Source organism: Dryobates pubescens, chromosome 14 (assembly GCF_014839835.1).
Source record: "Dryobates pubescens isolate bDryPub1 chromosome 14, bDryPub1.pri, whole genome shotgun sequence".
NCBI classification, from domain to species: domain Eukaryota; kingdom Metazoa; phylum Chordata; class Aves; order Piciformes; family Picidae; genus Dryobates; species Dryobates pubescens.
This window is the reverse complement of record NC_071625.1, coordinates 5,060,754-5,132,576: the sequence shown is the minus strand read 5'-3', so window position 1 is coordinate 5,132,576 and position 71,823 is coordinate 5,060,754. Positions and strand designations below refer to the sequence as shown.

The 71,823-nt window shown below is 41.2% G+C and overlaps 2 protein-coding genes across 4 annotated transcripts; both read left to right on the top strand.

The window, feature by feature from the left end:
- The first annotated feature begins 35,227 nt into the window (after positions 1 to 35,227).
- RIPK2 (receptor interacting serine/threonine kinase 2) lies at positions 35,228 to 50,568 on the top strand. The gene is made up of 11 exons (XM_054167429.1): positions 35,228 to 35,430; positions 37,024 to 37,177; positions 38,344 to 38,499; positions 40,736 to 40,893; positions 43,937 to 43,986; positions 44,342 to 44,503; positions 47,511 to 47,596; positions 47,776 to 47,865; positions 48,459 to 48,552; positions 49,553 to 49,714; positions 49,884 to 50,568. Exons 1-11 carry the CDS (start codon positions 35,243 to 35,245, stop codon positions 50,207 to 50,209), a joined length of 1,626 nt encoding a protein of 541 aa, XP_054023404.1. The 5' UTR covers positions 35,228 to 35,242; the 3' UTR covers positions 50,210 to 50,568.
- A 2,168-nt stretch (positions 50,569 to 52,736) lies between these two features.
- On the top strand, positions 52,737 to 69,699 carry LOC104297226 (Y+L amino acid transporter 2). Of its 3 annotated transcripts, none has more exons than XM_054167137.1 (10): positions 52,737 to 53,471; positions 57,309 to 57,826; positions 59,212 to 59,337; positions 61,916 to 62,060; positions 62,941 to 63,064; positions 64,137 to 64,240; positions 64,551 to 64,647; positions 66,774 to 66,923; positions 68,567 to 68,750; positions 69,471 to 69,699. In XM_054167137.1, the coding sequence occupies exons 2-10, from the start codon at positions 57,325 to 57,327 to the stop codon at positions 69,560 to 69,562; spliced, it is 1,524 nt and encodes a 507-aa protein (XP_054023112.1). In that variant the 5' UTR covers positions 52,737 to 53,471; positions 57,309 to 57,324; the 3' UTR covers positions 69,563 to 69,699. The 3 variants fall into 3 exon arrangements, with proteins under 3 accessions (XP_054023112.1, XP_054023113.1, XP_054023114.1); XM_054167138.1 differs by having other exon boundaries at positions 52,738 to 53,411; XM_054167139.1 differs by lacking the exon at positions 52,737 to 53,471 and adding an exon at positions 54,203 to 54,557.
- The last annotated feature ends 2,124 nt before the right edge of the window (positions 69,700 to 71,823 follow it).

Here is a 71,823-nt window from a genome sequence, read left to right as displayed (position 1 = left end):
TAGAGTTCAAGCCCCTGCTTTGCAACAGAATCTGTTGCCTCAGCTAATCACTTGCTCTCTCTGAACCCTAGTTTTTCACCTGTAAAAAGAAGACAGCATCGCTTCCAGACTTTAATTAGTTTCTGTAAGAATATGTGGAATGAAGAATGGAAACCAGCTGCTTCCAGAGGTGGCCAAACAATTTCTTTAGATTAACAAGTTCCCTGGGAACAGGTAGCAATAAAACAATGAATGTCTTAAGACTAAAGCCCTCTCTACCTACCAAATTAGGAGTATTTATTTATTGATTTTATTTGATTTGATTTGCAGGGTGATTGTTGTTCATTTTGAGTGCATTTCTTCAGTTTCCTAAAATGACACAATTATGAGATTGTAGCAATGAAACCAAGACTTATTCCAGATAAGAAATTTTGAAGAATGGCTAATCCCTTCGCTTCCAACAGAGGATATAAATTATATCCATTAGTGCAGTAGTAACCACTTCCTTTAATCAAGCAGCCTAAGATGAAGCTGGAATGATTTCTACACATCATCAGAAATAAAAGACCTGTGCCTTAGCATATGTATCATCTTATTACAGTTTAATAATTTCCCAAGACAAACCAAATGTTAAGTTCTCATTTTATGGCTAGCATTATAATGATTGGATATTTAATATTTCAAGATGTTAAGCACGAGAGATGTAAAAAGTTATTAAACCCTAAAACTGTTTCTTGGACCCAATGACTTTAAAGGCCATTAATTTGCTGCTAATAGTTATTTTCAGTCAGATACACTTGGGTTTATATCTGCATAATTTGTATGCACTTTTCCAGTGAGGTGGATGAGAATTTAGGAATAATGTGGAGTAAAAAATAAATTAAGCTTCCATGCCTCTAAGAAAAACTCTTCCTGAAATGGTCAGAGCCTCATGGTGGAAGGTTTCAGACTGCCTCCTTGCTTGCAGTCACTCAGCCAGCCAAGCCCAAGTACAAGCCTTTGACCTCTTCCCACCACCTAGAGACTGTTATAACCTATTAATTCCTCAAGTTCGTTCACCTGAAAGTGCAAGTGTAAGAACTGCCTCTCTCCCCACCGGGGGGAGGAGGCTGTACCAGGAACTCAACTCAAGACTGTATTTGATCTTATCTGCAAGGTGATTAAAGAGCAGTACTCTGCAGCGGTGAGTGTTGTCTCTCTAAGTCTGCTGTGGTCCTGTGAGCTGAAACTGGCCCTCTTCCTTCTTTTCAGTAGTGTTAAATGTCAGTTATTTGAGGATTTGTAGCTGTAAAGCACTTTTTAGACTGTTCCTTTTTCTCACTTATGGTTAGAGGGAGTGGCACATATATTTTTAACTAGGAGCTATGAAGCCTATAAAAAGACACAAGCCTTAACATTAAACACAAGGCTTAACATTTCAGCTGAAATACAGTGACAAAAGAACCAGTCTGGAGACCTTAATCTATTTTTCTAACGCAAGTTTATTAACACAGCAAAACATGTCTGTTTGCGAAGATTTGGTCCCAAAGCAAAGCAAAATATTTGTAATAAGGGCATTTGTTTCACTGGAAGCTTCCCTCAAACCAGCAGCCTCTTTTTGCCAAACTTCACAGGGATAAAAAAAACCCCACAGCCCCAAAACCACAGAGCACTTCTATGTGACTGAAAACTGTATGACTGGTTCTGCTTTTGACGGACTTACCATTTGCTTCTTTCCCATCAAGTTTAACACATTTCAAGACGTCACTATGAGCCTGACATATAGAACAGATATAATCATTTTCCTGCACGGATGCTCAGCCTTGGAACATTATTCGGTGACTGCCGTCAGAGCTGGACCCATGGAGATCACTTTGCATGTGTCACAAACGCACATTCGTGCCGACATAGGTGCAGAAGCCAAGCCTGTCGAGAAGGCTGGATGACTCACTTCTAGTGCTTCTCATGGGGGTTGTTTTGCCAGCTAGGTTGGATACATGAACCTCTTTTTGTGCAAAGACTTCCAAGACTGTTGTCATAAACCTTCACCTCCTCTCTCTTTCTCACAATCTCTTTTTTTTTTTTTTCCCCTATATATAATTCACATTTGGTAGTTTGTAAGCCCTCCTGGTTTTGTTCCAGTCATGCGTGTTGCACATGCCACCATCAAGTTACAGAAAGACAATGTTCACACAGAAATTGTTCAAAATGCCTCTTGGTAAAGCGAGACGAACAAGGCTGGTTTAACGACTGTCTGAATGCTGCAATACCAGAAGATCTTGACTTTCTTCAGAGTTAGATTAATTTATCAAGGGAAAAAAACAAACAAACAAACAGGGATCTATCACTAAAATGTATAACAAACAAACAGGGATCTATCACTAAAATGTATTGTGTTCTATCTTGAGAAAAATAAGGAAGAGCGTTATTCTTATTTTAGAGTCTAACAGGCTCAGGCTAAGAGAAATCCTAACTCAAAAGTTTTGGGACCAAAGTTTTGGAGTACAAGCCCTATAAGGAGGGGCTGAGGGAGCTGGGGTTGATTAGCCTGGAGTAGAGGAAGCTCGGGGGAGACCTTATTGCTGTCTACAACTACCTGAAGGGAGGTTGTAGACAGGTGGGGGTTGGTCTCTTCTCCCATGTGGCCAGCACCAGAGCAGGAGGGCACAGTCTCAAGCTGTGTCAGGGGAGGTTTAGGCTGGATATTAGGAAGAAGTTCTTCATAGAAAGAGTTATTGGCCATTGGAATGTGCTGCCCAGGGAGGTGGTGGAGTCACCATCACTGGAGGTGTTTAGGAAGAGACAGGATGGGGTGCTTGGTGCCATGGTTTAGTTGATTAGATAGTGTTGGATGATAGGTTGGACTTGATGATCTCAAAGGTCTCTTCTAACCTGGTTAATTCTATTCTATTCTATTCTATTCTATTCTATTCTATTCTACTCTACTCTACTCTACTCTATTCTACTCTACTTTATCCTATTCTACTCTATCCTATTCTATTCTATCCTATTCTCTTCTAAAGGTAGAATAACATGTATAGTGATTCCAGAACCAGGAACACAACCTATATCCATCCTCTTGACTTTCAAAATTATTATTTCATCCAAACAGATCACATGTTTCTCTAGAGAGTAATTCCATATCCTCTGTAGAGAAATATGCTAATAAAACATGTTTACACAGCTGAACATCTAGAAGACTTAATCAGATAATCATTTCAATGAGCTTGCAAGTTTGTCTTTCTTCTTGCTTGTTCACTGGAGAAAAATCTTTTGGTTAGTGTCCTGTGATATATTTCAATTACTTTGCTACAGCCTGAAATATCTTTTGTGGTATCTGATTATTAATGGTGTAATATTACATCATTATCTAGGTGTTTAGACTATTTTCTTTCTCATGGTGTTTACATTGGCCTCTTTATTTTTCTGCAGGATGTCACCGAGCACAGTTTTGACAAGGTTACAAAAGTACTCTTTTGTGCTTTCATTTGCATTGTGGACAGAAGTATTGCCAAAGAAAATTAGGATACCAACAAAGATTAACAACTTTGCAAATAAAAATGTTCATCTGATTGTCTGGAGAAGAATCAGGCATAATGTGTATAAATATAGACAAGCTGAGTTGTGTGTCACAGTTGTGTGCTTAGTTCCACAGCTTTCACCAAGATGTTGTCTGTAGCACTATGATGCTTTCCAGGGCTTGATATCTGAGCTCATCAGGAAATTCAGGCAGATCAGGAAATTCAGGGAGGTCAGGGATTCAATGAAAATTTAGGATCCAGCAGAGCAGGTGCTAGGAGGTCAGGTAAAAGGAGACTGTGTCTACCTAGAAAACAATAACAATAAACCAGCGGGAGGAAAGCACTTACTGATGGAAAATATTTCTACATCCATGCTCAGGACATCATGCAGCAGAGCTTGGGAATGGAAAAATTCCTTGCAGAAACATCTGGAGCTGTACATCTCTGCAGTGGATCACTCAGGTGATAGGAGAGTAGATAGTCTAAAAGGAAGGTTGAAACTTGATGAACAGCAAGAGCAACTAGAGGCCAACCTTGTATGCAGCTTTGTAACCCACAACAGTTCTGGCTGTGGAATTGCTAATTCTGCTCCATTTCCTATGAACTCCAATACTGGTCCACATATATTTATAGAATAAACCATGTTGGAAGAGACCTTCAAGATCATCGTGTCCAACCTATCATCCAACACCACCTAATCAACTAAACCACATGTTGCCACTGCAGGCTGAAATATCACTAGGTGGCCATGGGCAACCTAGGGCCTTCTGGGATCCCTTGCATTTTGAAGACTAGTGAACTGCATTTCGCAGCAGAAATTTGAGACTGGACTTGTGGTGGGTTGACCCTGGCTGTATGCCAGGTACCCAGAAAAGTAGTTCTACTACTCCTGCTCCTCAGCTGGACAAGGAAGAGAAAATAAAGCAAGACAGATGGGTGAGATAAGGATGGGAGGGATTGCTCAGCAATTACCGTCACTGGCAAAAGACTCAAGAAAAATGAATTTAATTTATTGCCAATCAAATCAGAACAGGGTAATGAGAAAACAAACAAAAACAATCTTAAACCAACTTCCCCCTACCTCTATATTCCTCCAAGGCTCAATTTCACTCTTGAGTTCTCTACCTCCTGCCCCTGAGCAGTGCAGGGGATGGAGAATGAGGGCTGCAGTCAGCTTATCACATGTTGGTTTTAATCACACTCTCCCCCTTCTCCAGGGAGACAGCATTTCTTTATCTACTGCTCCCATGTTGGTCCATTCCACAAGGCTGCAAGTCCTGCCAGCAAACCTGCTCCAGCTTGGGCTCCTCTCTCCACAGGTGTACAAGTCCTGTCAAGAGATTGCTCCACTGCAGGCTTCCCATGGGGTCACAGCCTCCTTCGGGCATCCACTTGCTCCAGTGTGGGGTCCTCCTTGGGCTGCAGGTAGATATCTGCTCCACTGTGGACCTCCCTGGACTGCAGGGAGGCAGCCTCCCTCACCATGGGCTTCACCATGGGTTTCAGAGGAAACCCCTCTCCAGTGCATGGAGCACCTCCTCCTCCTTCTTGACTGTCCTGGGTGGCTGTGGAGTTGCTTCTCTCACATGTTGTCACTCCTCTCTTCAGTTGCAGTTGTACAGCTGTTTTTTTCCCCTTCCTTCTTTGTACCACAGAGGGGCTGTCACTGATGAGCTTGGCCAATAGCAGGTCCATCTTGGAGCCAGCTGGCATTGTCCCTATCAGAGACACTGCAAGCTTCTCATATCTTCTCATAGAAGCTGTACCCCTCTAACCCCTCTACTTTGCCTGCAAACCCAGTACAGCACTCCTGGTTACAAGTTGAATAAGTTATTCTTTGAAGTCTATGGGGCCAAAGTAAAAATCTAAGCACTTGAATTCAAATTTCTAGCTCAGAGCCTTGCCAAAAATGAAGTTTGAAAGTTTCTCCAAGCATTTTTCTCGAACCAAGCTTGGTGTCTCAGGTGAAAAATGACATTAAGCCAGATGGCATAGCTGCAGAAGCCATATGAGTGAGAGAGTCCTAGAAAAGGAAGTAAATTTAAATTCTACAGAATAAAAATAGGGAGAAAAAATAGGCAAACAACTACAAAAAGAACTAAACTACACTATAGAAAGGTTTGAGCAGTGCCCTAAGTAAAATTCAAGCTAGTGGCTGAAGGGTGCTAAGATGATTCAAGAATGTTCAGTGGGTGGACAGGAGGGGGTGAGGGATGTTACTGTATCATGCCTGGGATAGAATGTGGAAATCCCCACCACTGACCAAGTATCACCCTGGGAATGTACCTACAGACACTTCAAGAAGAAATTCGAACTATACAGAGTAGTACAGTCTGGCAGGTGGATCAGTGGATTGAAGCAATATTTATCTCTCCAGTGACAGCAAATAATGAAAGCAAGGTAAGTATGTGAGGTGGTGGTTGTACTTTTGTAGGGTATTTCTGATGGGCTGATGGGCACCGAGCAACATAAAATGGTCATTCCTCAGCATTGCCAGGCTGCAGGCTCCATGTAGAGCAGCAGCTGCTAACAGGTGCTTTATGCTGTAAATCACCATTTGTGCTCAACTTCTTCCCATTCATTGCTGAGGAATGGAAAAATTGACATTACCACTCCCTGCAAACTCTTTACAGTTGAAGACCCTGCTCTGCTACTCTCAGCATACTTTGGGCTAGAAAGTTCAACAGAGAAGCAAAGTGTTTGCTGAAGTATGACACAACTAGACAGAAAGTTATATGAGCTATGAGGTAGGTGTGCTTCATCTGCCACAACATGGACAGGTCAACATTCAAGAGAAAGAATGAAGGTTATAATTTCTCATGGCCAGGGGTGACTCACTGTCTGATTTTCTGTGAAAGAGAGCAGAAATGAACCTACCTTTGTCACCGGCTCTGCACTAAAAGCACAAGATGGAATGCAGGCATCATGATACACCACTGCAGGTTTCAGCACTCCCATCCCTCTACAAATAAAATAGCAGCAACACATTTTTACCAACTCCTGCCTTATTTTTGACTTAGGGATATTTGTCTGTGCACTAGACTTGACTACTAAATGAAAACTGAAGTATTACCACATCAAAGAGACAATGAAGACTGTAACAAGTACAAACCCATTTTACCATGGGGGTTCTTTGGGGGGGGGGGGAGGGGGGGTTGTGTTTCAGATCAGCCATTGAGCCTTGAATTTTTTTTCAAGGTGGAATCCATTCTTGTGAAAGTTCTCTCTGTTTAAGATAGGAATTCATTTTATTCCATTAAACACTTCCTCCACACATTTTTTTTTTCTGAAAGTAATGAAAATGTTTGCTTTAAAAATGTTACAGAAAAGGTTTAAGAAACAGCAGTAGATTCAAGAGGTCAGGAGTAGGGGGAAAAAAAAGGAGATTATTAACCTAAGTAGGAACAAACTGCATGAGGAAGCAGAATAATGTGCCCCTCATAAATGTAAAAAAAAAAAAAAGGAATAAAATAAAAGGCATTTGGTTCATATAATCTAGCCAACAATTTAGTTCTAGAAGTTAATTTGTGCACCACTGAAAGGAAATTTATATTCCAAACCACTGACACAGGACTAATCAAGTAAATAAATGCCTGGCTGTTCTTAAATCAACGAGTTTTTCAGTCAAGTTAACAACAGCTATTTTTATTCATAGCTATGAGCAATGTTAGATCACATTTTAGGACAACCAGCCTGCACCATAATGGCTATTACTGAACAACCATGACTTCATCAAAGCTTTTCATTTTGTCTTGACTGTCAGAAACTTTCAAGATTCAGAGAAACGAAGTGTCTGAGCACAACAAATAAATAAATGCATGTGAGCATAAACTGCCTTAAAAATGCCCCCAAAAGGACAATTTTTGAATGAACTTACATTCTGATACTGGGTTTTGGGGTTGTTTGGGTATTTTTCCTTCAAAAAGCATCAATCTCTCTTAGGACTCAACATTTCTGTTTGTTTCAATTTGTTGTTTGATTGGTTTTTCCTTAAAACATCAATATTTCTTAGGACTCAACATTTTATGTACAATGTAATTAAGGGGTTAGGACTTGACAAATAATTTCATTAATGAGTTGATATTAGATGCACCAACTTTACTACAAACTCTCAGGTATCTTAGCATGTAAATCCCTCTCTATCCCAAACCAGAATTTTTCATTCCTGGCAAGAAAAAGATGTTTCTTGTGGATAAAATATTGTAGTTGAATGTCTGAATGTGAGTTGAATTCTCAGGTGCATGAATCCATATTGAAGACTTACCAGATTTATTCAGTTTACTTGTTTAAAGTTTGCCCTCCTCAGATGAGACCTACCCAGGCTTTGAACTAATATTGAAGCTGCTGTGACCTCATTTATACCTCATTTATACCATCTTCATTTCCACTGCACTGAGGCAGCTGACAAAGTACCTTTGCACAACGTTAAGCTGAAGTACTCTTGAAATTGTTTCCCAAAGAATTAAAGAGCCTTTCTTTGTTCTTCCTATAATCCCTTGTTGGAAGCATTGGATACTAATGGGAGATTACAGGCATTAAAGAGGCATCTCAGTGCTTGTGTTAGTGCTTCATTTGTGATTAGCCTATACTATCAAAGAGTCAAATATTTTGAATTTAACAAAAAAAAAACCCAAAAAACTTTTATTGGAGGGGATGTGCTTGTGGGCATAGGATCTTGGACTTCTCAGAGGAACAAACCTACTAGAGCAGCCTCAGGCAGTTATTTAATCTCTGCTCTGTCATTACTGCGTACTGGACTCACTTAGGCTTTCCTATCTTCTTTTTATGTCTTCTTTTTATTTATACAGCTGAATAACCTTTTGTTATTTGTTTAATTTCTTTTACCAAGCCTGGCTCAAGTTGACTTTTGGCATCTCTCACATTTTCTCCATAGCTCTTGATCTCCTAAACATAATTGCATTGCTGAGCAGGACTTTTTCCTGTTTCTGCTATGGTACCTACTTACATCTGCAATTTGCTTTGTGGTTTTTAGTCACCCAATGAGATCTGGAGCTCTATCCTAAAATTTCCCTCGGAGTTCAGAGTATAAATTCCATATTTTTTTGCATTTTACACTAAAAGATTTCAAGCCTCCAGTTGCTACTCCTTGATCTTTTCAATGCAATTGACTTCACAAATCTTAACATGTTCATTCATAACAGCCAGCCACCATGAAACTTCCTCAGCAGCTGGAAAACAACTGGCCACAAGTAATTGAGAGACATAATACCTTCTAACCTTCAGACTTGATGTGGTCCTGGGCAGCCTATCTAGTTGGAGATGTCCCTGCTCACCACAGGGGGGTTGGACAAGATATCTTTGAGAGTGTCTTCCAATCTGATGCAATCTGTGAATCTGTGACAATGCATGCAGCAGCTCATCCACCAGACAATTCATCTTCCACAGTCAGCTTCTTGCCCTATTCTCGCCTGACTTGCCATTTGCCCTACCCTGGTCTCATTGCTAGTTTTGGACAGATGTCACTCTTCAAAGAAGGATCCACAGACCCAAATTGAAGTCTGTTTTATACTCTCATGAATCTTCTCTAAGAAATTCATATCTATCTCCTCTTGTGTTAAACCAATTTGCAACTCTCCTTTTCTATACATTTGATCTTTAAAGTATCAAATTCATGGCATTTATGATTTCAAAGACCTGTCAGAAACATTTAATTTTAATGATTAATTCATGTCATCACATCAAATATAGCTCTTTCTATCTGCAGCCAGAGGACAACTCATCATGCTCACAAATCACTGACCCATTTTCCTGACAATCCCTAGGAAATAAGTCATATTAACATAGGCCATGTTAGGGAAAGAGGTCATATTAACCACCCTTGGATACCCATCACACAGAGACCACTTTGAGTGCACCCCCTGCCATACATCAGGGTTGTGTTGGAGGTGACTCATTCTTTTTAAATCAGCAGCTGCTTCCTGACCCTTCTGACAAAAAACCTGGAGTCCAGTGAGTGCTGCTGCCTTTTGCTGATGTCGTTTTCTTTGAGCATTGTCATCTGTTCTAGGTTTGATGAATGTCTCTTTCACCTCTTCTCACTCTCTTTCGGGCCTGTACACAGAGGGTCCAGTACTTGCCAGCTGACCCCCTGGCTCCCTTCCATGTTTCCTGGCACCACTTCAACACCAGTTAACATTCTTGTGGCAGCTCATCCTGACATGCATATTGGTGAATCCCTCTCACTCCCAAGAAATAATGAGGTCAGAAATGATCCTGGGAACAGCCAAAACACTGTACAGAGCAGCCAGGAGTGAACTGACCCTTGGGTGTTTCAAATACCATGCAACATGCATGAGTTGATGATATGAAAATGTCTGACACTGGGCCATACTGCGAGGGATATTAAAGTGGCTGGAACCTCTCACTTAGGAGAGTTCAGCACCAGAGGCTTCAGGGTCTGAGGGGTCACAGCAAAGGTACAAGCTTGGATGAACTGGTGAATGTCCCAGTGATGCAGAAGAACAGAACTGCCACAATGAAGAATTAGGCTGGTAGAAGGAGTCGCAGCGATCAGGTATGCAAACTCCACCTCTACTCCCATTCTATACCTGCAAGGGTATCTTGACTTCTCCAAATAAGTGAGGCTAGGCTACAAGCCAATAGAGTCGCATCACTGCAAGAGAACAGTGGAAAGAACAACTGGAGATGTGCCCATGGCATCAAAAGAAAAATTTCACAAGGTATTTTTAAGAAGTCTTCTAGCTGTGCATAATGCTGCTTGGCAAAAGTACTGCACAAATCTCGCAGCCAATCTTAAAATGTCACCCTCTTTAATGCCAATAGGGTTTGCTTAGTACACAAGCTCACAAGCGGTGCAAAAGTGGATTACTGACTCAGAAAATAAGGACAGAAAGCACATTGAAAAAAAAAAAAAAGAAGGGGAAAAAAAGTACTGCAAAAATCTCATTAGAAACAGTACCTTCTCCAAATGGAACAAAATTTGGACAGTAAGTACTGCAAAACTTTCATTATCAATGCAATTCTTATTGTTTATGCTGGGAAATTATGTTTAAGTCTAGAAAAGTAAATGAAAAAACCTCCTCAGTGAACCCATTAAAGCAGCAACATTATCTGAAAAGCAAATTCTAATAAGGCATAAATTTAAATCTCATAATAATCTCATAATAAAAGAAGGCTTCCTATTACCTCTGCATACACAGTGCTGGCATGGGGGTGTAATTCAGCCTCAGTCACACAGCTCTGTCAGACCAACCAACGCCCTAAGTGCCTTGATAAACTGTTGAGGAGAGCAGATGCATAATAACATAATTCAGACAGCTTGCTACAGTTTCATCTGCCAGTGGGACCCACTTGGTAGGGCCAGAGCCCTTTGCCAAGTCTGCTTTCTCACACTGGATAGATGGCATTGCTCCAGTAGCAGCTCACCCACCCAGCTGCTACTGGTACACACAATCTCAGAAAGAGCTTTTATTATGCATTAATCACGAAGAACAATAAGACCTACAAACAGCTCCTTAGCAGGTCGTTCAACATTTTTAAAAGCCCATTTTTAAAAGCACCAGAAATGGGAAAATTCAGCTCTGCCCACCCAGTCAGAAATGGTTCAGGGCAAAGTGAACGTGGAGCACAAAAGACTGTGAGGGCTGGGCATCAGAAATTAGGCTTAGGATTTTTTTAACCTTGAAAATTTTAACAGAAAACTCTGAGAATGTAGAAAAAGTGATTGTGGGTAATTCTTGGAATCACTGGACTTCTCTGGCTGTGATACTGCAATTTGCTTCAGAAGGGTTTTTTTATATACATATATATGTGTATGCATGTGTACATTTCCATTGCAGAGGCTTAACTCCTCACTTGAACTGCTTTTCTACAGCTAGCCTAACCTTGAATGAGCCATTCTGTCGAGGAGGCAAAAGTGAGCTAGATCAGCTGTCCTTGCCCATGTATGTCTCTAGGAAGTTCACCCCCACAGTTCTGAGCACTGCAGAAAGTTGTTGGTTTTTTTTTTCCTTTCTATCATTTCTCTGCTGAAATACAGTGGGAGTTTTTTTATTGAAGTTACTGGAGGGCATTTCAGCCTCCAGGCTTAGTCTAGATAAAAGAAGGTTCTGGGGAGAACTTAATGCAGCTTTTCAATATTTAAAGGGGGCTTATAAGGAGGCTAGAAAGAGATGGTTTGCCAGGTCATGTGGTGCAATATAAAAGTTTCACTTTCAAACTGAAAAAGGGTAGATTTAGACTGGATATAACAAATAAATTATTTACAATGAGGGTAGTGAGACAATGGAATAAGTTGCCCAGAGGAGCTGGGTATGCTCAGTCCCCAGAAGCGTTCAACATCAAGTTGGTCAAAGTACCTTCTGGTTAGGCAGCATTAAATTGGCTGATTCCATATTTTGTTGGCTTCTGTGCAGCTGACATGATCTTGGAGGCTACTCAATCACCCATAAGTTTTTCTGGTTGGTTTTTTTTTTTCATCATTATTAGGTGGATTTTGGTGAAAGTGATTTTCATACCTAACCCTTCAAATCAAATCCTCTTCACTTAGACAAAACTGAGATCGTTTTCAAACTCGGCAGTTTCTCCAATCAGCTATCAACAAACTCCACAAACCCCAGTTTTAGAGCCTGAATAGCAATGAAGAAAAAGTTCAGAAGATATTTGAGGCAACAAGTGTTTTAGTATGGGATTTTTTCACCACAAACCCAGACATGTCAATGATATTTTTATGTCCTTTTTATAGTAAGTGGCAGAGTGAAGCCAACCAATCTGCAAAAACTGCACATATACCGTGAGGAAATATTCCTCCTATTGCTGGTGCTGTTTGATCTCACAGTCTAGAAGAGAAGCAGACCTGTAGTTAATGACTCCCACAGCCAGAATTTCAATTTATAAAACCATCCCTGAGCTCTGTTGTCTTTTGAAATATGAAACCCCCTTCTTCTTTTCCTGCTCGCAGAGCTTGAAATGGATGACGGCAGGATCCTGCCACTAAACTGCTGACAGGTAGCTGGCTGCCAGGATTCCAGCTGGGATCCAAATTCACAGGGGGCATGGGTGGAGGTGAATGCTACGCAACCACAGACAAGTTTTATAATAACCAAATATGGAAGAGAAGGTTTTCAAGATGCAACCTCCACAAGGATGTCAGAAGCAGAGCTTAGAGAATGAGGAAGATGGGCTTTAGGCACTTGTACTTCCATGGTAGGTGACAAAGTCTCTGAGATACTGTTAAATGACAGAAATACTGGAAACATCTTGGAATCAGAATCAACCAGGTTGGAAAAGACCTCAGAGATCATCAAGTCCAACCTATTACCTAATAGCTAACATGTCCTGACTAATTAAACCATGGCTTCAAGTGCCACACGCAATCCTGTTTTGAACAGCTCCAGGGATGGAGATTACACCACCTCCCTGGGCAGCACATTCCACTGGCCAATTACTCTTTCTATGAAGAACTTTCTCCTCACTTCAAGCCTAAAATTCCCCTGGCACAGCTTGAGACTGTGTCCTCTTGTTCTGGTGCTGGTTGCCTGGGAGAAAAGACCAACCCCCAGCTGTCTACAACCTCCTTTCAGGTAGTTGTAGAGAGCAATAAGGTTTTCCCTGAGCCTCCTCTTTTCCAGGTTAAGCAACCCCAGCTCCCTCAGCCTCTCCTCATAGGGCTTGTGCTCGAGACCTCTCACCAGCCTCACTGCCCTTCTCTGGGCAAGTATCTCAATGTCCTTCTTAAATTGAGGAGTACAGAACTGAATAGAATAGAATAGAATAGAATAGAATAGAATAGAATAGAATAGAATAGAACAGAACAGAACAGAACAGAATAGAATTAACCAGGTTGGAAAAGACCTTTGAGATCATCAAGTCCAACCTATCACCCAACACTATCTAATCAACTAAACTATGGCACCAAGCTCCCCATCCAGGCTCTTCTTAAACACCTCCAGTGATGGCGACTCCACCATCTCAACACAGTACGCAAGGTGTGGCCAACAAAAATAAATATTCCATGGGTTGCTCATGTACTGTATCACCTGTCATGAAAAGGTTAGCTAGTACTGGCTTTACTATTTCATTTCTTGGGGTAAACAGCCGATTCTTCACTCACACAGAAACATTCACACTTCCCATTTAAAACAGAAGCTGAGGTTCATCACTGTAATACAAGTAGCACGGGCATTACTTCTTTTAGAGTTTTGTCTTTACCTGTGCAGGGAAAAGGAGTCTTCATGTACATTCCTGTGATGTGGCAATGAGGGGTAAGCCAAAGCCCCTTCAGCTACTCTTACCCCAGCAAAGTCTCACACAAGTTAATGTGTGAAGGATAATGGAAGACCCTGCAGGGCTGGTCAAGAAAGGAAGATAACTGAGTCCAGAAGAGCACTGCCAGAAAAGAAAAGATAAAATTAATAAAGTTTGTGGGTGATGAATGTGTCAATAGGGAATCTGGATATCTGTAGAGACAAAATAGGAAAAAAAGAGTAAAATTTTTCATCAAATTTCTCTGCATAACAATGATACTCTTCAGCTGGGGTGGAGCACAGCGACTCTGATAATAAGGAGTTTGCCTACATTTCCTGTTTAGCATTCCTCCCTATTTTCCTCTGCTTCATGTTTGTGTGCTTTGAAAGATAGGCGACACCAATTTATAATAGCCTGAACTCATTCTTGCTATATCCCCTCTGCAAGTAGCTTATTTAACTTGAAATGCAAAACCATTTCACATTCCTGGACCTAAACACCTAAGCAGATAGTCTAAGAAGTGAGCCATTTGCAGTTCAGATTGTTGTGATTTCATAAGCGTTTAGTGATAGGAAAGAGTTTGTATATGTTCCTGTCCTAGTCAGTCACCTTAACTGAATTTTAAATTTCAGTTATAATACCATTTAAGTACAGCCATGTCTGTTTTAGAAAGATAAACTTTATTTCCTGAAAGTCCCTGGTGAAGCATTGTGGTTTTATATGTGAGGGGTCTTGATTACATTTTGCAAAGAGGGATTTCTGACTCTGTCACTTTGTAACATAAATCACACTTCATGTATGAATGCATCATCTAAAGTCACCTACGTTTATGGCATACTGTGACAGCTCTTTCTCTCTCGAGTCTCTCAGTAGCTTGATAATGGTCTTAGACTTTGACATCAGTACCTTCAGGTAATTGACCTACATGGGACATGTACCAGCAAATCATGTTTACTGTAAATAAGGGGGAAAATAAACATGATGAAGACAAATCGTCCTTTCTTACTAACAGGGGGAAAAAAGTGGTAAAAAGTGTCCTCAATTACTCATATAGAGAACTTGAAGAACTAAAAGGCTGTTTATAGTGAAGCAGCAAAGTGCTGATGGAAAAATCTCTTTGGCAGCATGCGAGGAAATGGGGAAGTGAACGAAAGACAAAAGAGTACAAAACTGGATCCCATTGACTTTCCTAGCTCTACAGAAATTGAAAATTAAATGTTTTATCCCTCACTTCTATCAGTTTCAACTGACCACAATTTATATAATGTTTCCAGAATTTAATGGTCATTTATGCTAATAGGATCACAGCATGACACTAATATGAGATAAGGGATTGTAGAAGTGCCATTGCAACAAGGAATTGTAAAAGGTCTTGTTTGGAACACCATACACTGAGCTAGTCATCTATGCTAAAGAAAGATTAAACTGAGCTGGAAGAGAAGCAGAAACAATCTATAGCACTGATTAAGTAAAGACAAAACCTTAGAATGAGACCTTGTAAAGCTTGGATTTTTTAGCCCAGTCAAAAAAATAAAAGAGACGGGAGAGGATATGAGGACTTTAGAAAGATGTCTTTGCTTCAGGAGACTGGATGCAAATGGAGCTGCCACAGGAATGCAATGCTGAGTCAGAGCATCCTTATGGGAAATGTCCTAATTTAGGATGGGTGTGGGTTTACCAGGGAAAAAGAGCCAGCAAGTAAGCCATGACAGTGATCCACCACCCTCCTCACCTGGATCCTGGCACAGAGAGCAATAGCTATTCTTTCCTTTATTTCAGCCATTAGTCACAGCTCCCACTCCACATGAACCAGGCCCAAGTCCACAGGCTAGCTACAACCACAGAACTTAGGTATATACTAAAGGAAACATGAATTACAGCTGCTGCCACTTCTCACATTTTAGTGCAGTGCCCTGTCCCTTGGAACAGAGGCTGCTGGAGCTGAAACAAGTGTCCATAGCTACAAATGTTCTCTGTTCTACTGTGTTTTAAGCCACCTTCAGGACTATTTGAAGCTCTTTGTCTTTGCCCTGAAATGAGCTAGAAGTGCTCACTCTTGGACCTCAGTTGCTTACTTTCTGGTGCCAGGCTCAGACTGAGACCCTGACTGGGCTTTGTGGTCACTGACATGCCAAACCTGGATACAAATTTAGCGTGTCAGCAAGTGTGCTGATGACTGAGTTCAGGACTAAAGTTCAGTCTAAACATTGCAACTTCCCCTGATACAGAGAGGCAGGCCAGAGGAAGTCTGAAGAAGACAGCTGTGTTTGGCTAACAACTGGAGAGTACTGAATTGTGTGTAGGAAGATTACAGCATATAGAGTATGGATTATTTTATTGCTGTTTTCTTATGTCATGCAGTGTTACTGTGAACAGCATCTTGAAAAGGCTGTTGAGTCACCGTCTGTTCCTGCTCACAGCTCCCAGGAGCAGAACAGCAGGTACAGAACATAACTCAGGCTTGCTGAAGCAATTCCAGCTTAGCATGCAGGCATCTGATATCCAAGCACTCTTTTAAACGTGTAAAAGGCACTGGATTCAATCCCAGGCAAGTGACCTCTTCTAAAATCACATTCAGATCACAGTGGTATGAGTGGAAGGACGATATTCTTCCCTTTATTTCAGAAGTGCTTTTAGCTTTGTCTTGACAAAAGACTAGTAACATTTCTGTTAACAAAGCTAACAACTGATTTTTTATGGATTCATTGCATATTTATAAGCTTTGGTGTCTCTTCAAGGAAACTCGTAACATCTCCTTCTGTTACTTTCTTCGTGATAGTTTTAACTTCAGTTTGAAGACTTGATTAAAGCGCTTGCCTTTAGCATTGTTTCCAGCTCTAGCTAGAACATTCCCTTTGTGTCTTCTCCAGAAATAAAAAGAATTACTTTCTGCTTCCTGAGAATGCAAAACATCCAGAAAACCATACCTAATCTCAGAAGATGGCCTTTTTGTGTACTCAGTCCACCAAAGCACTGCTTCCAGGTGCTGCTTTACACTGTGTTCTGGTGAAAACAGGTCCAATAGAAGAGTTCTTATCCCTTCAGGAATATAGAAGCAAAGAAGGGAGCTTAGTAAACATAGGCTGGAGATAGAAATAAATTTGAATTTCTGGAGGTACTCCTCCTTTCTCACACCTAGCAAAGTGGGAGTCAGAGCATACATAGGATCTTTGTCTCTGACCTGCTCTGTCAGTTCATTTTGGGTTTTCCACAACTTGAATTTTCTTTCTCCTCATTCATTCCCCAAGGAGATTCAGCCTGTGAACCCCAAAGTAGTGCTTACCTGGTTACTACTACCATGCTACAGCAGGACCATTCAGAAAGATAACTACTAAAAACACAGATAAAAGAAGGGCCACTCTATGTCTCATATTGCAGTTCCTTTACCAGCTAACGTTAGTAGGTTGATTTGCACTGACTCCTCTACATTTGGGTGAAGTTGGAGTTTTATCCAAACTGTAAGTCAAGAACTCACAACACAGTATAAAAGAAAAGGTGGCTCAAATGCAAAGCTGAAAATAACTTTGAAACATAAATAATTTGTACCCTTGAATTAACTGCTGGGAATTAAACCCCTTTATAGCCATATTAGGCATCATGTGGCAAATTCCTTGTGTCCATTACTAAAAAATTACAATCAATCATGATTAAAAAAATAATAATAACTGTAGTTTGTTACTGCAGTTGACAGAGCACTGAGCAGCAGGCTACATGTGAAGGTATCATCATCTCACAAGTTTTACTTTCTCAAGTGCCACAGTTGTCCTGTACTTTTTGACTTTCAAGGTACCACTTTCCTCAGACCCATGTCTTGACCTTGCTGCTTTGCTACCAAATGAATCAGCCTAGGGAATAAGAGACTGATTTCTGGAAGGCAGACCTATGGAAGACAACTGAGGATGAATCACTGAAGTTAGTAGGTGTTGGTGGTTAAAACTGTTCTTAATCAATGAATCTCACAATGACAAGAGCAGTACTCATCAGACAATGAAAGCAGTGGCAAGATGTACTCAGGTAATGCATGGAAATGATGGGACAGAAAATGCCATTATCCAGGTTGCAGATGCTGCTGCAACAATAAATAAGCACAGAAAAAGATAAGAGGTGATAAGGAATGTTTGCTTCTGCGTGCCACAAATAATGACCAGATACACAAACACAAAAAGGAAAGGTAAAGGGCTCTGAAAGCTGATTTCTCTCAGACCTTGACAAATGCACTGTCAGTGTTCAGGTCTCTTTTGCAAGCGTCTCTTGGACTGGAGTCACATTACTGAATTTAAGTCATTTAAGATATGTCTACCTCAGCAGAGAGTGTGTTTTCAGATGGAGAGAATCTGGGAGGTGGAAGAGTTGGTGACAAGGATGTACTGTCCACACCCAGTTTAAAGGTTTTGCTGGTTCTGCATTTTCAACCCTGGTGGAAAGTGCCATTGGAGTGCAGATATCTGCCTGCAGCACGTCTGTCGCTGTAGTTTCATAAACACAAATCTAGTCTGCGTGCTCCACCATCATTCTACACTGTGAGCTGAGGACAGCAGTGGAATTCACAAACTTGATCCTGGTCCAGATTAGAACAATAAGGTCCATAGAAGTGTCTGCTTTAGCTCTATAGTGTCTACCCAGCTGTATCTCTAGGACGTTCACATCTGTGAGACTACATTCCCAGCCTCCTTCAATTGCAAAGTAAGATACTATTATTGAGGTATTATAACTCACTAGCTGTGGTTTTATTGAAACCCATAAAACACTCATTCCTTCCTTTCTGCTCAGGGTCTGATTCAGCACCTGCTGAACTTTGTGAAATTCTCTCTGGTGACTTCAAGCAATTGTAGAATAGCCTCCAGGTGAGCTGCTCGCTCATTTGCTTCGAGTTGGATGTTGAAGGGAATTTAATTGTTATTCAACAGTGCTGTTTTGGTCTCAGAACCAATGTAGGATGTATTTTGGAGTCATAGGAGCAAGGATTCCTTTTGCTTAGAAGACAGGAGATGGTACAGAGTTTGTGTAGTTCCAGCACTTTTGCAACGCCTTCCAACACCTTGGTAGCTGCTGCAGCAAAGTCTGACCTTAAGCACAGTACCAGTTATGAACAGATTGCTCTCTGCCATTGCATGTTTTTTTCACCTTTGCCATGAGTAGATACAGTTTGTATTGCCCTTTTTCCTCTATTAACACAAGCCTGGCAACAGCCCAATTTCATGGCCAGTACAAATGCTACTTAGGTTTAAGAGAGTCAAATATTCACCTGTGTGAAACCAACAGTTACTCCACGCTTCACGTTGGCCTGTCTAATGCTTTCTTTCCCTCTGTGCCCATATTTTCACACCATTATATCGTGAGGTATGTAACACAATGAAGCAAACTCCACATCCTCTGTCCATGGAACATATCCCTTTTCACTCAGCAGTTTCTCTGCTGCAATGGGTATGGTTCATATCCTCTAACTGAAAAGCAAGTCCCTGGAGGAAAGTGCTTGCTGCTCATAAAAATACAGTCAGAGAAAAATGATGGATTCATCAGTTTTAATGTTTAACATGATTCAGTGATGACCCCCGGTCCACATAGCAGGAATCACAGAAAACATCCAGTTGGAAGAGACCTCAAAGATCATCCAGTCCAACCTTCAACCCAGTTTAGGGTCAATCCTAAACCATGTCCCTAAGAGCCAGGTCCACACACTGCTTAAACACCCCCAGGGACAGCAACTCTACCACTCCCCCAGGCAGACCATTCCAATGTTTGATAGCCCTTTCTGTGAATAAATATTTCCTAGCATCCAGCCTGAGTCCCCCCTGCCACAGCTTGAAACCATTTCCTGTAGTCCTGTCACTTGACACCAGGGAGAAGAGGCTGGCCCCCTCCCCTCCTCACTCCAACCTCCCTTCAGGTAGTTGTAGAGACTGATGAGGTCTCCTCTCGGCATCCTCTTCTCCAGACTGAACAACCCTAGCTCCCTCAGATGCTCCTTGTAGGCCATGTGCTCCTGGCTGATGGCATTTGAAATGCTTTCAGTTTGTGACTGATGTGAGGGAGGTATTTTTATTATCATTATTAAGAGCAGAAATGGTGTTATCTGGACTTTTAGGCAGATAAGAGATTGTGGGCAGACTGGCATGAGGAGTTGGTGTCAAGCTCCATCTTGGCAAGAACCAATCTGATCAAGACTTGCAAAGCAAAATGTAGCTGGTTCATGGTCTGCCTGGACTAAATGAAAATTCACCATAAATTTTCCTGTATCTCACTTGTTTTGCCACTGTGCTTAGTAATAAGACTACAGAACTTTTGTTCTTCTGTGGGACAATCCCCTGGGGTTTGCAACATTTAAACAACTTATTTTGAGCTACTTCTGATGAACTAAGGATCTGCAGGCTAATGAGTTGCAAGGTTACTGTTCTTGGAAGGTATAGCATGTGTTTGCTTGTTTCCTGCCCAGATCCAAGGGCTCCACCCAGCAGAGCAGGTCTCTGCAGTGCATGTCCCAGCCCCATCCAGGAGACAGAGGCAGGGACAGGCACACATACGACTTCACTCAGGCAGTGACTCAAGGCCCAGGCTGATCTAAGACACATCCCCTGGGCCCTTAGCAGGAGATGGTGGGTGTGGGAGTCCCAGGGGATGGTCTCAGCCACTGAGACCTATAAGCATGTCAGGATGCTGGCAATAGTAGACACCTTTGTTTATATGCTCTCCTCAAAACATTTATGGTTGTCCACTGTGGAGTGGGGACAGAGTATTGGGTCAGAGGGACCTTCTCTCTGATGGATTATTGTTGTTCTCAGATGGTGATAACCTTGGTGATATTGGGCAACAGAGAGAATTAGTTAAACAAATATTCTTTTTGTTCAGCAAGGCACTCCCTCTATGTTCTACCATTGAGCATTTTCATTGCAGAGGAGGTTTGCCTAAAGCAAAACTGGCAGAAAATTTTATGATTAAATAGTTGTTTATCAGAAACTATTGATGTGTCAAAATAAGATATTACTTAGAAGCACTCATGCTTCTTTTAAAGGACAAGGCTTATCTGGTCAAATTCAGATGGAAGACAGATGTTCACTGACCTTAACAGGGTTTCAAGCAGGCACGGGGGAGTAAGAACTCAACCATGATGTTCTTGCCTTGTTTATTTCAGCCCATAGATCTGAAACTCACACTCCCACTTACTCAGCAGGTTTTCTGATCTTTGGACTATTAAGTCATCTTCCCTTATGCTCTCTCCAACAGATAATTTAGTTATCCATGTGAAGTGGAGTATCTCCAGTAGGAATGACAGGGAGAAACGGAGATCTACTCAATAACATGCTTCAGGCATCTTATTCAAATCTATTGTTCCAGGGTTCAAATATCTGTTCCAGTAATAGCCTACAGAAAGGTAAATACATCAAGTGAAATGTAGACAGGGAAAAAAATCACAGAAGTTCAAATTCTCCAGCATGTTTGGACAGAAAAGTCTTTCACAGAGATCTAGATTTCTAGTGTGCTAGCTCTTGAGATACTACATAACTTGGGATATATAGGTCTGCCTCTTTTTGCTAGCAACTTCAAAATGTCCTAGTGTTATTTCAAGGTATTATACCTGCATACAGGTATCTGCAGGTATCTGCACAAGAAATAACAAGGAAAATCAAAAGCATTTTTTTTCCCTGATTTCCTGCTTAGTGCAACCTTCTAACAGGAAAGTGAGAGAATCAGGAATGTTTGCACTCATGTGATCCTTTGAGATCTCATATTCCTTAAAAAAAGTTAATAAATTCATATTCATGGATTCTTTGAGGTAGATATTATCCTTATTTGAAGATGAAGAAAATGTAGTATGGAGGTAAGAAGTTCTCCATATCAAATAATAAGTCTAAACAGCTCACCCTCAGCCTTAACTGAGACGTTATCCTTTTCCATAGTTCTTCCTTTCAAAGGTGTCACAGCCAGAGCTGAAGGGAAAGATGCTCTTTCACCCCACCCATACTGCTGAGATTTATCCTTTTCTCCTGTTCCATGAAAATGGTTCATACCTCTAAAACATGGGACAATTAACTAAATCATCCAGTCATTTGCATTGATAGTGTATTCCATAATCCAAGAAGTTTGAAGTCTTTTGATCTTGTATTTCCCTTCCTAATGTTGAACAGACTCTGCTGTAAAGTGGAGAAATTGGGGTGGTTGTTTTTTTAATAACAGCTTTTTCATTACAGCATCACACAAACTATTTCAATGGATCAGTTTCTTATCTTCCAGTGAAAACACATTTTGGCTAGAAATTTCTAACAACTTGACTTTCAGAACAAGTCAATTACCTGGGCCTACATCCTGAATTCCTTCCTGAGGCACATTTCATCCTCTCAATGATTTGATCTGCCAAATAAAAAAACCAAAACATAATAATAAAAAAATACATAATAATTTAAAAAATACATAATAATAAACCAACTAAACTAAACCAACTAAACCCCAACCCACAACTTTTAAAAAGGGAGTAATATTAGAAATAACAAGGGTTTATCATTTGTAGTTTGTTAGGAAAGTCATTGTATTTATGGTGAAAACCTCCCAGGAACCTTCTTTTGACTGCAGTGACATCTACTGGTACTCAGAAAACTCTGTGAATATGAAATAAGAATAAATGTGTCAAAATGACACTAGGTATGGGGCCTAGCATCTTGATGTTTTATTTCTAAGTAGGAAAGCAGGCAAAAAAAAAAAGCAGATGTTTCTGAGTTCAGACATGTATCCTCCAAAGGACTGCGGGCTTGTTCGTGTTTCCTGATGTAAGAATAAATGGTTCCAGTGGAGAAAGCACAAGTTCAACAGTGTTTTAAAAGGCAAGGAAATTAGCTCATCTGATACATGGGGAACAGATTGTTGTTTCCTTTCTATTCATGAGTGAATGAAAAGAAAGGAAAAGACAGCACCTGAGGGAAGAATTCAAGAATGCAGAGGGGTCTGCAGAAGCAGCAGTTCTGGCAGAGGTAGCAGTAGGCTGATGTCTGGAGTTGTCAAGTATCTCCCTCCCTGAGGCACTGACATGAAACACAAATACAATGAAACTAACACATTGGTAAGTTAAAAAACTCAAGTCCTGCACAGATTACCTTTGGGCATCCAAACCCCATCTCCTGTTTTCTTTGTGTGATGCACAGTTAATTATGGCCCACTCCCCTCCCAAAGTCTGGATTCTTGACAGTATTGAGGATGTCTACATCTTCCTACTCTTCATTAACATAATCCTTGTTCTGAGTCTACCTTGCAAAAAAAAAAAATAGGGTGCACTTATAAAAATCCCTAGCTCCTATCAAGTATTTTTTAAAGTTACTTAGCTGTTTTTCATTGTCCATGTTTTGTATATATTGAATTTAGTGCAAATTATAAGAAGCAGCATGTAACATATATTACACTTAGGAAGCATCACAAAACATGCCTTTGAGGCAACACAATGCATAGTAAAACACTCAAAAGCTCTTTATACATCAAGATCTTCCTCATTTTCCTTCTCAAGCAAACCAAAACTCTGACACACTCTAATTGCAACTTATTTGGCAATATGCACAATGCAGAAAGTATGTTAAGCTGGGTCCTTTCCTTAATAATGCAGAATAATGCCATATGAGCATTTCAGAATTCAGGACTGAATATCTCCAGATAGCAAATACTTACTAGGCTTTTCTGAAATGATTGGACATAGCATTTGGTGCCATGGTTTACTAGTCATGAGGTCTTGGGTGACAGGTTGGACTTGATGAACTTTGAGGTCTTTTCCAACCTTATTGATTCTATGATTCTGTGACTGAGACACATATTGAGAAATATTGTCAAATGACAATAATTTAATGCTAGTCAGAGAGCTGCATTGTCTAATACATTAAATTATTCTGTTCCACTCTGCCTTTCAGATAAAATCAAGTTGATGTATGCTAATAAGAACAGTGGGCCATCTCTCTGGACTTTGCAGCCTTCCACATTATCCATGAGTCTATCCTGTAGCCATTTAGAGAGGCACTGGGAGCAAATGAGTTATGAGTCACAGGAAGAAGAAAAGGCATGTCACAAATATTGAAATGAAATGCAAAAGGAAACAACAAGTCCTAGAAATATGAGCTGCCTAACAAGTAACAGACAGTAAAAGAAAGCAAATGCTGGAAATGGCAAGTAATATAAGAAGACAAATACTGGGAAGAAAACACAATAAAATAAGAGAATGAAAACAAATACAGAACTGATGGTATCATTGATCCTAAGGAATTTTGAAAGGGTAAGACAAAAACACTGAAACGAGCAAAGCTCCAGGGAAGATGCTAAATTAAGCCACAGCATGAAATAAGAGATCAAAAGATTCACTTAAAGACTTGATCAGAAGCATCAGAGTTGTCATTGACGAGCTCTTTGACTCTGTCCATTGGCTTTTGTGTAACTTCTGTACACACTATTCAGCTCTAATCTATTTCTTTCCTGGCATATAAATACATGTAGCCAATATTTTCAGGACTGTGGAAGGTTTTTAAGATCTTTGGCCACTGTTTTAAATGTGGTCATTCAGACTTCGATTTACACCTTGAGTAGTCTTAATGATTTGCAGAAATTACACTTACTAAGCAAGGCACAGATTTATCCTACTTCATTTATTGATTCTAAATGGGAAAAGGAAAAAAAAAAAAAAAAAAAAGAAAGAAGAGAGCACAAAAATAAAGATGAAAGGCCCCAATCTCACCTGAGATATATGAGAGTAGCTAGATGAGCTTCTGATTTATATTAGGAAACTCACCTCAAGGTTCTGTCCCTGTGAGAGAACTTCTGAGGGTGACATCTAACATGACACGGTCTAGGGAGGAAACAGATTTGTAATTAAGAACATTATTTACTCAGCCTAACCTAAGGCACCTTTGTCAGGCATCTGCTTTGAGTCACAATTGACTGGACACTCTCTGTACACTGAAATTACATTGGAAGAAAGGGAAGACACAGCAAAACTATGAAGTCTTAGAAGTAGGTATACCAATATGTTTATGAGATAGGTTACTAGTATGAAACTAATACACAAACATAAGAATATTGGAGAGCTTAAGGAACAGGTAGAAATGAACTCTCCCATCTCTCATGATCATGCCTGACTTCAGTACAACTGAAAATGGGATTGAGAGTGAAACCTCCATACTTTAATTAAAAGTTGGCAGCATTGTAGAGCCTAGTTGATTTTTAAAGGACATTCATAAAGCATTCTGAGAACAGGGACTTTCAATGCTGCAGTCATGTATCTGAGTAGCCATATATGTGTGTGTATATGCATAAAACTAAACAACTAAACAAGGGACAGATGCTTTCTATCAAGCCCTCTCCCTTCCCAGGTGCTGTGAGATACAATCTGTCAATACATAAAAATTAATCACAGGGGGGGTTGTCCCCAGAAATAAATACTAAACATGAGCTTAACTGAATAAAATCATTTCCAAGGATAAGCATTTTTAAGTTTGCACAGGGGATGAGTCATATAAAATTGCTGCTCAGCTACCTGATTCTTGAGCACACCAAACTACCTGTTATGTGCAGAGTTTACCCAGCCTGACTGATGACAGAACATGAAGTAAATTATGGAGTAAGTACATATTTTAAACTCAAAAAGAAGGTCACTGTGGCATTTCAGATCAACAATACCTTTTGTATTGCTACAAATATTCTCTCTCACCTAAAAAGTAATAGACCCAAAAAAATCACAAGACTCTTCTTACTTCTTTGTGGATAAATACATATACAGAATAAATGGTAACCAAACAAAGGAAAAAGCATTTATATTTTAGTCTTCTACTCTTTAGTGCTGGAAATCAGAAATTTCCAAGTTCAGAGTATTATGCCTTTTATCCAAAGATCTTGATGTGCTTCATAAACTTTAATTAAGCTTCACAGCATGCTCACCAGTCAGGCAGAAATTATATTATTTTCAGAGAAAGCCTAGTATGGCCTTCACTCCTTACATCTCTGCTCTGATTACACACTGCATTTTCTCTGCTCTGATGTATTGTGGGAAAATATACAATAGCAAAGCAGAAGGGTCTCAGCGTGTCCAACCTCTATTAGTTTAACCTTCTTTATTTTCTTACTGTCTTGCTAATACCTTATTTTAACAATTGCATTTTTTACTACTGAATTCATATATGTATACCTAAACAGAGGTTATGGCTAAGAGACATTAGAGAGGGGATTCTGGCACTTTGCTCTGGTGAGACCTCACCTGAGGTACTGCATCCAGCTCTGGAGCCCTCAGTACAGGAAGGTCATGGATATGATGGAGCAGGTCTAGAGGAGGGTGGAACACCTCTGGTGTGAAGATGGGAACTGGGTTTGTTCAGCCTGAAGAGAAGGCTCTAGGGAGACCTAATAGCAGCCTGCCAGCTGCGGAGTCCTATGAGAAGGATAGAGAGATACTGTTTACAGAGGCCTGCAGCACAGGGCAATGGCTTCAAACTAGAGAAAAGCAGATTTAGGTTGGATTGTTAGGAACAGGTTCTTTACCATGAGGGTAGTGGAACATTGGAACAGGTTGCCCACAGAGGTGGTTGAGGCCCCATCCCTGGAGTTATTTAAAGTGAGGCTCAGCAGGGCTCTGGAAACCTGATCTAGTTAAGGATGCCCCTGCTGACTGCAGAGGGGGTTGAACTACATGACCTTTGCAGGTCCTTTCCAACCCAGCTTGTTCTATGATTCTATGACATTTCTTTTTTTTCTTTTCTTTTTTACTTAGGAAGAGTATGGGGTTTAGGTCACATTTTCCCCTAAAATCAACTGTGGAAAATATATGGTGAGAAAAGCACACAGAGACTATACAGATTAGTAAATTATTTGCTACAGTTGTATATTTTAGAGCACAAATCCTCTTTTCCTATGTTTGCATGCTCATAGAACAATATGACCACATTTTCTTTTGGGACATCTGAGTAACTCAGTAAGTGCTCCTAACCATAACAGTAAGTGATCCTTTCCCTCCTTCAGGAGTGTGTCTAAGGGTTTATGCTTCATTCAAACACAATGCTATAAAGATTGAAGAAGTGAGAGGGGTGTATTCATTATCTGCAGTTGATCCTGTGACACATCTAAGCAACAAACACTTTCCAGGTGTACCTGCACTCCGATTCTGGATGGCACTCCACCAAAAGTGTCGTTTTGGGTGATGCAGCTTTGCTGACTGGCAGGAACTCACTGCAGCATGAGAGAGCTGCAGTGGACTATTGCCTAACTGGGATCACCACTGCAGTGTGGACAGCTGATGGGTTGAGTCTTGCCTGCTGCAAGGTAAGCAGCTCCCAGCCCTGCCACTTTCTGGAGCAACCACATCCTGCCAGGGTAGAAACATGTCCCATTCTTCCTCTCCGACAGGTATGTCACAGATATGTTGACTGCTTGCTCAGCTGCTTTGCTAACACAAACACATGAGCTCTTGGGCTTGACAGCATGGCTGTGCCAGAAAGGAGAGTGGGGTGTGCTGACTCCCACCTGCACTTAAACTGGGCTGGCTCTGTAACCACATCAGCACAGGGCTGTGTCCCAACACGTCAGCCTTTACTCCACTGCTGCAGGTAGCAGTGAGACTGAGACTGGAAATAAGAGAAGTGCCATCATCTCCCTTTCAGAAATATCTTCCTTCAGACTACTGCAAAACACCTGGGGAAAATATTTCCCAGTCTTTCAGTTCTTTAATTTTATGACATGTATATTTTCTGCCTACAGGTACTTTGTGTTACATGATATGGTTTGCCAAAATACTATTTTCTATATGTATATCCATTCTATTTTCAAACCCTTTTGCATGCAAGCAAAAAAAAAAAAAGTAAGCTGACTACTGGCAGATCACAGAGTCTGAACTGAAAAAAATCTATGTCTTCAGACTCTAGGTATATGCTATTTATCAGCTCAGCCTCTCCACAAATTCAATTGACCCTCCTGAGACAGTTTGGCTGCTGAAGAGATAATAAGAAATCATTAATATTTTTATAATCTGCAAAATTTAAAATTATTTAGGAACATGCTGTCATGGCAATAACTGCTTATTTCACAGCAGCTCCTAAAAATACTCCTGAATTCATTACATGATTAGCATTTACATGATTCCCAAAAGAACCATTTCATAGGCTAGTACTTTTGAGGGTCTGCTGCCAGTGCATTAATGTTTTTGGTGCTATAAAATCACAGGAAGAAAGTCTCTGTTATGAAGGGAGCCCTTTCCTCTTCAGTGAAAGGAAATGTAACAGATCTACATGATTAAACCCTTCTTATCCTCCTGGAAAATCTGTTACCTCGTAAAATGATGTCGTATGGGAAGTGCCCCCACATTGCCGCTTTTTATCAACAACACTGAAAGTTCATCTGTTTCTGTTAACAATGTCTTTAAAATCAGGTCAGTCTAGCACTCATAATATTCAGGGAATTCTGCTGCTTTATTGACATGCAGGATGAAGAACTAAAATCATTGCAAAAATGGCCTCCAAAGGAGCATTCTGATGTTCACCTGGGGCAGGAGGACACAATTTAAGTGTGACTTTTAAATGCAAAGATAGAGTTTCAAAGCAAGGAATAAAACTGCAGATTAAATCAGCAGGAGTTCTTCACTTGTCAAATGTTGCTTGCCTGAGCATTGTGTCAGTAGCTTAGTCATGCTCTCCTGCCTGCCAGATGTGGAACAGTGTGTAACACTAGGACACTGTTGTAGCATAAGCCTACTCAGCGCTTTTCTGGTGGCAAAGGGCACTAATGGTACAGTTGTCATAAAGTATCCTGAGGCAAATGCATATTAGTAAGAATTACCAGGGCTTGCTGCTTCATGGTGACTTTCATTTTCATTTCATAAAAGGGCAGTGATTAATGAAGCCTCTGTATGTGGATATAATTAGGGAAGAGAAGCCCAGCTTTTCAAATACAAGCAAGATCTATCTGTAGGAGACATCAGGTCCGAGCTGTGATTCACCAGCCAGAGGAAGGAGTGAGGGATTAAAAAGGAGTGAGTGGCTCGTCTGCTAGAGAAGATTTGCAGGAAATCACTGCTCCAGGGCTGGATCTGTCATTTACATGATGTATGAGCCTTCAGAGGCAGAGGCAGATGTCTCCTGAAGATATCTGCAAATGCTACTCCAACTTAGTTTTATAATAGAAAAGCTTTTCAGGGCTGCCTAATCACTGTCCATCTATTCAATACCCCTCAGATAAGATTTTCAGCATTTCAGGCACATGGGTTGGAGCAAAAAGTTCCCACCAACCACATACCTGCTTAGGTGGAGATTGCTATGGTAACTATGGTGGCTACACAAGGTCTAGCAAGAAGTAGCACAAGAAAAATAAAAGTAGAAGAATGGTACAGCTGCAGAACACAGCCACTAACACTTGTACTCTGCAGTAAGATTCAGCTCTTTCTGAACTTCAAAGGGTCCTCATTTGACTTCTGAACTTAAAGCATTCATCTTTTCCAAGCATCTGGAGAGAAGGCACAAATTTTTACCATGTGCCTCATCAAAAGACATATCCTTCAAGAGATGTGTTTCATCAAACCACCACAATACTTAGCACCTTTCCCTCAGTGGCTGTTCCTGTTTTGCAAGCCTGTTTGGCTTCCCAGCTGTTCCACCAGTGACCAAGCGAGACAGAAAACGTAGGGAGAAAAAAATAAGCCCACCCTTCAGGATACATCTCCTCTGGCAAAGGCAGTACAAGCTTTCTTACACAAGCTCTGGAACTAAGGGGAAGAGGACAAAGTCATCTGTCCTATAGCTGGATAAGGTTCCCAGGAGTTTGGGCTCTGCTGAGAAAGGACAAACTGTACTGACAAGCAACTGGTCTTCAAAACCATGCCTTTTCTGAAGAGCTGATAAAAGACTCAGAGGAATGTATCTATGTCTGAAGTGTCTTCCCCCTTTGTAGCCCACACTTCTGGAGCTTTAGACAGTCATACCTAAATGGCTTTGTCTTTCAGGCACTTGATTCCCAGGTTTGCATGGTTTCACCTACATAAGCACACTGAAGATTTGTATTTAATCTCCTTCTTGCCCCCTTCAGTCCTCTGTGCTGGCCTAAAGTTAAGACGTATAGGTTATGATAATACAAAAGCTGAATCCACCAGCATTTTACTTTGATTTTTCCTTTCACAAACAAATGCAAACCAGATAATACACCAGAAGGAAAAAAAAAATAGCATCTGAGTAATTCTTTTTGAATACTTTTCATATCTTCCACGCACAAATACAATTACTAACAGCAACTTTTGGCAAACAATTATCTAAGCTAATGATAACCATGCCCAGCTGCTCTACCAAAAACTAATGTTTTTTCTTCTGCCACTCTAAGATGTACATGAAAACAAACATCTCTGTGAGGAGTAAATTACTGAAAGATCTCTTGAAATGTGCTTGTGCATAAGGTGTAACCGCTTAAAATACAGTAGCATGCAAAAAAATTCTACCCATAGATTTGTGATACAGATGGCACTTTAAATTATCTACTCTATATTTTTAAGGGATTTTACAACAAAGAAAAAACATGCAGATCACAACATCTTGTTGTATTTATGTTCTGCAAGAACTTGAAGAACACACAGAAGAACAATCTAGCCCCAAGAGTGTTCTAATAAGGCTGATTATTTATATAGCTGTTTGGAAAGACGTGTCAAACTGGGTATTTGAAATGCCACATCCACATTCTCACTAGTACCAAAACACATCTAACAGGGCTTTTCCAAGTGGGAATGTGAATGACTATAGTGACATCGAGTGGTCATCCTTGCTACCTGCTGCTGTGTATGTCCAGGAAACCTGTGCTATAATCGTAATGCCAATGCATAGACTTCAAAGAGTATGCACAGATTCACAGATTGCATTGGGCTGGAAGGGACCCTCAAAAGTCATCTTGTCCAACCCCCATGCAATAAGCAGGGACACCTCCAACTAGATCAGAATGCCCAGGGCCACATCCAGTCTGATCTTGAAGGTCTCCAGGGACAGGGCCTCAACCACATTCCTGGGCAATCTGTTCCAATATTTCACCACTCTCATTGTAAAGAACTTCCTTCTAATGTCCAACCTAAATCTACCCTGCTCCAGTTTCAGACCTTGCTCCTTGCCCTGTTCACTACAAGCCCTTCTAAACAGTCCTTCTCCAGCCTTCCTGTAGTATGTCTCCTTCAGATAGTGAAAAGCAGTTATAAGGTCTCCCTGGAGCCTACTTTTGTCCAGGCTGAACAATCTCAATTCTTTCAGCCTGTCATCATAACAGAGGTGCTCCAGCCCCCCCAGTCATCTTCATGACTCTCCTTTGGACTCAGTCCAGAAGGTCTATGTCTGTCTGATAATGGGGCCCCCAGAGCTAGACACAGTACTCCAGGTGAGGTCAATGCTAAGCTAGCTAGCCCTGTTTGTACAGCAGCCACAAAGGTGAATTCTTTACAAAGAGCTTACATGTGGTTTAAATTCACAGTCAAGCATTTTAAACATAATCCTGTGTACAAAGCAACAGAGCCCATAATATACTGACAAAGGCACAAGCAGAATATCAAGGTAGAGCATCTGCCACAGGATGGACTGCACCCTTAAAAGGCTGGCATCAGAAGCCTGAAGAACATGGCCTGGACCATACAAGCATTCACATGTGCAAAACATCAAGCATGTGACCAAATTCTGTGGCTAATTTCTGGCTCCAGAAATGCTTTTCCACCACTTGGTCCTTATGCCCACTCTGGCCCTACTCAGCCTCCATGCTCATGGGCAATCCACTCATGCCTACATGCCCTTGTTCCTTGAATACTTTATACCTGTGCAAAACAATATTTTGTGTAGAAGGGATGGGCCAGAGTACACTTTCCAACAGATTTCCTTGCTTGGATAATCAGAGAACCAGCACACTGGTTGAGTGCTCTCATGCCCTGGAAGCCAACCTTGGTGCAGCAGATGAAGTCACCGAGAGTAGCTGCGTAATTACTCATGCATGTAAATACTCAGCTGGCTCTTTGCAAGGCTGGGAGGGCTCCACTGAACAGCAGGAGGGAAAAGATCACTCAGCAGCCAGGGATATGATGAATGTTCATGTGGTTTGGTGCTCATTGCACCCACATTATGTTCCTATGTTGTTTGTTCCTATGTTGTTTGTTTCTTCACCCCCTTCCCAATGTCCATCGTCACAGCATGACAGAATGTCTACTAAAATTCCCCATCTTTTTCAGTTCTCCATTGCTTCTTCTTAAGAGTTTGTTTCATTTCTACATATAAAAATACTATTTCCTCCTTATTGCTCTTGTGATTACACACCTTTCATGGCACGTTGACCCTGATTAGGTGCCAAATGCCCACCAAAGCCACTTTATCACTCTCCCTACTCATCCTGACAGAGAGGATGACAAAAGGTTCACGGGTCAAGATAAGGGTGAGGGAGATGACTCAGCAACTACCATCATGGGCAAAAGAGACTCAGTCTGGGGATGTTAATTTAGTTTATTACCAATGAAACATATTTCCAGTTTAGTAGATCAGATGAGCTTTCTCTTTCTCATTGAAGACCACAAGGTGGCATATGAAACATACAACAAAGCCTGCAGTACACAAATACTATGCAGTTCCACCAGACTGGCATTACCTGAAAACTCAGTTTTAAGAAGCAGTGCAAATTTTTTGTAGGGACTTGTCTTTTTCCAACCCATGCTCTTTATATTTGATAACAGAATGACATTCAACAAGCCCAAGAACCAGGTCCTGCACTTCAGTCACAACAACCCCAAGCAACTCTACAGACTTGGGGAAGAATGGCCAGAAAGCAGCCTGGTAGAAAAGGATCTGGGAGTGCTGGCAGACAGCTGGCTGTACAGGAGCCAGCAGTGTGCCCAGGTGGCCAAAAAGGCCTGTATCAAAACCAGTGTGTCCAGCAGGAGTAGGGAAGTGATCAGCCCCCTCTACTTGGGCCCTGGTAAAGCCACAGCTTAAATGCTGGATTTAGTTCTGGGTGTCACAGTATAGGAAAGATATTGAGGCCCTGGAAGGTGTCCAGAGAAGAGCAACAAGGATGGTGAGGGTTTTGGAGGATATAATTCAAGGAACAGCTGAGAGAACTGGGGTTATTTAGTCTGGAGAAGAGAATGCGAAGGGCAAGTCTTACTGCTCTCTACAACTACCTGAAAGGAGGCTGTAGTGAGGCTGGTGTTGGTCTCTTCTCCCAAGTAACTAGTGATAGGTTGAGAGGAAATGGGTTAAAGTTGTGCCAAGGGAGGTTTAGATTGGATGCTAGAAAAAACTCCTTTACTGAGAGAGTGGTGAGGCATTGGAACAGGTTGCCCAGTGAGGTGGTGGAGTCACCATCCCTGGAGGTGTTCAAGAAGTGTGTAGGTGTGGTCTAGTGGTCATGGTAGTTGGGTTACAGCTGGATTTGATGACCCTAAAGGTCTTTTCCAGCTTTCATTATTCTGTGATTCTGTGACAAAGGAATAATGTGCACAAGTATTTATTAACAGAGAGGGACTATTCTTTCTACTACATTCTAACACAGACACCTCTGGGTCTTGTTACCTGCAGACATAAAAAAATACAGAGCAAATAATGAACAACCAGTGTAAACTTTAGAAAATGTCTTCCATGACTTCCATTCAACAGCTGTAAGGACCAGACAGACCATCGTGTAGGCAGCTGCAGTGTGAAAAATCTTCATTTTAATGAAGAATTCACTAGGAGAGTCTTTCAAATATTAAACTATATTTCAAATGCAGAAGTATGACATCTGGTACCCCTGTGCTACATCATAGAAGATCTGAGGTGGTTTACAGTGATGCCTGTCTGAGTACAATGAAAAAACTGTCACTTATCCTGCACACTTCTGAATTCAGTGCAGAAGCCTTTGGAATGTCTAAAGGACTCTAAAGCTGTGAAGGTGTAAACTGTGAAGTGTTAGCTGTTGGAGTGTTTTTATACGCTTTATGCAAGATGATAACATCCCATGTGTTCCAGCCTAGAGACTTGGGAAAGGGTCATGCTAATATCTACAGGTATTTAGAATAGAATAGAATAGAATAGAATAGAATAGAATAGAATAGAATAGAATAGAATAGACCAGGTAGGAAGAGACCTTCGAGATCATCGCGTCCAACCTATCATCCAATACCACCTAATCAACTATACCATGGCACCAAGCACCCTATCAAGTCTCCTCCTAAACACCTCCAATGATGGTGACTCCACCACCTCCCCAGGCAGCCCATTCCAATGGGCAATCACTCTCTCTGTGTAGAATTTCTTCCTAACCTCCAGCCTAAACCTCCCCTGGTGCAGCTTGAGACTGTGTCCTCTTGTTCTGGTGCTGTTTGGACCAATATGAATGACATTCAGTGCCCAGTGCATGTGGGCTGGTAAAAGGAAGTCCTCAGTTAGTATCTCTTTTACATATATCTTGTTCGTGAAAAGTATTCCATCTTCATTTTGGGTTTTTTTTTGGTGGGTTTTTTTTTGGGGGGGAGTGGTGGGTTTTTGTTTGTTTGTGGTTTGGGGGTTTTTTTGCTTTGTTTTGGTTTGGTGGTGTTTGGGTTTTGGTTTTGGTTTTGGGTTGGGTTGGGTTGGGGTTTTTTGAGATGTTATTCTGGAATTTTCATTCTCCCAAACTGTTTTATCTGTGCTGAAATTATGCCTTATGTTATTCCCAAATGACACACACGCTAATTTTAGATACAAACAGGAAGAGAGAGCCATGTGTTCATGCCTGAAACCCAAGGAAATGATTAACAGGGTTGATTCATTTTGGGTTACTATCAGTTTCTCAAGACCTAAGTACCGTTGCTAAAAGCCATAGACCTTCAGCAGAGTACTCACCAGGAATTACCTGCTCCTAAATGAACAAAAATGAATTGCACTTACTAACGAAATTACTAAAGCTTGGATTATCAGTGAATTGTCAGTCCTATTTCCTATCACTGGGCACCAAAGAAATGAGCCGACCCCTATCGTCTTCACCCCCACACCCTTTAGGTACTGATACGCTTTGATCAAAGCGATAGGAAATAGGACGAGAGGCACAAACTAAAACACAGGCGGTTTCACTTGAACATAAGAAAAGCTTTACTGTGGGGGTGACGGAACACTAGAACGGGCTGCTCCGAGAAGTGGCGGAATCTCCTTTAGAAACTTTCAAAACCCGCACAGACATTGTGACCCACGGGCAACCTGCTCTAGGTGACTCTGCCCTCGGGAGGTCCCTTCACACCATGCTGTGACTGTGAAGACATCCCTCGCCGCCTCCCGGACAGCGCAGGGGATGCTTCCCCTCTCTCCCCCCATCCTTGGCCCAGGGGATGTCTCTCTGCTCCACGCCTCGCTTCCCGCGAAGGAACAGGCTGCTGCCCTGGCATAGCTCCCCCAAGGAACCAGCGGAACCGGCACGCCCTCCTGCACCTGAAACTTTCCCGATGCTAGAACCATTTTCCCACGGCAGGGAAGTACCTCCTCCTCGGGCTGAAGGCGGAGCAGGCTGCGGAAGAAGGAGGGAGGGAGGAGCGGCGGGGAAGGAGAGCGGCGGGAGTGTCCCTCTGAGCTTGGCAGCGGAGTGCGAGGATGAGCGTCGGGGATGGCGGAGGCAGGGCGGCCGCCATCAGCTACGCTCTTCCCTCTATCCCTTCCAACAAACTCCCGGATTTGCGTTTTATCAGCCGTGGAGCTTACGGTACCGTGTCCGCCGCCCGCCATGCCGACTGGAGGGTCCCGGTGGCCCTCAAATGCCTGCAGGGGCCGCTGCTAGACAGGTGACGAGGGTGGGGAGGGGAGGGGGACATCGGCATGGGGCATCGCGGAGGGAGCGGCCCCGGGCAGGCGGGGGTGATAGGGGAGATGCGGAATCGGCAGCCGCGCTTCCCCTATCGTCCCCCGCCTGCCCGGGGCCGCCCAGAGTCGGTGGGTAGTGCTGGTACAGTTTATTCCCGAAACAGAAACCAAGAACTTGGCGTCTGACCAGCCAACTAAGATGGTGTTGTGGGCTTGTACTAGTTTAGGCATCACTCGGTGCCCTTCTGATGTGGAGCAGACAGATGAAGTGATCCCCAGGCGCAGGAATAGACCTTGATTATGTTGCAAGTACTTTCCCGGCTACAGCTGAATCCCGTGGGAGAATCCCGTGGGAAAATCCCGGGGCTTTCTCAGACCTAGTCTTTGCTGGAGAGAGGGAGGGAAGGATGGATGGAGTTGTGCCTCTTGTCCCATGCTTTCTTTGAAGGCTGCCTCTTTTACTTCTGTCATTTCATATCACAGTATCACACCCCACAGTATCACAGTATATAATTTTGTATGAGAGAAGCCTCCTTCTGTTATGTAGATAAGGACCAACAATTACCCTTAATTTAACATCCATCTAAATTAAATTTAACTGTGGTAGAAGCTCCAGGCATTCACTTCTCACCATATACTCTTATGGCCATTTCTTTTTGAGAGAGAGATCTTTGTCAATGGATCCAGACCAATGTGAGTTGTTCTGCATGTGCTTGAACTTGGTGGGCACAAGCCAGCTCTCACTGCGAGCTGTAGAGCCACATTAACACGTGCTGTGATGAGCAAATCGTGGTGGGCACATCCCTGGCTTGTATGGAGCCATGCCCCATCACCAGACTGGCTCACATCCGAAGGATCAGTCTTCAATGTGCTGTGAGAGTCCTATATTTGGATGTCCTAGTCAGGTACTTGCACCTGTGTCAATCTCCACTGGTATAAAATCTGATTATTTTTTTCTTAGAGTTATCCTTCATGGTCCCAAGTGTCCTCAATGTCAACAAGCCCTTATTTTTTTCAAGAATGCTTGAGATACAAGGCATATCAAATACTTTGTCATTTTTATGAATAAGAGCATACTCAACCTTACATGAAACTTGAGCATCTCAAATCCTGGTGGTGAACGTTCTGAATTTGTAAAGATGCATCGAATTCATGTTTAGGAGGAGGTTTGATATAACAGAGACCATTCACACAGCTAAATTCAGGCATCCAAGCATCATGAGGCTGGTCTCTTCCTGCTGCCTGTGCGAACTAGGGAATATTTTTTGCCAGAGGGTGACTGAAAGCAGTGACCCAATTTGAAGGAACTAAATTTAAATGGATTGGAGAATTGAGAGTATTAAAATCTCCACTCCAGGAGATTAATATTGGGCCTCAGTGAAAAACTCATGGCTTGAAGATGGGCAGTAAAAGAGTGCCTTGCTATCAAAACAGCATTGTAGGAATCAGACGGTGACAGGGGCTGCTGCACATAGCTACATGATTTTTTCAAGAGAATACAGTGAACTCAGCGTTTACTTTGAGCTTCCTAGTATTGGTATGGTAATGTTGTTTGTTTGTTTGTTTTCTTTAAGTGACAGAAACCACCTTCTGAAAGAGGCAGAGATATTGCACAAAGCCAGGTTTAGTTACATTCTGCCAATCTTGGGAATTTGCAACGAGCCTGAATTTCTGGGGATAGTAACAGAATACATGACAAATGGGTCATTAAACCAGCTTTTGCATGGGGTAAGTGTACTTACAGTCTTTAAATACAACCCCTGGTTGTTTCAAATAGATTGTGATTCCCAATCACAAGTAGTACAGCAAAGTGTAGTGTTTATAATACTTCAAATTCAAGGCCAGTTATTACCACTAATAGCCTTTGGTGCTCAGAGAGACTTTCAGTATCTGAAAAAGACAACCAAACTCAGCAGGCTTTAGGTTGATTGCACTTGTTGCTTTAATGTCATGACCTGTAACAATGCTACATGTTGAATTATTATATAAAATCCTTTTAGATATCTCAGTCACTTATGCTTACTTCAGCATCAGTTTTAGAATTCTTGCCCCTGTAAATATCACACAAAAGTTAGTGGGTCTTTCTGAATTGCAATCTTTATCAAAAAAGAATGGGAAGATTTTTTTACTTTAGTTTATAGGAATCAATTAATGCTGATCTGACCAGATACAGATATTTCTACCACATTTTACTCTCCAAAATGAGTTCTTTTGTGGTGAATCCTCGCGTGCTTACCGTAGCTTAATCTGAGTGTCTGGTGTTCCTACTACTGCAGTTGTGTTTTAACAGCACTGCAGTCTCTTCTGCACCTTTAATCAATACATATCTCATTATTTAGAGGGCTAAGCTGTGGTTTTTTTTTCATAGAGGTACTCATGTCAATGCAGATTTTAAGATTTCAGTTGAGTTTTGCTGCCTTTTTCTAAAGGTGTATTATTATCTATAAAGTTAGTATTTTGTATTTAGTTGTTTAGTTTCACCACAGCTTCTTTTCCCTCTCCCATGTCAATTGAAGATGTGATTCTTGCCTTCCTTTTTGTAGTACTCATAATCTATAGGATGCAAGTTTCATGCAGGAATTCATTTGTAAATGGTATTTCTAAATGGGTGACTAGTGCAGTGAATGTCCTGCATCATGCGTAGCAGTTACAAACGACTAGGTGAATGCCAGGGAACATCAATATAACACAGCATGATTAACATTTATAGATTTGTTTTAACAGTTAGCCAGCCTTAATGTTCACTTACAGCCTCTTAAGGTGTTCGTATAATGTGTATTTTTAAAAAGTTACCACTTGCCCTGAGTCAATTTCTTATTGTAAAAGTCACTGCGTTGTGCTGTTAAATCAAAGCAGAGGATTATATTCTTGTTTTGTGGGTTTAATCTTGGCAGAAAGATGTATACCCTGACATTCCCTGGTGCCTGAGATTCCGCATCCTTTATGAAATTGCTTTGGGAGTAAACTATTTGCACAACATGAACCCTCCATTGCTGCACCATGACTTGAAAACCCAGAATATTTTGCTGGATGATGAATTTCACGTCAAGGTAGAGTTATTTAATTCCCATGTTCTGCAGTGTCCAGAATGAGCAAAAGTGTTTTAATTATTGTGAAGGAGTAAGAGTGAGAATGTGGCCACTCAGAGGAGATGTAATTGTATGCCAAATGTTTTGCCCTATCTTTGCAGACAGAACTTTTGAGTTTTTCTTTTGAAAACTCTGTTGTGGTCAAGTGTGGATTTAATCCTTCTGAAAAGACCAAAAGCCAGAATTTGGGCTGTTTCTGCTATTGCAGTAGCTGATGCTGAGTAGTAGTGACACTCTCATGTGTCAGCCTTCTGAGGGTTGCTATGTCTGACCCTTTCTGAGAAGAAAATTGTAAGTGTTCCTGTCTGAGATATTCAGAGGTATTAGATCTGGAGGATAGTAGATCAGATTGAGATGTTACCATGTAATGTGTACATACATGTTCTGTTAGTGTAGTGTAAGAACATGCAAAAGGTGACTGCGAAATCTGAACGTGTTGGAAGATGCCTTTTGTGAAGCTCCTTAGAGCAAGCAACCATTCATAGAGAAATGATATTAGTTAAAAACTGCAATTCTGCCTTTTAAAATCACATTGCTGTGATGTGAAAAAGAGACTAAAAGCACTTCTGACTAAATTGGTTGGTGCTTTCATAATTGCAAGATTTGTTGTGTTTTGTCTCTGCTTTTAAAATGAAATATACTCTTCAACTAAGTGAGAAATAAGAGGTATTTTGCACTTAATTTATACTCGAATGGCAAATGCTTCAATTGTTTGATCAGTTAATTAAACGTTCTGTGAGGTTTTTGAGCAAAGATCCATGATCCAGTGCTGATTTCTCCTTTCTCCATTGCAATGACATTTTTCTTGGCAGCAAGGTGCCTTGCAGAGCTTTGTCTCTGCTCACGCCCTCAGCAGATCATACCTCCTCCCACTCAGTTGTGCTGGTATTGCCATCTCTCCAGCTTCCTGACAAACCTGATTGGGGATCTGGTCCAAATAGTTTTATTATCCATTCTTTTTTTTAAATCCCTAGCAACATTGGTGTCTTCTGGTGTTCTGCTTGGCTGCATGTAAATAGTTGCTTTGCTGGAACAATTGAAAGGAAGAGGTTAACTCTTTGGTACCTGCTCTACTTCCTGTAAGGAGTCTGTGAAATCATGATTGTCCTTGAGGGTTTTAAGTGGGTTTTTTTGGGTGATGTAAGATTCTCTGAATTAGAACAGCTGGCAGGAAATGGAAGGAATGTTATTATGTATGCCAAATAGAAGTATTGCACATGTGTAGAAATAACACTGTTTATAGAGGGCTTCTTGCTGTCCCAGGTCTACAAAATGAGCAAGATAATGCAAGCAGTTACAGTGAGGAAGGCTTGGTGAGAGTGAGTTGCAGAGGAAGAAAGGTTATTTTTTTTGCTGTGCATTGTGACTGCACACTCTCCAGAAAGCTTCTTTCTGTTATCTTAGTTGTTACAGTGCTCACACAGGTGTCTTTGTTGAAAAAGGTTTTGTTCTTCTGCACTTGTCCAGCTTTTGCAGAGCTGGTGGATGGCTGCTTGCTTTTCTCCTTCATATGGCAGACACTGCAGCTCAGCCAGCAAGCACACCCTGCTGGTGGTGTGCCTCCTTACCTGTAACCTGGTCTGACATTTCGCTCCCTGGCTTGTGGATGTCTGGTAATGAAAACTGGAGTTAATTAATTTTCTGTGTAGCTGTACTGCACAGTAAACAAAATAGGCAGCAATATTTTGCATCACAGAATTTCAGAATATCAAATCTATTAATTCAGGATCAGTATTGCAGTGTACTGGGGGTGAGGTGGCATGCCCCACAATTTTTCTGTGAAAGTAACTACCTTGGGACATCTGCAACCTAAATTCTGTAGAGCTATTATGACTTGTACTAGATTTGAGCTTTCATTGCAGCTAGGGAGCTTTGCCTTTTTTAAGCCAAAGAAAGTGATTTTCTTCATAGGGGACAGACTTCCACAGCAGATTCCCCAGCCATAAAGTACGTGAGTCCTTCCTTAAAAGCAGGAAAGGATGGGCCAGTGATATAGGGACAGCATGAGTCATGACCTGGGAATGCTTCTTGAGCTGGAGCTGGTGTTTCCTGTTGCTAGGACAACCACATACTTTTTGTGCCTCAGGTTGAGGACTTCAAGTGACCCATTCTATTGGGAGTATTCCAGGAATTTCTAACAACAGTCAGCAGATAAATCCAGTTTTTCTTCTCAGGTCAACTTATTTGTCCTTTCCAGATTGCAGATTTTGGCATGTCAAAATGGCGTGTCATATCCATGTCGCAATCACGAAGCGAAACCTCTTTGCCAGAAGGAGGAACAATTATCTACATGCCACCTGAAGATTACAATCCCAGTCAGAAAACCCGTGCCAGTGTGAAATACGATATCTACAGGTAACTCTAGTTGTTCTCAGGTGGGCTTAGCAGTCTGAACTCAGATTTCATTTACTGACCTCAGACTTCAATCCATTTTCAGCAATTTTATTCATCTTCTGACGTGTGGTAAGCGTATAAGGAAAGTCAGCCAGGGCAAAAGAGAATTGAGTGTAATTGGATTTGATCAGCTGTTTCTTTGGGAGATGCTGTGCCAAGTGTAATGCTCCAGAAATCAAGCTAAAACTAGACAAACAGAGGAGTCTGGTTCTAGAAATGAATGTGACACATAGACACAAGCTAGGGAGGGGCGAAACTGTTCACACCATTACCTCAGTGCACATAGCCTTGTAATCTGTGCACATCGATTAACACAATTTGCAGAACGTACTTGGGGGAGAGAAGAAAATACATTTTTTGAAAGGCATTAGGGAAAAAAAAGAGGTGATGAAGTTAGAGGAAGTATCTAGAGAGATCTCCTTAGGGAATAGCTTACTTTATAAAAAGTTCAGATAGATTTGCATCATTCGGCTCTGCATATTAGAAGTAGTAGAACAGGAAGAATTGGAGTGGTGGCAACCCGTGTAACAAAGCAGCGATTGTTCTTGGGATTCTCACAGGTGAATGGAGATTGAGGAGGCACAAAGCAGGGAATATCACTGTGACAAAGTCCATCTTTGTCTTTTTCTCTCACCTTTACCTTCAATTATCTTTGACAGGATTGTATTTTGTTGGGAGGAAAATCAGTCTCAGAGAGTCATACTGACTTCCAGGGAGAACACTATTTCTCTTAATTATCCTTTACCCTTAAAGGGTACAAGAAGTTCCTTGACATTCCTGTCCAAAGAAAAAGATGGGAACATACCTGCTTTCCTCATTCTTTGATGAAAAAACCTGGACTAGGAAGACACTGAAAAGGAGTAATGGTATACTGTGGGGAAAACAAGCAGCAGTGTAATGTTATCTCCTCTGGCTTCTGCTTTAGAGGGGTTGAAAATGTGGGTGGTGGCTTAATGAGTGAGTGGGCATAAGGAAAACATGCTTGCTAGAGAAAAAAATTTGGTGTAGAGAAATAGCAATGAAATGGGAGAAAATAAGAGAGAAAAGATCAGTAGAAGAGTTTAGAAAACAGATTAGGAAGAAAAGAGATTGTTTGAGAAGAGAGAAACAAGAGAGTGTTGTAAGGAGGGATGTCAACTCAAGGCAGAAAGACATGAAGGTGGAGAGACAGTGAAGGAAATCACCATCAGAAAGGTCACACAGGAAGGTCTGTGCTCAGGATCAGAAAGAGATGCTCTGAAGCAGAAACAAGAAAGAAAACCTGAATAAAGGGCCACCATCAGGAAGCGGTTTGCTGCAGTGTTGTAGAATTCACAAAATAATCTTTAACTGCAGAGAGATTCCAAATTGAATGAAAGTCTGGATGTCTGATTAACTGATCACAGGAGATAGAGCTGAATGTTGCTGAGATATTGAAGACAATTTGTGAGGAAGGATCTTCTTTAAGGAAACAAATCTTTCACACAAGAGTCAAGCGGCATTTATTTCTACAAAAGGAAAAATCAGCTGTGCCAAAACAAATCATCCTTCTTGGATTTCTCAGGAAGGCAGCAAGAGGAGGTTTTCACAGTATCACAGTATAACTAAGGTTGGAAGAGACCCCAAGGATCATCAAGTCCAACCTGTCTCGACAGACCTCACGACTAGACCATGGCACCAAGTGCCACGTCCAATCTCCTCTTGAACACCTCCAGGGACGGTGACTCCACCACCTCCCTGGGCAGCACATTCCAATGACAAACGACTTGCTCAGTGAAGAACTTTCTCCTCACTTCGAGTCTAAACCTCTCCTGGCGCAGCTTGAGACTGTGTCCCCTTGTTCTGGTGCTGGTTGCCTGGGAGAAGAGACCAACCCCTTCCTGGCTACAACCACCTTTCAGGTAGTTGTAAAGGGCAATGAGGTCACTCCTGATCCTTCTCTTCTCCAGGCTAAACAATCCCAGCTCCCTCAGCCTCTGGTGTAGATACCACTTAGAAGAATCCAAAAATATTAAGTAAGAATGAAAGAACTGATACTTAAAATCAATCATTTAAGATGAGGTTTCCTAAATACTTACTCCATTCACATTTTAACATTCCTTTACATTAAAAATTAATCAAGTAACTCTTCAGTGAAAGCAGTCCTCCCTGTCTGTTCTTCCGACTGTTTACAAAGGCCTGGAGGGATAGGACAAGGGACAATGGTTTGAAATTAGAGAAGAGCAGATTTAGGTTGGATGTTGGGGAAAAGTTCTTTACTGTTAAGGTGGTGGAACACTGGAACAGGTTGCCCAGGTAGGTAGTTAAGTCTCCATCCCTGCAGATACTCATGGTCAGACTTGACAAGGCTCTGAGCAGCCTGATATAGTGGAGGATGTTCTTGCTGATAGCAGGGGGGTTGGACTAGATGACCTTTGGAGGTCCCTTCCAACCCAAACCATTCTATAATTGTATGATGGAAGTGTGAGGGAAAGCCATATTCCCTACTAGTAGCCTGTTTCCCATGGGTATGTCAGACAGTGCCTGTCCAGACTGGGGAGATGCCACAGTACTGCAGTTAGGACAGGGCTCTGGGGCTCAGTTTAATTTGTGTATTGGGATTTAAACTGCATGTACATAATTCACAGTGTATTAGTGGAGCTAATACAGATTTGGAACAGGAGTTTATATGTCATGTACATTTTCTGTAGTTCTGGGTGGAAGTCACTGGTTAAAATTCCTGCTAGTTTTCATATGTTCAGCTCATCATTATAGAATCATAGAATTGTTTCAGCTGGAGAAGACCTCTAAGATTGAGTCCAGTCATTGACCTAACACCACCATGGCCATTAAGCCATGTCCAAAAGTGCCATGTCTGGTTAGCTAGATGTGTGGTTAGATATAGTCCTCTGCAGTCACTGCTCTGATCCTGTGCATGCAGGATCATCTTAGCAAAGTGGCTTTAATGGAATGTAAAGCTGAGCACTTTGTGTTATTCAGTGCTGGTAGCTGAAAATAACATCTATACCTTTTATGCTTTAAACAGTTATGCAATTATTATGTGGGAAGTGATGTCAAGGAAACAGCCTTTCGAAGGTAAGGTCATGTCTTCCTTTAATTCATTTGTTTAGCTTTACATAAAGGCTAAATTGAGACCTGGGTACTTGGGAAAGTCATTTTAGAGGTTACCTTTTAATGGCTGAGCTTGTAAGCTTGTTGTAGAGGAACATTTGGAGGTTTCTTTTCAAACTTGACACCTTTTTTTTATTACAGTGTTGTTTGACGAATTAAAAATCCGTTCTTTTGTAAAAAAAATAAAACCCAACCACCATAATCTTGTTTTGATGAACTATAAATACTATATCTGCAAACTATTCCTCCTATCATATGCTATTTATATTGCATATGTATATATGTATTTATATTGACTGAATGATGTCTATTTTGACAGAAGTTATAAACCCCTTGCAGATAATGTACAGTGTGTCACAAGGACAGCGACTAGACTTAAGTGAAGAGAGTTTATCGATGGACATTCCTCATCGAGCGCTCATCATCAGATTGATAGGAAGTGGATGGGCACAAAACCCTGATGAAAGACCATCGTTCTTAAGTGAGTTTACCTTGCACAACGAGAAAAGGTTTTTAAATCACCAGATTTCTGTTGAATGTGCTACTTAGAGAGCAAGGTTGTAGTTCACAGATTCACAGATTGTGTTGTGGTGGACGTGACCCTCAAAGGGCATCTTGTCCAACCCCCCACCAGTCAGCAGGAACACCTCCAACTACATCACGCTGCCCAGGGCCACATCCGGTCTGATCTGGAATGTCTCCAGGGACAGGGCTTCAACCACATGCCTGGGCAGCCTGGTCCAGTATTTCACAGCTTTCATTATGAAGAACTTCTTCCTTATGTCCAACCTAAATCTATCCTGCTCCAGTTTCAAACCACTGCCCCTCATCCTATCACTGCAAGCCCTATTGCTGCCAAAGGAAAGTGGTGATGCTGTTAAGAGATCTAGGTGCTCAGTCTTCTTGTGTATATTTCACCAGCTCTGTAAAAGGAAACTTTTCACAAATGGAACAACATGTGCCATTAAACCAAGTTGTTAGTTGGAGTCTTGCATTTTCCATCTATGATGCACTTGTGAAAAAAGGCAGCACTTGCACTTGAGGGATTTTGGTTTTAATTGTTAGAGTGAACAATAGTGACATACAGAACAAGTACTGTGGAATGTATAGCAAACATACCAACAGGCCATTGCACATCAGATACGCTACAATGACTTTACTTTGTGTTTGCCTCTCCCATTTTTCCCTGAGACTTCATCTCTGATTATTCTGCCTCTCTGATTGAGCAGGAGGTGGTTGCAGTCAAGCACTGAACTGTCGCTTTCCATCTTTCCTTTGTGCGGCTTTTTGTCCATGAGAAGGAACAAGATAGGATAGGATAGGATAGGATAGGATAGGATAGGATAGGATAGGATAGGATAGGATAGGATAGGATAGGATAAGGATAGGGATAGGGATGGGATAGGATAGGGTAGGGTAGGGTAAGGTAGGGTAGGGTAGGGTAGGGTAGGGTAGGGTAGGGTAGGGTAGGGTAGGGTAGGGTAGGGTAGGGTAGGGTAGGGTAAGTTAGGGTAGGGTAGGGTAGGGTAGGGTAGAATTGAATTGTATTGAATTGAATTGTATTGAATTGAATTGAATTGAATTGAATTGACCAGGTTGGAGAAGACCTTCAAGATCATTGAGTCCAACTTATCACCCAACACTATCTTACCAACTAAACCATGGCACCAAGCACCCCATCCAGTCTCTTCTTAAACACCTCCAGTGGTGGTGACTCCACCACCTCCCTGGGCAGCCCATCAAAATGGCCAATCACTGTTTCTGTGCAGAACTTCTTCCTAACATCCAGCCTATAAATACTTCCAGCCTTTTTTACAGTGGATTGCAGAATTTATTACAATTTCTTCACCAAGATGGTTATATTGCACTGGAACAGGCTGCCCAAGGGAGTGGTGGAGTCCCCCTCCCTGGAGTTATTTAAAAGATGTGAGATGTGGTGCCTGGGGAGATGGTTGAGTGGTAGATTTGGCAGTATTAATTAACCATTGGACTTGATCTTTAAAAAAATTTTCCAACCTCAACAATTCTATGATTATTTTTTTCCCAAAGAAGGAAAAATTATTATTCTTTTAATCAAAAAGAATATCCACATAATAATTTTTCCTTATGTGCTCTTGTTTCCCTGTGTCACTTAGCCTAAACAAAATAGCCATCAAGTCTGTGCTTTCACTGAAGGGATAATTGCCAGCGATGTGTACTAAAGCTTGAGCTTATTTGGATTCTGTTATTAGCTCTGTGCCTGTAGTAAGATGGTCTTTGAGGAGAGCACACATTGCTTTCTCCCCTACTTTACCATCCTAAAAAGAAAGAGGAAGTTGCAAAACTGTTGCAAAATTAAGGGAAGTAAAGGTCACTGATTGGGAAATGTTATGTTTAGCATAGCATGGGTTGGGGAATTTAAAACACCCAGACCCCTTTTTTTGTTAAACTTTAACTAGAAAAGCTTGGTTAATTTGTCTTGTCTCCCTAGAAAGAAGGGGTAAAGACTGCTTAGCACCATGTTTCTACCCATTGGAGTATGTAACTACCATTTAATTACTATCAACAAAAATTAACTGCTGGTATTTCAGTGTGGAAACCAAGTGTCAGACCTACAAAACTCTGCTTTAAGTGATACAGGAAAATAAGAATCCCAGTACTGAATGTACTTCTTGCAGATGTTAATGGGAAAAAAGTTAATATGGAGGGAGTGTGGTAACATTAGAGGGGGAAATATGCTAACAAGCATGCAGCATGGTGAATTACAGTAAATGGGTGGAGTCCCCAGAAATGCAGTAGAATTAAGATATGCCATCATCCTTCCCTGGGGTTTTGTTGTACTTGACCACAGTTTCAGAGAGATGTTTTGATAACACAGTCATCTCTAAGTTTCAAATACTTGGCTTTGTAAACCTTTCAGCACTGGCAAGCAAGGAAGCATAGCACAAGTTGTCACTTGCTTTTTGAGGAAGATGAGCAGATGATTTTAGCTTCTCTGACTTGCTATCCTTGATGAGCATGAAGACACTGCCATTTGTATTCTCTAGATGTGGTAGGTCAGTGCCTTGACTATCACCATCTGTTGTGGCCCTGCCACACAGTGTCTGTTCCAGATTCTGCTGTGGTAGGAGTGCTATCTTGAATTACATGAGTGCAAGACTTGCAGTTGGATATAGTCCTGGATCAGTTTTGACACAATGTTGAGGTGGCCAGATCAGGGCAGGGTTTGTTCTGATGGTATGAAACATGCAGTTATAACAGTGAGGGCAAGAAATGTCTGTTTGGCAGAGGAACTAGTCTGATATATCAATACAGAAATTACTCTTTTCATGGCATCGTTAAAGTTGGAAAAGACCTTTAAAATCATCGAGTCCAACCATAACCCAACTACCATGACCACCAAACTGTGAGAAAGTAGCTTTAGCAAAACAGAAACTGAATTTCCAATTTCCACCTTAAATCCTTCAGCATAGTATTCTCTCTTTCTTTTTTTTTTCCCCCCCATTTAGAATGCTTAATAGACCTTGAGCCAGTCCTGCGAACATTTGATGAATTAGCCATGCTGGAAGCAGTAATTCTGTTAAAGAGATCAAAGGTAAGTGGCTGTTATTACAGTCATGAGATGGTCAAATAAGTTGGTAACTTCTGCTTGCTAAGAGAAATGTAAACTCCTTTGTCATTTATCTAATCTTGTATTCTGGCTGGAGCATGGTGTTTGTTCGGAGCTGTCGTCTTGCAGCAGAAGCATAATACAGGCAAACGTGTCTCTTCCAGTCACTGTATGAATCACGGTGTCTTAGCAAGAGTGGCAAGAAAGCAGATGTGGAGCAGATACCTCTAAATGTACCTCTGAATCCTCAAGAGGTAAATATTTTAGATACTGCTTTTGGTATGTTGGCATCATTAAAGAACACGAGAGCTTTAAAGGGGGATAAGCTTATGGGGGAATTGGCCTGCAATTTACTTTATTCTGCACTCACAAAAGGCATAAAATGCTGGAGTGCAAGAAGTATTTAGTAATGTTGGTAAAGATAGTGAAAGACAGGTGAGCAGACATAACAAGGGCATGTTTGGTATATCCTCTAAAGTGTGGGAAAGCCAGCCCCTCAAGGAGGAATATAGCACACAATGTCTGCATCTTGTGAGAGACTGTCAACTGCTCCCTTACACCTCTATGGAGCTTCCTTAGACAGTGCCACAGAGATTTGCTTTTATACTTTGATTTCTAATGCTGTTGCTTTTGATTCTTACTAATAATTAAACCTATACAAAATTACTGTCAGCTCTGGAAAAACACAAGTGTTAGTATAACATTGATTTCTTCTAGTTTAAGGTATTTTAATTGTGCTGTCTGTTGAGCTTTTTGCTAGGGAGAAGAGAGTGATGGGAAAGTATTCTGTAAATAGTTGCTGCTTCCTATACTGTGCATTTTCATGATGCATCTGGAATCATTTCAGGAAACGTATTCTGACTCCATACAGTGTGATGCACTTCCCCTTCGGAGCATCCCTCCAGATATATCAAAACTCAAGGGCAATATCCTCTCATCAGGTAGAGATACTAATAACTTCTTAATCAATGAAGTTGTCCTTGCAGCTTTTCACTCCCACCATAACACTGCATTTGCATGGTAGATACTTAGGTCTCTGTTTTTGTCAGAAAAGAGATCTGTTCTGTGAACTTACTGCTCAGTCCCCAAGGCTTAATAGGAATGTTGCAATGAATTTAGCAAATGGAATATTAGATTGGTGATGAGTGTGGTCTAATGTAACCAGTTAAGATAATGGTAAATGCTGCTGGATCCTGTTAAAAATGTCATATCTGCTTGTGAGGGTTATTGGCAAGATTGTGATGGTGCTGTTAATCTGACTTTCTTGCATGTATGTACAGATACTCTAAAGCCTCTGAAAATAGCATCTGTAAAACTACACTGCAGCAGAAGCGTTTGTTACTACTTTGCCAACATCTGCATCAGGTAGTTTTATGATGTGTGAAGCAGGATTGACATTCTTCTTACTTTGTCCAAAGGAGATGCAATTGTTTCAGATGATAATCTGTTCCCAGGTAGCTGTTGGCAAGAGAGGAGTTTGGCATGCCATCAAGGCAGAAGTTAATGAGTGTGGATTTTAGTTGAGTTGGTTTTTTTCCACCAATACAATTACAAGACTTTTTTTTAGAAGCCTTCTCCTTCAGAGTCAGGAACTGTCTTCTGACTTTCACTTCATTTAATTTTTCTTCCCTGCTCAGCTTATACAGAGTCTTGTTTGTTGTTTTAAGCTTAAATAGCTCTTTTCCCCATTTTATCTCTGATACAGAACAGAGCTTTTTAAAAAATTTACATCTACTGAGTTTATTCTGTCAATATTAGTTTAAAATAAAGCAAGATCCCTAAACCCATGGTCAAGCCCTGGTAAAAGATAAGGGATGTAGAGGTACTCTGAACCTGATTGTGAGGAATAGTGTATCTGAAGTGAATTTAGGTTGGGTTTGGCTTGTTTTATGGAATTACTCTGATTTATTTGTTTGTTTTTCTTGCCTTTTTTTTTTTGAGATGGAAGTTCTGGGGGTCTGCACTCTCTCAGCAGTCTTAGCACGGATGAGAACCTCTCTGTAACTCAGAGCGCCAAACTTCTCGTGCATCCATACGGCTGTTTACCCTCTTCTGACAAAAGTATTTCAGACACCTCAAACTCTGCATCACCAGTTCCTTCAGGTACAGCAAACACTGATTTAATTCCAGGTCTCACAATAAGTGGGTGTCCTGATAGCCAATACATATGTGTTTATGAAATGGAAACTGCACTTGTTGTTCTCCTGCCAAGTTACTGAGAGGCAGTTACAATACTAATTTCATGGGTTTTTTTCATCTTCTCCAACCTCAGATTTTGTTTTGGAAACCACACAACAGAATGTAGCTCATCAATGGATCCAAAGCAAAAGAGAAGAAATTATAGATCAGATGACCGAAGCATGTTTGAATCAGTCACTGGATGCCCTTCTAGCAAGATTTTTACTCATGAAAGAAGATTATGAACTTATAAGCACCAAACCTACAAGGACATCAAAAGTCCGCCAACTACTTGATACCTCAGATAGCCAAGGAGAGGAGTTTGCCAGAATTATAATACAAAAGTTGAAAGACAACAAACAGCTGGGACTTCAACCTTATCCAGACATTGCATCTAATTCTTTAAGAATGCATCTTTAGGTTTATTCTTCCTGTGTGAAACCATGTGAATATTTCTTACACCACCATTCTTACTTCTCTGTAGTGGTTTTATGTACATACTGCTTTGTCTTCACTGTGCCTTTGTAGAGCCTCAGAAATGACTCTGAGTTCACCTAGACTGCATTTGATGAGTTATCAATTAATCAGTTGGAGTGCAGTCATAAAGTCAAACACTTGACATTTGTTAACTCAGTTTATAAAACTATTTTGTTTATATATGGGAAAGAAGAGAAAAAAAACCATTAAATGTTCCCCATTTTACATATTTTCTGTCTATACACATCCTTAACTTCCACCTTACAGGACTGAGACAGCCCATTTCAACTCAAATTTTCTCCCTCCAGCTGATCTTTGAGATGGAGGAGGGGAAAAACATCTATGTGCTCTCTTTCAGGGCTTGTATGCTGTGTGAATAATAAATTTTACCTTTCACCCATGCTGGTTACTCCTCCCAGGGTGCTGGAGAAGAGCAGTAGGTGGGGGGAAGTTTGCATTGAATTTTTACAGGACTGTTTATTCTCTTTTGTTTTGCCCATTTTGTTGCCAGGACAAGCAGTTCAGACCACTGCGTATCAAGAATGTCAGGCCCAAGAGGAGCCCAAGGACACAGGACATTGTGCTGCTCATCTGTCTTCTGCTGAGAATGGATGATTTAGAAAGTCTTTCACATGATTTGGTTGCACTTACTTAAACTCCTCTTGAAATCAGAGTATGATGAGGTCCACATACAGCTTGTACAAGGGAATGCTCAGCTAATACCTCTTCTACCTTTCCTCACTTGGTGCTTCCTTTACCTTTGTTGCCTGCCATAAATATTTCCCATCTCGTGTCACTGGGTCAAACTTCTAATTTAATTTCATTTTATAGCATTTACATGAAGAGCAGTAGTTTGGGTCTGTACAAAGACCTGCAACTGTCCTGCCAGGCTGGAAGTGATGTCCGTAGGTCTCTCCTGCCATAACCTGCTTAACCTTCTCTGGACACCTCCTCCACTGTCCTTTTTCAGTCTGAAGGATTGTGCTAATATGTTGAGGCACAAATAAAGCCACCTGAGAAAAAATGTATGTAAAAAAAAGATAGTATAAAAATGTCTTTTCACATGGGCATGGGGGAAAAAATGGAAACATAGGACTGCACATATTTTACACCTGCTACCAAGAGATGTCATTTTAGCACCTAGTTGCTTAGTAGTGGTTGATCCTCAGTCACTTAATGATGAATGACCTTCATGGTCTGCTGGCCTACCTTGAGTTAATGGGGTTGGTGGAGGTTCCTTGGCGTGGTCTGTGCATTGTGCTCTGTCCTTCATCAACTTCAAGATCAGACTCATGTGCCCCTGGGCAACCTCCTCAAGTTGGAGGTGTTGTTGCTGTCTGCAGGGGGTTGGACAAGATGTCCTTCGAGCATCCCTTCCAACCCAATGCAATCTGAATCTGTGAAATTTTGTGGGAAAGTAAGTAAGGATCTTAATTTACCAAGATGATACAAGTGGTGGCCTTTGTCATCCAGACTCTCACAGCAGGGGTATTTGGCACTCCTTCTTCAATCAGGGTTAATTTAAGTGCGTCTGTTGTAGGTGAGGACTGCAGGAGCCTGTGCTAACTGATCAGTAAGATGCAGGGGCAGAAATAAGGAACCAGAGGAAGCAGTGGACTTGGCAAAGATGTAGCTGAACTGTTTGATGCATCTGGGCAATGGTAAGAATGAAGAGGACTCTTGAAAGAAGTACTCTTGTTTCCAGGGCACATCTTGAAAAACCTTCCTGAGCAGTTATGGAAGCATAGAGGAGGAACCAGAAAATGTCACACGCTTATTGAAGCAAGTGCACCCCACTTTTCTGTGCCAGAAGCAAATGGGGTTATGTGTGCCTGTAACAAGTCAGGAGAATTGCCATGAACAGTAAGCTGGCACAGGAGAATCCTCACTGCAGTCAAATTCTGCAAGACTGTGTAAGAAGAGTGCATCAGAAAGGCAGTCCCATTGACTTTTTACATTATCCACCCTGCTTAGTTAAAATGCAAATCAGTGTAATCTTCCTTTCCAAAGGAACTAGATTTTGTGTTCACAGAAGAAATGTTTGAGAAGGAAATGGTTTTCATGCACACTGCACGCTTTATGGTTGCTCAATGCTGATTTATGTGCTGTGACTGAATTTGTGGGAAATGTTGAGTAGCCTGTAACCATTGGGGTCAGGCCAGTAGTAATACAGGAAGCATGAATGAAGAATGCATGTTCTGTTTCCTCTGCCAACATGCAGCCTCTACAGAATTAAAACAAAGGGCTGGCACCAGCTTAGGAGCGGGTTATATGAACTATATAACAGTGCTTTCCAGCTCAAAGAGTGGGCAAAGGTATGGCAGAGTCCCTCAGTGCAGCACACAATCAAAAAGCTAGTTTGGTGCCCTAGATCAGCAGCAGGACAAATTCAAGTTCAAATTTCAGAGTGAAAGTAATTATGCATTCTTGAAAATATGCATTCTGGGGTTTAGGCTATAGTTTAACATCTCTCTGTCCGAAGAAAAAGATTTTAAGTTGACAGAAGGCCCGATTAAGGAATGTGGCTCTCAGCCTCTCTGTTCTCTCAGCAGAAAACAACAGCCCTGCAAAGTTACTCTTGCCAAAATGGTTCTTGATATATTACAGTGCACGTAACCACAGGCTTGCAGGCAGCTGGAATTGTGCAATCTGTTTGGGCAGACCTAGAGAGCTCTCAGGGATAAATACCCATACCTCAGAGATAAAAATAAAACCACTTGCAGGCTGTTTATTCAAAATGCTTCTCCATATACCTGCTTTGAAAAGCACAGCCGTTCCTGTGTAAACAATAACTAGACCTGTCTCAGTCCATCAGAGAAAGCAAGCTTTTACAAGATGTTACTTTAAAAGGAAGAAATAGGAGGAGCACTGACTAAGGAAAGAAAGATTTGGGTTGTTTTTATTACTCCTTTGGGTCACTGTGGGTTACGGTATGGAACTTACAACGTGAATCAACTTTCCTGCTTGTTTTCCAGTTGGATTACTGCGGCTGGCTGGAGGGGGATCTGTGTTTGAATTCAGTTATTTCACTTTGTGAATTACTAGCCCACTTTGATGAAGATCTGTTATCTGGCATCTCAACTCAGTCCAGTGACTTAAGACTCTTGACTTGCTGGATCAGCTCCTTCCAGATGCCCTTTGACACGTGAGTCCAAATTTTTGCCTTACGGTTGGCCTTGTCGTTCATGGAAAACAAAAATCCCAGGTTAGTGCTCTTGCATTCATTAACTTCTGCTCTGCCAAGAAAACTTCGTTTTCTGGATGTTTACTTGTTTCAGTAGACACTGTGTAGTATGCCATCCTGGCTTTCCAAAAGCACTCCACAGACAGGGTAAGGTTGTTTCAGAAGACAAAGCTGAATACATTAGGTAAGTCATTTACTTTTTTTGCTCCTTTTTGTGTTTCAGATTTCTTTTTTGTTTAGGGTTGTTGGTTGTTTTTTTTTGAAAGCTTATTTAATTAAAATAAGAACTTTAAGAACTTAATACTAGGTCAGGCTGCTTTGTGTGTCATGCATCATGTCCTAAATTACTAGAAAAGGCACAGATACGCAGTTCTTGGGTTAAGAAAAAGAACTGACTTGATAAATGTTTTAAGGATGAGTAAAAGAAAATGTATCAGAAAAGAAAATGTATCAGAAAGAGTGAACAGAAAAAACATGAGGCTGTTTGAAATGAAACAGTATCTATGGTCTTCAGTTTACTGCAACCCTTTGCTAGTCTCCCCACTCTGAAAGCCTTTCCCTTTTGTCAAATGATACCACGAGAATAAACAAGTTCTTTGTACAGTGTGAGTTAGAAGTCTCATCGTGGCTGTCCAAATTAACCAGAAGGAATTAGACTGCATTTGTTTCTTATTAACATCTAGGAAAGAGTTGGCTTTGGTTTCTGTGACACATGGATGAAGGATTTTTTTTTCCCCCCCCCCACCCATTCTGTTGTCTTATTTCTATCACAACTTCCTAAGGAATAGAGAGCAGATGATTCTTAAGCTGCCTGCTTCTGCCTGCTAATGACCTCGCTTGAGGTTGTTTGGAGAAACCACATTCCAGGAGAGTCTGGGATCTTCTTTCTTGAAAGCTCTCATTGATTTTAGTATTCATGCCACTGTAATAAAAATAGCAGCTAAAGGCATGGCTAAAGCAAGTCAGAGAAGAGGCTATTCATGTTAGTGTTAACTTACCCCTCCTGGTGAAACAGATGTGTGCTTATTTAGGGAGGCAGCTAGAGAGTCACTCTTCAATTATAGCAGCCTTGCTGACAAAGGAAGCAAGTGTATCTCCTACCCCCTGGTAAGCTGCTACCTTCTCTTTTTAATAGCTTTCTTAGATTTAGACTGCAGTAGCTTCTCTCTCAAATACTCTCTGTGATTTGCTTTGGGGTGGGAATGAAGTGCTGGGAGTGGAGCACATCCCTTGTATGGGAAAACCAGCCTCTGACCACAGGAGTGTAACTGGAGCGTGTGAAGCATGAATTTATTCAACATTTTTCCCAAACATTCAATTTAAAAACCAAAAGGAAATAGGTTAATTTCCTACTGAGTGGGAAGAGATCAAAATGGATTTTTTTTTTTTGTGTTTATTATTATTGTTGTTGTTATCATTGCTAAAATAGTTTTATTTTATGCTGCTCATAATACATAATATTGTTTTACTTGCTTGATTTCCTCTTTTCAGTGGAAAATGTTCAACAGTATAATCTGCCATGAATATCATAAATATGAATGTTCCCTTTAAGCCCTGTTGATGCTTGTGCACAGCAGCAGTGTTTTAAAGCTTGATCTAGATATTTTTGGTCATGTTGCAAAGTGCTGGTTCATCTGATTTCATGTTCCAGTGTTGGGGTTTTGTGGGGGGGTTTATTTGATTTTTGGTCAATCTGCTACACACAAGAGAAAGTGATCCAGAGCCCCCCTGGAGAAGAGATCGCTCATGACTTTTAAAATAGCTTTCTACACATTTATTGATTTCTAATACAAACATAAATAAAATATGCTGGGGTTTATTTTTAAATGGTGTCCTTAATGCCATTAATTTTCTAACAGAAACTAGAAAATACTGTGACTTCATCACTTTTATTGCCTAATGTGAGTTTGCTGTGTTCATTAATACAGAGATGCTCAAGAGCCGTGCTTCAGTAGCTGAGCTTCTCAGATGAAGCTTTTCGACACACCAGTGATGGTCCCAGAAAGGGAAGATGGTAGCATGAGGATGAAGTCACGGTGATGATGGGGGCAGGTTCAGTGGGAACAAAACAGCAGAAGCTGTAAGAAAGGGCAAGATCATGGCAGCACACCTTGGCCATATCCTCAGATTGTTTTCATCACTGCTTGGATTGTAAAAGCAGTAAACTCTTGACACGTTTGACACAAAATGCTTCTCCTTTTGCTGTTATACAGGAACATCTCTACAGGAGACTATTTCCTATATTCTACTGATTACCTTAACAGCATGAAGACTGCTGAGAACCCAGATTATTCAGGGCTGCTAAAACAGATACACTTTACAAAGCAAAGCAAACCTTTTGGGAGTATGGGGAAGGCAGGTTGGTTAGTTGAAACGTGGGTCAGCAACCAGCTCAAACATCATACATTTGGGAGCAAATGTTTTTGGCCAGTGTCACGTGGAGGAGCTTTGTTCTACTTGGAGAACTTGGCTTTAGTTTGTAGATTTTTGAGGAAGTTTTCCTTGGAAGAAAATCTATTGTTCTAAGTGAGCATCATTATGAGTCTGCAGGACCCAAGAATTATGACCATTGCTGCAGTCTTGGCTCTTGCATTTCCTTTCCCCATCCCTGAGGAGCTCAGCCCCAGAGTGGGGTGATGCTGTGTGCAGAAGGCTGACTCATTAGCCCAGCTATGCAGTGGTGTCTTCTCTCACAGCTCCCAGTGCACTTGGATCCTGCCCTGCGAGCGCTGGACTGGCAAATGCCTACACTTGTGTTTTGTTGGACTCCCTTACACAAAAGTGTTCCAGGGACAGGGTGTTCAAAACTCACTTCCTGTGCATGCTACTGGCAGCTACCCAGAAGTGAAGTGAGGTTAATAGCTAAACAAGCTTCATTATTCACTGCAGCAGCAGTCTCATCCCTAAGAACTGCTAAAGCTCTTTTCTTTATCCTCACACTAACATTAACCTCCTGAGGTTGGAGACTTTGAGTATCATTTACTATTTTATCTCTTGTGTTCCTCTGAGGATCATTTTCAGATGGAATATAGAATCATAAAATGTTAGGGTCTGAAAAGGGACCTCTAGAGATCATCTAGTTAAACCCCCCTGACAAAGCAGGATCATCTAGAGCAGGCTGCACAGGAACACATCCAGACTTGATGAAACAAATAATGAAATAAATAGTCATGAAATAAAGTTCTTCATGGAATGAGAGCAAAATTTAGGGAGAGGCATACCTGTGTGGGACACTCCAGCTGTATTAGAACATACTTACAGGGGTACAATGTCTCTTCCTTTACTAAGATAACTTGACTAATATAACACATCATTACAATTCAAGAGAATGTGTGTAGCACTAGGATGAGAGGCAATGGTTTTAAACTAGAGAAGGGCAGATTGGACATCAGGAAGAAGTTCTTTACTATGACAGTGGTGGAACACTGGAACAGTTTGCACAGGGAGGTAGTGGAGGCCTCATCCCTGGAGACATTCAAGGTCAGGCTTGATGGGGCTCTGAGCAGCCTAATCTAGTTTGGAGTGTCTCTGCTTGCTGCAGGCGGGGTTGGACTAGATGACCTTTGGAGGTCCCTTCCAAGCCAAACCATTCTATGATTCTATGAAAAATAATAAAAGTGAACTCAGAGTTCACGAAAGATTCAGAATCTGTAACCAAAAATGGTGGCCTCACATTTATGCATTAAAAAAGTATGGAACAGTGAAAGTTAAGAAAGTCCACTAGCATGTGTTTCTTTGACTGCAAGACAAAAGCAGGCAAGGAAATTGCTCTTTGTAAAATCTGTGCCTTGTGTCCTAATTATCCATGCCTGTGATGCCATGTGCCTGACAAAAGATGTTCTCTCCTTTTGTTTCCAGGTAATGATAGTTGAAGATGCCAGCCCTCTGGCAAATATGCTGTGCCAAAAAATCCAGAACTAAGCATGGAAAAGATGAAATGGACAATATGGCAGAAACAAGTGGGAAAATGCAGATGAAGAAAGAAATCACATTATTAAATGGAGTTTCTTTAATTGTAGGGAACATGATTGGCTCTGGGATATTTGTATCACCCAGAGGTGTTTTAATGTACAGTGCTTCCTATGGACTGTCTCTAGTCATCTGGGCACTTGGTGGGATGTTTTCACTGTTTGGAGCTTTGTGTTATGCTGAATTGGGCACATCCATCATTAAATCTGGAGCCAGTTACGCCTATATCCTGGAAGCATTTGGTGCCTTTGTGGCCTTCATCAGACTCTGGTCATCCTTGTTAATTATTGAACCAACAACCCAGGCAGTGATTGCAATCACATTTGCTAACTACATTGTTCAACCCATTTTTCCTCATTGTGAGCCACCATATGATGCAGTCCGGTTGATTGCAGCTGCTTGTATATGTAAGTAAAGTCAAGATTCCTAGAAGATAAGAACTATAATTGTAGGTGCCCAGAGATTTTTTTTCCCCCTAATTTCTATTCCTTCACCCTCTGAGAAAATAATTATTGCCTTTCTAAAACATGTTCTCAGGAGCGTGCAGGAAATAATCTTCTATTGAGATGGATTTGATTTGGGGCTAGGATTATTAGAGGGGAGAGGAGAATTGCAACAGTTTGGTCCAGTATTGCATCCCCTCTGATAGGGCTGTTACCTGGCTCAAGAAGTTATCCTCAATGCACTCCAAGAGCCTCCTGAACTGCCTGTAGCTCACTGGGCTACTTTTCCTGCAGATGGTGGTTGAAGCCCCCTGGCAGGGTGAGAGCCTATGTGAAGCCTTCTGCAGCTGGAGTAAGAAGGCTTTGTCAATAGGCTCCCCTTGATCAGGCAACCTGTAGTAGACACCAAACAAAAGGTTCCCTTTGTTGCCGCTAATTCTTATCCATAAGCTTTTGGCCTACTCCTGGCCATTCTTTGGGGACAGCTCTTCACACTCTATCCATTTCTTGATGTAGAGGGCAACCCCTATGCCCCTCCCTCTCTCCTTCATCAGAACCTAGAGAATTGTTCATCATTGGAATGTGCTGCCCAGGGAGGTGGTGGCGTCACCATCCCTAGAGGTGTTCAAGAGGGGATTGAACGTGGCACTTGGTGCCATGGTCTAGTCATGAGGTCTGGGGTGACAGGTTGGACTTGATGATCTTTGAGGTCTCTTCCAACTTTGGTGATACTGTGACACTGTGATACTGAAGTTGATCCCAACCACTCTCTGCAACCAGCTGCTTTCTAATTTCTATGAGATTCTGTCAAACCTGAGGCCTAAGGAAATTCTCTTAAGTAAGTACTTCTGTAGTTTTCAGACTCGAGGTCAAAGCATGCATGACAGCTTCTAAGCCATGGGCCCAGAGTAACAGCATGCTGGCCTGGTTAGTTCAGTATCTTCTCTACAGCATCCAAACAGTTTGGTGCAGAAGCTGTCCTTCCTCTGTTATGTAGATCAGAGCTCAAATCAGCATGGAGAACTAGGTGAAAAGCTTTGATTCAAATAAAGGATACAAAGAAATCTCAACTTCTGCGTGTCAGCAACACTGCTGACCTTAATAACATTTAATGATTATTTACTTGGAGCAAGGGTTTGTCATAAAATTCAAAAGCTGGTGTGCTTTGTCTCACTCTAAGGAAAACAGTATCCTTCAGAAAATAAACCTAGGAGAGCCTGAACAGGAGAAATTGAATTCTGTTTTGTTCTTTGAGAAAGGGCTGGTATCTGAAAGGGTGCATTTGAAATATACTTTGAGTGGTGTAAGACAGACAGTGCTCTTCTCATGCATGTTGTGTTTCTCTGCAGGCTCCTTAACATTTATTAATTGTGTTAATGTGAAGTGGGGAACCCGTGTACAAGATATTTTCACGTATGCAAAACTTCTGGCTCTGATCCTGGTGATATCTGTTGGCCTTTACAAAATTGGTAAAGGTAAGAAGAATTTTCCCTTAAATGCTTAAAAATAAACCATGCTTAATTGTCAAAGATCAGGCTCCTTAAGACTTACACATGAAGTGGTGCTCACTGTGCAAGAATTTTCTGGCTTGTTCAGCAAGCAGAAATTACCAGATGTGTCCTTGACATCACTTCTCGCACCCTGCTCCCCTTTGCTTGCCTGTAGCAGAGCTGCTGCAGTGCCCTCTGAGGGGAGGCTCTTGTCTTTTCCTTCCCTGGTGAGAGGTCATGCTTATTACTAGAAACAAAGGTGAAAACTAATTCTGTGGTCTTCTGAATCACTGTGGTGCCATATGGCATCACAGGAGAGATGAGGCACTCTATATCAGCAGGACTGAAGTAAATACATGGGAAGCTGAAGGCCAGTTTGTTCTGATGCTACTTCTGCAATAGATTTGAATTTTTTTTGATTTGGGTCTCTGACAGGGTGAAGTCTTTTCCAACTGAAGCTCTGTTGCTTAGTTACTGAAGTTTCTTCATTCTGCTTTCCCATGAAATTAGTGAATAGCTATTGTATATTCAGTTAAAATAAAGATGTTTTTCTCCTCTTCAGTTTAGGAATTGTCTGCTGCTGAAAGTAGCTTATAAGACTTACTGAACATGCTTGCTTTTCCATGTTTACTGGCCTTCTTTCCTTGGCTGCATTTCTAATGCATCAACTGTTACACTGCAAAGCTACACCCAGACTTCAAGAGAGCTTGCTGGTTAAGCCATTATCTGTGCATGTCAGTTGTCACTGGTTTGTTCAAGTCTAAAGAACCCTGAACAAATTAACCCAGTCCTAAAGGCAGGAAGACACACAGGAAAAGCATTGCATAAGGGCCAAAGTCACATGAAAAAGGTTCTCTCCATAAAGCTGCTGCAGTTTCACAAAGCTGTGAGTCCATGATGTTACCTCTATCACAGCTTTGCCTTGTGCCCTGACTCCTCCCAAACTCCTAGCCAGCTCACTGGTGTGTAGCTGCCACAATGCAGTTTGGCCCAGGGGCTCTTTGCTCCTGTATCCACATCACCCACACTGAATCCTTTGCTTAGCTCTGTGCAGCCAGCCAGGGAGGGTGAAGGCAGGGAGGAAACATTATTGTGAGGAGCACAAAGTGCTGAGGGCTTTTGGTGGCAGCAGAGATCTAGTCTGTGCTCTGTTTAAGCAGAATCAAGCACTTGGATACAGAAAGGACTGGGAGGAAGAATGAAGTGGACTTTTGGAGGAAGTTGTGATTGAGTTGATGCACTCTTCAAGACTCAGCAACTGTTTAATGAAAAGAGCAGTTGTGATGTATGGTTTAGCCCTGCCATGTTCTTTCTGATGTGCTCAGAGATGCCTCTTCCAAAAAACTCCATCTATCTCATTATGAATATGAGCTGTCTTTAGTTTAAAAAAAAATAAAAGACAGCTTTTCTGGAGCCTTTCACAGAATCACAGAATGGTAGGGGTTGGAAGGGACCTCTGGAGTCCAACCCTCTTGCCAAGGCAAGTTCACCTAAAGAAGGTCACACAAGAACAAGTCCAGGCAGGTTTTGAATGTCTCCAGGGAAGGAGACTCCACCACCTCTGGGCAGCCTGTTCCAGTGCTCTACCAGTCTCAACATAAAGAAGTTTCTCCTCATGTTTAGATGGAACTTCTTCTGTTCATTTTTGTGCCTATTACCCTTGTCCTTTTCTTCCAACCATTTTCTTCCCCAAAGTGCATGTAGCTCTTGTGGTTTCACCTTCCTCAGATCATCCTCCTGATAGTTACTACTCTTCAAAGACTGAATTGCTTTTGTGGTATCTATAAGCTCCTTAGTTTAACCACCTTGCATTGAAGTTGTTTCTTTTTACAAGAACAACCTTACTAACAGAGCTATTAGCATGTTTCTGAACCCCCTTCCACTTATATTGGTTGACTTTCCTTCTGAAAGGCCTTTCTTCCCCTTTCCAGAGGCTCCTGGAAGGCTCATGCCATTTCATGACATTTTGTCTGTTTTGCAGTGTTCTACAGTGTCATCTCAACTCATTGAGCTAAACTAGAGGAGAATTTTGAAAGGAAAAAAATTTCAAATCTCCTCTCCTAACTTCAGGGAACACCTTTGTGGGGCAGAGCATCCCATGAAGAGCCATGCCTCCAGGAGTTCCCCCTCCAGTGGCCACTGATTGGTGAAAGCGAAAGCACAGATAGGAGGAAGAAATTTGAGACAGATTCAGGAACTGAAAAGGGGTTTCCCAAGTGCCTCTGCCTGGCTGACAAATCACAGCATGACCCCAGTGTGCCTCCATCCCTCAGTGGTCTAGGCAGCAATATAGCATCCTATAGAGGATGCTGTAGATCCAAATAACAAACATTGGAAAATACCTTCTGGTGTCTTCCTGTACAAGTGCAGCTGTCTGACCACCTGACTGAAACTTTCCTAATTGTTACATCAAATCATAAAGCTGTGCACCTTTAGAAATAGTAACAAAAGCTGGATGCAGTGGGGTTATATTTTCTTATGGTTAACTGAGACTTTTACTGTAATGTCCTCCTACATCACATCCTTGAAATGTAACAGGAATTGGGAACTGCTGTTTGTACAGGAGAAACAGAAAACTTGAGTGCTCCCTTCAAGGGCTCAGCAACAAACCCAGGGATGATTGCACTGGCTCTTTACTCTGCCCTCTTCTCCTACTCTGGATGGGACACACTCAACTATGTGACGGAGGAAATGCAGAATCCTCAGAGGTAAACACGTGTGTTTCCTGTGAATCACTGAAGTGTGCTGGTAAGACAGGTGGTAGTATGACAAGCCACTCTATATTTGTTTCTGAGTGGAAAGTAGTCTGGCTATTTTCTCTGCAAAAACTTTCTTCTTTTCAAATGAAGGACTACCTGTGAGAGCTCCCTCTGATTATTGTAGTTGCTTAGCAGTTCTATCACCTTAACAAATCACTTGGTGCATATGAATATTTTGTACCTTAACCAGATCAGAATTTCTAAAGGAGGAGAACAAATCCCTGCTGAAAGCAGGGAAGAGTATGGATCCATTTAGCCCTCCAAAATTCCCTACTTCTTTTCAAACACAAAACAATTTTAGTTTCCAGGACTGGTTTTGCTCCCAGTAGGATAAGGCTGCTTCAGGTGATCTGCATTACTACAGGCAAAACCTTTAATTTTTCTGAAGGTGATAGGTTAAGTCCACAGCAGCACTGATAATATCATCTCCTGCCCTCAACACTGTGGCAGTTGTGTGTCCTAGCTACTCAGACTCATGTAGTTCACCATGTCTTGGCATACACATAGGTTATGAGCCAGGGAAAAAAATGCTACGAGCATGAAAACACCTCAGTGTGCATCTAAATCTCAGTGCTTAACTGCTGTCTTTATTTATGTATTGCTTCATATAAAAGATAGTGTCTACAATTTACAGATACAAAGATCCTTTTTCTTTTTCCTCTAAAACTTGTGGGAGCACATTGTTTTGTAACCCCACAACTAGAAAATGATGGATTACAAGGAGTGGTGGAGGTATCCATTCACAAATGTTTAAATTTAGGAACCATGTTCTAATTATATGTTTCATGTTTAAACAACCCAAAATAATGTTGACATTTTCCTTTTGCAGGAATCTGCCTCTTTCTATTGCAATCTCAATGCCTATTGTGACTATTATTTACTTGTTGACTAATATAGCATACTACGTAGTGCTGAACATGTCAGATCTCCTCACAAGTGATGCAGTGGCTGTGGTAAGTAATATAAAATAATTGAAAGAAAAGTTACTGTAGGGATGACATGGCAGAGACATGCTGCCAGCACACTTTTTGCCAGAACAGTTGAAATATTTCCATGATGAAGGCTGTTGCTTTGTTTCAAACCTTCTTTTCATGTAAGAGTACCAATATATTAGAAGGTGCATCTGAAGAAATATCCGGTAAACCTGTTCCTGTAAAATCCTCTTACATACCCTGCAAATCCTGCTCCTAACAGCACTTCATTGTAGTGGATGCTTTTGCCAGAGTCAGGCAAGGTGGGGAAAGTCTGGGTTGTTTAAGAACCAGGAGGGTTTTTGCCATCATTCTAAGGTACAGTGTGTGATGTTTAATGCTGCAGCATTACAGCAGTATTTTCAATGCCAAAATGTGCAGTGAAGCTTTTGCAAACTTTTATCAGTCTTTTATATGCAAGGACAGTTGTAACTCAGGCTCAATAAGGCTCTGAGCAACCTGATCTAGTGGAGGAGTCTCTGCTCGCTGCAGGAGAGTTGGACCTTGGGAGGTCCCTTCCAACCCAAACCATTCTATGATTACTACAGTCAGGATTTGTCAGCATACATGAATAGAGTGGAATGGAATGGAATGGAATGGAATGGAATGGAATGGAATGGAATTAACCAGGTTGGAAAAGACCTTTGAGATCGTTGAGTCCAACCTATCATCTAACACTATCTAATCAACTAAACCATGGCACCAAGCACCCCATCCAGTCTCTTCCAAAACACCTCCAAGTGATGGTGACTCCACCACCTCCCTGGGCAGCCCATTCCAATGGTCAATCATGAAAGCCAATGCATCTTCTTCTGTGATCTTGTTGACTGGGTCTAGACTTAGAAATATTTTTGTCGTTTCTTTTTCAATGTATCTGCCTTTTTCTTTTTTTCTTTTTGCACTGATCTGTATTTCCAAATTTTACCTTCCCAAGCCATTTTTGTGTGTCATAAGAAAGCAGGGGCTCTGTGTGTGTATTTGGGTTGGTGTGTCCTCATGGGAGTTTCTCAGGATTGTCCATGTGCCTCACTATTATTTTCTTTCTCTGTTACAGACGTTTGGCAGTAAAACTCTTAGTTATGCTAAGTGGATTATCCCTATAGCAGTGGCCATGTCTTGCTATAGTGGCTTAAACTCATCAATAATTGCAGCATCTAGGTATGAAATACAAGATTTGTTTTAAATTATTAAAAGAAACCACCCACATTTACTATTAATCTGCATTCTTTACTACTGCACTGTGAAAGCAAAACAGTTAATTTCTGCCATGTCAGGTTGTTCAGTCGAGATGGAAAAGATTGGTTTGTGCTCCCTCATGGTCAGCATCAACTGTTAAACTAAAGCCACTTGAGATGAGAGCAGCATTTACAACAGAGTAATAAAAGAATTCATGCTGCCTTTGTCAATAGCAAGAAGCTCTTTCTTTGCTCATTGGTTGAGTTTTCTTGTTCCTTTTTTTTTTTTTTAGGCTTTTTTATGTTGGAGCCCGGGAAGGACACCTCCCTGACAGTCTGAGCTTGATCCATATAAAGTGCTACACACCAGTCCCTGCTCTCCTCTTCAATGTAAGTGACAGCCTGGCCCCTTGCCTGCCTGGGGCAGCCCAGTGTTCAAACCCATCTCTGCCCAGTGTTTCTCACTGTCTCTTGCTCTGCTGGAGACATCTTCCTCAAATACCCACAATTTCTGAAACTCACAGAGGGGGGTGGTGTTATTTTGTCAGTGGAGTTTTTTTCCAGTGGAAAGAGAATGGCTTGATTCACATTCATACGCTCTCTGAACAAGATTAGTGAGCAGTAAGTACAACAGCATTACGTAGAAAACAGAGATTGGATAAATATTTAACAGTAAAGACAGAGGTGGTTTAAGTCTTTATGTGAGTTTTCAGAGTGTCACTGGAGAAGGTGTTCAAGAGGAGATTGGATGTGGCACTTGGTGCCATGGTCTAGTCATGAGGTCTGTGGTGACAGGTTGGACTTGATGATCTTTGAGGTCTCTTCCAACCTTGGTGATTCTGTGATACAGTGAAGAATATGGCAAGAACATCTCTCAGAGCCTGCCTTAGGCTGATTTTCTAAGACTGTAGCTATAAGAGGAGTGAGAAAGCACTGAAAATTGCATTCCCACCCTTGGATGCCTATGGCTATATTGACTTTTTCCCTGCTGTCACTATAAAAATTAATCTGGTGACACAAAAATCAAAGAACAGTAAGGTTTAGGAGTAGTGAACAGAATTTTAATAAGTAATCCATAAATCTGGCAGATTTAGATAAGGGGGAAGATATGCAGAGGGAAGGTGGCATCATTCAAAAGCATTTCACTGCTGTTTAAGTGAATATATGTATTATTTGGTGTGCTGCATGTGGCTTGTTAGTAGGTTATCACACTGGTCCTATTCCAGATCAAATCATTGACTGAATGTTATAATCTCACTATGAATACTCTTCTGAGAGGGATACTGTTTGCACCAGTGTGACAGGTTAGGCTGTGCCCTTAAGAAAAGGACAGCTGCAGAATTCTCTGGCTGAACGTTTAGGTGTAAAAAGGAAAACAAAGATTAATTCCACACAAATTTCATTGGTCAGATGTGAGATGTACCATAGCAAATATCTCTTAACATTCTTGCTCTCACTCACTTCAGCTCCAGCTTCAGTCTGTTCTGACTTTCATTTCTTGGCCAGCCTGCATGCAACTGACCTTGGACTGGAACTGATGAGATAAGAATAACTAACTTTCTTAACAACTGCTTTGAGCTAACAAATTTCCCTTAATATCCTTTTTTCTCTCTTTCTCCTTTTTCATCTAATTAACTACTAGGGGGAAGGGGAGGAGGGGGAGAGGGGTTTTGAGGGGAGCCCAAGGGGGAATTCTTCTCAGAAGGATCTGTGCTTGTGATATTTCCTGTAAATTCTTGTATAATATTGTCAATACTGTATATTTGGTCTATATTCATTGCATTTCATTATTGCTTGTAAAATACAGCTTTCCATCTGCTTCTCTGGCTGAGTTTAGCTGTGCTTTATGTTGGTGCGTGTGGGTTAAGGCATCACACCACTACAACCAGTAAGATGAGCTATACTCCCTTAATATACCACTATTGCCATTTTTCACAGTGGAATGTTTTTGGGGTGTTTTTTTTCCTGCCTATCTGTTAAAATAGACATTAAATTGCTGCTATTTTAGGTCTTTCCATATGAGCAGTACAGCATACCTGCATATCACAGAATTTGCTCTAATGGTCTCAGTTTATGAGTGGACTCTGAGGGCCTCCAACAGGGAAAAAATTAAATTGTTTGCTTTCAAACCAAAGCCAGCCAGAATAGCAGAGTAAGCTACAGCCTACAGAAAGCTTCTTAGCAACCTTCTCCATAGCATAGCAGAGTCTAGGGCTCCTCATCTGGTCTTCTTAGAAGGGTTTCCTGCTGGTGATAAAACATAACTTCTTAAACTTAACATTTCTTCAGCCAAATGTGGTGCTCTCACTGCTGTGTTGAAGGCAAAGATACCTGCCCGTTTCACACAGCCACACTTGAAGATTTCTCAGTGTAAGTACCATTCTTGCAAGGACCTGATTTCCTAACTCCAGACAGATATGCTGGAAACAGGCTGGTTTGTGGCTTTACTACCTCTTTATTTCCTCAGACATGTCTTTTATTTCTTATTAAAAAGTCTTTGTTTTTATTATCTCTAGGGCTTAATGACTTTGCTTTATCTCCTTGTGGAAGATGTTTTCCTCCTCATTAATTACTACTGCTTCAACTACTGGCTTTTTGTGGGTCTGTCTGTTGCAGGACTAATATACTTGAGATATACACAGCCACATAGACCACGACCTATTAAAGTAAGTAAAAAAGAGGCACCAAGCCCTAAGGGCAGCTAAATGCACGTGTTTATGTGATGCTTAATACCATGACCACAACATTACAGTTACATTATGTATTATTTATCACCCATACAAATCCTTTCAACGTACAAGGTAAGAAATGAGGGGGTAAAACCCATTTGAGCTTCCACAAAAGCATCTTTTGGTGCTTTTTCTGTGGGGTTTAGATGATGTTTCTTTTTCCTTTCATTGAACCTTATATTTCAGAATAAGTAAGGCCTGGGCTTCTTAGTCCAGAACTGTTTTATACTGTTCACATCAAAGTCTTACCAGGACACAGTAGAGCTAGTGATGAAGGTTCCAGAGAGCTTAACAGTCTGATCAAACTCCACCCTGAAGCATGTTCACACTTAATTTCCAAACTCTCCCTGCAATAAGAGGAAGATACAGATGAAATCTTGCCTTATTGGCAGTTTTGCTACTGACCCAACTAAAGCAAGGATTACTGTCAGATTATAGATGATGACTGTGTAATTCCTATTAGCATTTGCTAGCATGGCCAGCATCACAGCTCTGCATATGCTTTGTCCTTTTCTGAAATGTAGCTGCTGATTTTCATCAACTTAACCATTTTTAACCTTTATAAGGAAAAAGAAGTCTTTATACCAGTAAACTCTCAGGATTTGCTGGTGGGTTTTGTATGTCAGCTCCTGGACTCTTCAGAAGGCTTGTTACTACAGATAGTGAAAAATATTTTGGAGACAAATAAATCCATGAAGAGGTTATTGCATCTTTCCTTATTCATAGCACAATATTTGTTAAGTGCCCAGGATAAATGGTGGTAAATCAGTGCATCAACGTGGTAATTGGAAGTCTAGCTGAGTTAGATCCCAATCAAAATTACAACTGACCATTTGCAGTTGCAGTTAGAGGCAAAATTACCCATTACTGCTCAGCTTTAAAATACAGCTTTCAAGGATTGATTTTTTACTTAATTGGGAAAGAACTGAGTTTGAGCAGGTCTGAAAACAACACAATAGTCAGATGCTTGGGTGTGTACCCAATCAGAGGCTGTCAGTACCACACACAGAAGCTAGCAAATTGCACTGACTGTAGGCAGTCAAAAGATTCAGTCCATAGTGGTTGTACAGTTAATTGCTGTATTTTTATTATTAATATAGACTCATAGACTCACAGAATGGCTCAGGTTGGAGGGGACCTCAGAGGTCATCTCCAATCTCCCTGCCATGGGCAGTGACATCTCTCAACTAGACTCAGCTGCTCAAGACCTCATCCAGCCTGGCCTAGAACACCCCCAAGGAGAAAGCATCCACAACCTCCCTGGGCAGCCTGTTCCAGAGTCTCACCACCCTTGTACTGAAGAGCTTCTTATGAAGACCCAGTCTAATCCTACTCTCCCTCAGCTTAAAACCATTCCCCCCTCATCCTGTTGCTAGACACCCTTATTTAAAGTCCCTCTCTAGCTTTCCTGTAGGATCTCTTCAGGTGCTGGAAGGCATTTGTAAGGTTCCCCAGAGTCTTCTCTAGGCTGAACGACCCCAGCTCCCTCAGCCTGTCCTCATAGCAGAGGCCTGACATTTTTACGATAGAGGATTTACTGCATCTATCAATAAATGTTATTGTGTTTTTTGTCTCCACAGCTTAGCCTCTTCTTCCCTATAGTATACTGTTTATGTTCCCTTTTCCTGGTCATAGTTCCTCTCTACAGTGACACAATCAATTCCCTTATTGGCATTGGTATTGCCCTCTCTGGCATTCCTGCATATTATTTGGGAGTTTATCTGCCAGTTGAAAAACGACCTAAATGTCTACAGTGGTTATCAGGTAAGCAACATCATTTTGTCCCAGTCAGTCTGCCAAAATCCTAAAAGCTTGGACAGAAGAAAGAAAGAATCATTTCTTCTAGAATCCTTTTTCATTAAGAAGTGTTGCTGTGCTTTTGTATATGGCAACTCTGAGATCATTTGCTTTGTCTCACGGTCCTGAAAACACAAACCTTAACATCCCAGTACAAAGCAGTCCAATATGTGGATGTAGTATGGTCAGCTAGTATTAGTGGCATTGAGTCCTTTCAATATATTGGCTCAATAAGAGCCATGTGGAATTGTGAAGATTAAATGCATTCATTGTGGTTCCCTGAGAGGCAGAAATACCAGCACACCATTGGCTTACTTTCTGTCCAAGGGAGGGAACAGCTGAGTCACAGGAGTCCATTATTTTTGTAAATTACAGAATAATGACTTACTGGCCTGAAAAGTAGTTTCTACTCCTCAAATTCAGGCAGTCCTGAAAAGGAAAACTTCAATGTTTTTATTCAGTTTAACTCAGCTATCAACTTGACAGTTCAATGAAAATAACAAGATTTTCTGTTTAATTATTAAGCGCCTTTTGCCTTTAGCTATTTGCAACGTACTTAATCCATTTGATTTAAAGTGCTTTAAGATTTTCCTAACACCTGTATGGTGCTTTCAAATGCTTAAAATCCATATATTTGTCTAAGATACATTACAACTTTGTCTCACACATTTTTGCTATGTATTACAGCTACAACAACAAAGTATGTTCAGATGCTCTTCTACTGTGCTCTGTCAGACCTGGACATAGACGTGGAATCCACAGCAGCTAAGAGTCAATAAAGTTGCCTTGACATTGAGAGTTGTGCCTTGATATTTTCTCTTTGGAGCAGTTTTTATCATCTGAAGTTCTCCCCATGTGTTCAGTTATACTAGAGCACTACTGCTGTACTCTGCAGCAGTTTGATGTCTGCTAATTTGTATTATAAAGCACCTTGGTTTATTGGCTTTTGGGGTTTTTTTTCCACTCCTTTGTTAATAGTGAGCTAACATCTAACACTTTGAAACTGTAAAGCACTGTGTGAACACACATCTATTAGTAGTGCTAAATATTAGATTAATTGCAAAATCACCATAAAAAGTTCTAGGTCTAGTCACAGTCCTAACAAATTGATAAATATACCCAAAAAAATGAGTTGGGAAGTAGAAGCCACAGGGTACTTCTAAAAATACAAGTAAATTCATGGTCAGTACAAAAAAAGTACAATTCAAACTGGTAGACATGCTTTGAGGCAATGTGGTATTAAACTATTCTAGTAGTTAAACAATCAAGTTAGAATTATTAGAATAGCTAAACCATTCTAATAATTCTATTCCTGGTATACATATTTGACCAAGAGGAGAAAACCAACATTTTCAGTCACTGAAATTCTCATTTGACAATGTCCCACATCCATTATTCTTCTGCAGAAGAAGTATTCTCAATGAACAAATGACAGCATTGTAACCGCAGTACTTTTGCTTTCCCAGCAGCATAACCTACCATGGAGCCCTGAAAGAAACTGAGTCATGTTGCAGCTAGTCAGGGAAAACACTTCACCTCCTCATGGTGTCCGTTGCTTACCTAGTGGTCTCAAAGGTGTAGCCCCATAACCACAAAAGTTCCAGTGTGGAAAAAGATGATTTAAAGGAATTCACAAGGAGAAATTAAAAAGCTCTTGATGTTTACAAAATTCCTTGAGCCCCTGCCCAGCCCTTCAGGCCTTGCCAGTTTCTGCTGGAAAGGTAAACTGCAGGTCTCCTGAGCACACAAGAGAGCCTCCGGTATGAGCTGCCCAGTCGTTGGGTCACACAGGTGCCTGTTGCAGACTACTCAGCCCAAGCACATGCATTGGACAAGTTCACCCCCCAGTGGGTATATTGTAAGAGAAGGGCGGTTGAGATCTAGGGTTGTTTTTTTAAAGTGGCACACAGGACCATAACTGTCATCACAAAAAAAGCCATCAGCCTTGCAACCTAGGGCCCAAAACCAGCTGCTGCACCTCTCATGGGGTTTGTTGATGTGTAGCTCCATCTGCATCCTTGCTGGCACTTAGTTCTTCCTTTCTCTGATTTTATCTGAATGTAACATACATTGTTTCTCATTTGAGTTGTGCCATTCCTCTTCAAGTAACCACATTTTTAAGGTAATTTAATCTTACACAAGGCTCTGTAACTTCTGGCATTAGTGCCTTTTATTGCTGTCTGCCCAGAGGAAGAGCAATGGAATAGACAATCATTGCTGCTTAAACATCTCTTCATACCCTCCCTGCGCTGTAAATACATCACACCATGGCGGTGGTATGTTGACTCAATGATCTTAGAGGTCTTTTCCAACCAAAACAGTTCTGTGAGTTGCAGGATTGTCACTGTGTGCATCTCCAACACAGTGTTTGCTGAAGGGCTCTTCAGAAACCTTCTATTTGGATTTCAATGCCAGCTGCTCTGGCAGCTTCCTTTCAAGGGTTTCTTCTTTTGATACAAAGTATGAAGAATAAAAATGCACTAAATTAAGATAAACATGAAGATATGAGAGACATGTGGTTTGCTTTTTAGAAGTCTCAGCTTTTGACCACTAAAATCATTTAATCATCACACTTACAAAACACAGGAAAGAAGACCTTGCACATTGTTCTTCAGAGCTGTGGTCCCAGACTGTATCAGGGCACAAAGTATAAACCCTACAAGTTGGTGCCAAACTACATGTGACAGTCTTCGCCTGCACAGAGGTCTAAGTCTTGCTCAGTGCTGAGCTATGGGTCACACCAAGACAGCACTGTACCATCTTCTGAAGTTTTTCCTTGCAGGACCAAAGCTCTTAAGTGATTTGAGATACCTGAGGTGACATCTTTGGGTGGTAACTAGTAGCAGGCACTACAGGTAGTGTAATAAGGGCTATGGATTAAGACCATTTCCATAGAAAATCTTGAGCTGAGAAGCTTCTTACTGTGTCTCTTTCCTGGCCAAACCTATTTTTCATATGTATCTGTTAACTTTCTGGGCATGATGCACAAGCCCTCATTTTCTTTCTGGACAGAAGGAAAGCAGTACTCAGATATGAGGTG

Coding starts and splice junctions, on each gene's coding strand:
- RIPK2 (XM_054167429.1), top strand. CDS start 35,243: ATGAGCGTCGGGGATGGCGGAGGCAGGGCGGCCGCCATCAGCTACGCT. Junction 47,597..47,775: donor TTCTGTTAAAGAGATCAAAG/GTAAGTGGCTGT, acceptor TGTCTCTTCCAG/TCACTGTATGAATCACGGTG. Junction 47,866..48,458: donor TACCTCTGAATCCTCAAGAG/GTAAATATTTTA, acceptor GAATCATTTCAG/GAAACGTATTCTGACTCCAT.
- LOC104297226 (XM_054167137.1), top strand. CDS start 57,325: ATGCCAGCCCTCTGGCAAATATGCTGTGCCAAAAAATCCAGAACTAAG. Junction 62,061..62,940: donor GAAATGCAGAATCCTCAGAG/GTAAACACGTGT, acceptor TTCCTTTTGCAG/GAATCTGCCTCTTTCTATTG. Junction 66,924..68,566: donor ATAGACCACGACCTATTAAA/GTAAGTAAAAAA, acceptor TTGTCTCCACAG/CTTAGCCTCTTCTTCCCTAT.